Source organism: Hordeum vulgare, chromosome 5H (genome assembly GCF_904849725.1).
Source record: "Hordeum vulgare subsp. vulgare chromosome 5H, MorexV3_pseudomolecules_assembly, whole genome shotgun sequence".
NCBI lineage: Eukaryota > Viridiplantae > Streptophyta > Magnoliopsida > Poales > Poaceae > Hordeum > Hordeum vulgare.
Window position 1 is genome coordinate 135,394,055 of NC_058522.1, and position 72,089 is coordinate 135,466,143.

At 45.9% G+C, this 72,089-nt stretch overlaps 1 protein-coding gene across 1 annotated transcript; it reads right to left on the reverse strand.

Moving 5' to 3' along the window:
- Positions 1 to 36,985: 36,985 nt before the first annotated feature.
- LOC123452241 (probable bifunctional methylthioribulose-1-phosphate dehydratase/enolase-phosphatase E1) lies at positions 36,986 to 47,139 on the reverse strand. Its single transcript, XM_045128859.1, has 12 exons — positions 46,805 to 47,139; positions 44,261 to 44,397; positions 44,079 to 44,174; positions 42,676 to 42,795; positions 42,251 to 42,340; positions 41,654 to 41,815; positions 40,582 to 40,737; positions 38,780 to 38,929; positions 38,598 to 38,699; positions 37,800 to 37,909; positions 37,603 to 37,721; positions 36,986 to 37,331 (listed from the first exon to the last, which is right to left on the reverse strand). The coding sequence occupies exons 1-12, from the start codon at positions 47,022 to 47,024 to the stop codon at positions 37,240 to 37,242; spliced, it is 1,554 nt and encodes a 517-aa protein (XP_044984794.1). The 5' UTR covers positions 47,025 to 47,139; the 3' UTR covers positions 36,986 to 37,239.
- Positions 47,140 to 72,089: the final 24,950 nt, after the last annotated feature.

The window sequence follows — 72,089 nt, forward strand, 5'->3', positions numbered from 1 at the left end:
CGAAAGGAGGGCAAGTAGAGATTTCCTTGGTAAGCTTTGCTTGGAGTTGATCATGAGACTCTTTCAGGGAGCAATGAGCACCTTTCAAGACCTTGTGAGCCTTGTCAAGTGTGTCAAACTCCACTTTGAGTCTGTCATGGCCAACCCCAAGAGCATCCTTTTCAGACTTAAGCATACGAGTAAGAACAGTAGCATGATCTAGTTCCTTTTGCAATTTAGCGCAGTCATCATTGTATGACTCCTCAAGAGCCAAACGAAGAGTGTGCTCCTTTTCTATTGCAATAGATAGTTCAGTATTCTATCGGCATAGTCACGACTATGTCCTTGCAGCTCGGAGATGGTCTCTTCATGAGACTCGATGAGGTCATTAGCCTCACCCAGTTGTTCCAAGAGAGCAACAAAGTGCTTCTTGGATTCTCCTTTGATCGTGCACAGAAATTTGTCAAGATCATGCTCATTAAGTTCCCCAACATCACTATCATCAACACAATTCAACAATGAAGGAGCAGTAGTGATGTTGGTCTTAATGTTGGGTGTTACCTGATCGATACCTTTGGCCATGAGGCACTTGGCGATGTGGTTATCGTTGGGGGCGTTGAAGAGAGACACATTCTTGGGAGAAGGGGTGGGAATGGAGAGAGTCGCAGTTGTCACCATATCGTCATCGTCATCATCATCGGAGGGGTATTCTTCAAGTGCCACCATACCCTTTGGGTGGGGTTTCTTAACAAAGTTGTTCTTGTTTGGGAATGACTTGGTTTTGTCTTTGCGAATGAGCTTGCCCCCGTTGTCTTTCCTCTTATCATAGGGACATTCTGCCACGAAGTGACTCACATTACCGCAGTTATAGCATGTCCTCACTCGTTGCTTGGATTTGAACCCACTTGAGTTGTTCTTGGTGAAGTTGGGTCTTGAGTTCCTCTTGTTGCCCCAGAATTGCCTTGACGCAAGAGCCATGTGCTCGTGATAAGCATACTTAGTGTCTTCAGGGCAGCTCTCCTCTTCCTCATCCTCTTCCTCTTCTTCAGAAGCAACCTTTGCCTTTAAAGCGAGGTTGGGTGAAGCTATCTTTGACCGAACTCGAGCAAGTGCATTGTCAGCGGGCTCGTTCATGATTGACATTGCAATGAATTCATCCAACACCTCACTGGAAGACAAGGAGTGAAAATCTGGTCATTGGCGAATGATTAATGACATGGCTTTGTTGAAAGGCATGATGGCCTTGAGAAACTTGCGCTTGATCCATGTGTCATCCACATCCTTGCTCCCATGATCCTTGAGAGCAACAGCAATAGCAGTCACCCTTCGATATAGATCACGAGGGTCCTCATCTTCCTTCATCACAAACTCATCGGCCTTATCAAGTACCACTTCATAGTTGGATCGTTGAATGCTTGAGATTCCCTTGTACAATACCATAATGTGCTCCCAACAATCCTTAGCCAGAGTGAAGGGGCGCAAGTGAGGAAGATCTTCAGGAGGCACTACAGACTGTAGAATAAACAATGCGGCGTGATTATATTGATTGTCCGCTTCTTCTCTTGGAGTGAGGTTGCTTGGGTCATGAGGATAGTAGCCTTTCTCGAAGATTCTCCATAAATTTGTTGAGCTTTTATTCAAATAAGACTTAATAGAAAACACTCAGTTAGCAAAATCACCCTTTACAAGCTTAGGAGGAGGACCAACAGGGTTAAGACGCGGTGTGGGAACAGGTCCTCCAAACACCATGGGAGGTGGAACTCAGGCATAGGTTCCAGTCCCATCCTTTTCGAGAGGGGAAGAGGGTCACATACCTTTAGCCACTTCCTTAGAGGAATTGGTATCTGAATCTGTGTTGGCGGGTTTGACCACCAACGCCGGTTCGGGTGAACCTTTAATTCCCTCAGTTAACTCTTTAAGCATGGTCTTGACTTCGTTCGTCAAGGACGTCTTGAGGGCGGCCATAGCCGTATTCAAGTCGTCCCTTGTGACCGAAGTCAAGGCCATGGCCTCGGGTTGCCCACGGGAACTCCCTCATCACCTTCTATACTCTTCGGGTGGTGAAACCCTTAATAAAGAGACGTGGCTATGATACCAATTGAAAGGATCGATATGGTTGACTAGAGGAGGGTGAATAGGCAACGACCACTTTTTAATTAATCTTAGCAAGTTAGGGTTAGCAACATAAAGGTTCTCTAAAATGACAACAAGGAGGTGAACCTATATGATGCTACCAACCATAAGAACTAAGGAAAGCAAGAGATAGTCAACAACAAAAGCATACACAATGTAAAGGTTAGAGATAACCGCAAGTGGAACCAATCAAGACAAGGATCTGTTAGCAAAGTTCCTTCCCTTTGACAGGAAGTACGTCTCCGTTGGAGCGGTGTGGAGTCACAATGCTCCCCAATAAGCCACTAGGGCCACCGTATTCTCCTCATGCCCTCACACAATACAAGGTACTGTGATTCCACTATAGGTGCCCTTGAAGGCGGCGACCGAACCTTTACAAACAAGGTTGGGGCAAACCCCACACAAAGCTTGGAGGCTCCCAACAAGACCACGGAGCTTCACCACAATGGAATGTGGCTCCGAGGTGACCTCAACCGTCTAGGGTGCTCAAACACCCAAGAGTAACAAGATCCACAAGGGATTAGTGGGGGGGAATCAATTTTCTCTTGGTGGAAGTGTAGATCTAGGCCTTCTCAACCAATCCCTAGGAAATCAACAAGTTTGATTGGCTAGGGAGAGAGATCGGGCACTTTTGAGCTTAGGGAGCAACAATGGAGCTTGGGAGGGTCAAAGGTAGGGTTCTTGAGCAAGAAGAACCCTTTATATAGTGGGGGGGAATCCAACCGTTTCCCCACTCACAACACGAGCCCAGCAGTACTACCGCTATCTGCAGCGGTACTACCGCTGCCACTCCAGCGGTACTACTCCTGGCTGCAGCGGTACTACCGTTGATCCCATGGTAGTGCAAAGACACTACCGGGCCTACCATCGCTAAGAAAGTCTTCGCAAAAAGTCTGACGAAGTACAGCTGCAAGGAAGGCGGTACTAAAGTCCTGGAGCGGTACTACCACTGACCAGGGGCGGTACTACCGCCAGCTCTAGCGGCACTACCGCTGGGGCTAGCGGTACTACCGCCTTCTCTAGCGGTACTACCGCTAGGCCGAGAGGTACTACTGCTAGAGACAGCGGTACTACCGCTAGGGGACCTTTTTGCAAGATGAGATAAACAAGAGATGCGAACAGCTCCAAAGTTGCCGGGAAATGGGGATGGAGATAAAGTGTGTGCGTGCAAAATTGATTCCACCCTAACCTTTCCACTACGGATCCCCTCTTAATAGTACGGCGTTCCTACGACTCAAAGACCAAGAGAATCGTAGAGGACACCGTGCTTCTGTTCCACAGAGGGTGCCGGATCGTCTTGTGCCGTTGACATGTATTATCTGAAAGCTTAATGCACACGATTAGTCCTTTAAGGTACTGTCATCAATCACCAAAATTATTTAGGCATAAATATGCCCTAACACTAAGAACAATCATCTACCAGAATATTTTTTATTGTTATTTTTAAGTTCTCAAAATTTACCCCATTTAATTTATTGACCCTTTTAATAAATTTGTGGTGTGGTTTGACCATATGTTTGAGGGTTTGGTAATCATATGTACGATATTTGTGTAACCACACATTTGAAAAACTTGAGAGTTGTCTATGTTATCGTTTGAAAATGATATATTCCCTATTAATAGGTAATTATGTCTTTGGTTGTCTTTTAGACGCCACTTTACTTTGAAGTTCTCATGGCTATATTTCGGCGCCACTGACTTGGTATTCAGTACCAACAAGATTTTCAAATGATGGTATAGCACCTGTGGGATGAGTGTGATGATTTTAAGAAATTCCATGTTCCTTCATCATGGAAAATGGTAGTACCATCATAAGAGGATGTATAGTGTATTAAGCGATTTTCAACCAGATCTGCATATGAAGATTTTTGATCATGAGATCTCAACTTGAAGTTGATTAAGGTGACAGAATTATGAGCCGCGATAAGACTTGAGGTCTTGAAAACTAAATGGTGGTCATCTGTGATGTGTCCATGGGAGTATATTACTCTTAACGGGGATATTCCAGGATAAATAAATATTCATCAATTATGTACTTAGTTTGAGAACCAAGTGAAGTTGGTGACATATAAAATGCATATGTGCATCAATAGAATAGCCATGTGTTACATGAAATGATCATGCATTATTTAATTTACTTCTTGGAGTAAAATAAATATATGGATGAAATGGTCTTGTTGAGCACAATACGCCAAGGTGATGCTTGGTGAACATGGGATGTAAACCTTCAATATAATGCATGCGATGGAATCATTGCTCGTGTTTTGGGCTTCATTTGTGAGGAAAACGGTGACCTTCGAGTCACGGCCAAAACATATACTTTGCAATTTTAATGTTGCCTAGTCACTATGAAAATAACAAACACAATGTTATCTGGATCTTGCAATAGTGTTTGAGACACTCGGTATAAACTATAGTATCCATCTTGATGGATGGATGACACTATAATTAGAAATAGTGACGTAGGCTCCATTGCCATGCATATTACCAATGTAATAGAAGGTAATCACGGGTATATGCAAATATTTCCGTAGTTTCCTATGGCATATTCAAGCAAAGTGTGCAAGAATAATATTTACTATGAGATAAAATATATTAGTGAACAACAACAATAAATGCTTCAGGGGAGCAAATTCTAGTACGGCTGATGCCTTATAGCCATATGTGTAAACCTTAATTTATATAGGATAACACTTTAAAGATAATCACTAATATGATATAGATCTCGCAGTAATAGAAAACATAGTCTGACTTTTGTTAGTAGATGTTCATAATTCTATTACCTTATGTTATGCTATATTTAAGGAAATCATTTTGAAGGTAGTTATCTATCAGAATGACATGATGTAGACCTTGCAGTAATAGTGGATAGTCTGCAAAATTTTGCAGTAGATGCCAATATTACCTTATGATATCTTTAGGTAGCCACATTAATATTAATATTTGAAAGATCACATTGAAGGTAGTCATCTTATCTAAATGATAAAATGTAGACCTCATAGTAATGATGGATAATCTGCAAATTATGTAGTAGATGCCATAAATATCTAGTGATTCACAAATAAATGCAGGTGGTCATATTGAGAATGACACTTCATAATTCATGTTTGAATTACAATTGGATTTGCAAGAAAAAAAATCACTTGCAAAAATTATGGTTGTTCTCCTATAACGTATGCCATAGGAAATGTTTGCGTCAAAGACACGTACAATGTCCGAAGGACAAATTATACATGAAAATGGTGCATGATTAACTTTTATGCAATTTAGGATGAACTGACGGTTAGACCGTAAAGTTTTGTTAACCTGATGGCTGAACATAGAACTTAACGACTTATATGAGTTTATCATCTAACCTGAGGGTTCAGTTACAAATTGGTCAAAGGGGTAAGAAATCCCCAACTTCTGTCGTGTGGCTAGGGATTAGGCACGACCACCAGCCAGAGGGCGTGCCGCATCGGCCACTACAGTCTACCGAGAGGCGTTGTTGGCTGAGGGTCCGATGCCACGGGAGTGGCCGTGGTGGCGTTGTTGTGCTTGGCCAGAGGGTGGAGTGATGCCTCGGCTGCCGCTGCGGGGATACATCCACGCCATGCGCCGGTGGAGGGAGGAGCCCATCTTGGTCAACGACCACTGTGATGCCTTGACATTTGCCGCCGTTGCTGGAGGGAGCCGTGGTTGGGTGTGTGTTGCGCTGAGCATCGGTCAAGGGAGAAACCGTAGGAATTGCGCTGGAGGGCATGGCCTCTTGTCCGAGCGCCAAGCAAAGGGCCGAGGCCGTTGAGGAGCCTCGACGAGGTCTAAAACCATGGTTTTTCCTTGTGCGTTGGGGCCTCCACGCTGCTATGGCGAAGGCCAAAGGTACTTAATCAATATTATTTGTTGCGTACATGATTGAAATCAGTAGAGAAGACACCTTTTCATGTAGAAATTATATTAAAACATTGGTATGCTTGATCGCCTCCGAGAAGAGCGCCACAAGGATTTTGCTTTCACTCTCATTAGAGGAGTGGCTTTTATTATATGCCGACTCCTCACATCTTCTCCTTCTTTATTCTTCCTCAAAAAAGGATTTGTTATGTGCAAGAATTAAATCGGAAAAGGAGCACGATCTTAGACTCCCATTTATCTTTTCTTGAGGCCAGCGTTGTGTCCAGTGGTCAATGTTGAAGATCGCTGGAGTTGCATTTGTTTATGTGGAGGTCAGTGCCGTTCGTCGCTTGTTTCCCTTGGCGTCGTGTAATAGGCTGATCCCCTTTTCTCTTTGACCAACTCACTCATGAGGAGAGCAAAGTGCATGATAACGTGTTTGAAGTAGAAAGTAAAGAACAAGAGAGATGAATGAAAGATGATTCATTAGTTTTTATTGATGATAGCAATGGGGTATTTATACCCAGACGAAAGTACATATGTTGCTTGGGAGTCAAGTAAACTTGAAGTTACTTAAGAGCCAAGTTATCACATAGTTGCCTTGAAAGTTAAGGAAGTGCATGGTTTCTTGAGCACTGAGTAACCTATCTAAGAATTAACTTAATCCTAATTAGCTTAATTAATAAACAACTAATCTATTCTTAACAATTAGTTGTTAATGACGCCACGTCGGTAGCATCATCGGCGACGAGGCCGAGCGCTCGTGACAAGCATCCTGTCGATTCAAGCGACCAGTTGGGACGCGGTTTGGTCCGATGTGTCCGGCGCGACGAAGCGCACCGGATGGTGGTTGCAAGGTGGTCGGAGACGGTCGGAGTCGCCAGCAGGATCAATTCCTGCGGCGGCGGCAGGCAGAGTACGGCAGCGCAAGCACAATGGGCTGCAGGGGAGTAGCACAGCAGGGGAACAGGCGCGGCAACGGGTGCGGCACTCGGGCAGCAGCGGTGGAGCAACTGGGCATCAACATCAGCCGTAGAGCAGCGTCTGAGCGGAGGACAGTGGTGGCGCAGGCGGCATGCGACAGCAACAGCAGCAAAGCATGCACGGTTGTTGCGGTACGGCTCGCTTGGGCGCGCAGCCGGGCGAGCAGCTGATACCATCACGGGCAGTAGCGTACATGGCGCAGGTGCGGCCATGCGAGCAGGAGGGCATGCATGCGACCAGCTGGAGCGCGCGCTCACGCAGGCTCGGGCGGAGGCGGCGCATGGTGTCCATGGCGAGGGGGGCATAGGGAAAAAAGGGGAAACGGAGGAGGCACCCAACGAGGAGGTGCATGGAGAGCTCAGGACGACCGGGGTGGTGCCGGAGGTGGAGATCGATGGAGGACAGCAACGGCCGAAGCTGGAGAAGAAGGTCGATCTCGCGGCTCGGTGAGGTCCACCTCGAACTCTGGCTTGCAGGCAATGAAGATGATGATGAGGTGCCTCCTAGACATCATTTCGGCCGGTGGGGAGGATGTTAGCTACGATGACGACGACCGGACAGCGGCTCGTCGAACCCGACCTCGAGCTCGGGGCAGAGGGGGCGAAGAACGGGGGAGCGAGGGGAGAGGTGGTTAGGGTTCCGCGGTGGGGGAGGGGATCGCCGGTGCATAAATAGGAGGGGCGGCCCGGCACATGGCCGCCATGGTGCCCTCGCCGATCGGATGGCCGCCACGCCACCCCTGTTGCCTCCTGTAGCAGGAGGTTAGAGCATCTCCAACAGTGGCCGCAAAAAACGCGTGCGTGCGGTAAACACCACTTTTAGCGCGGGGGGACGAATTCGCGCGCTCCAGCGGACGCGGCAAAAACACGCGCGCGGTAAAATTTTGCGCGCGCGCGGGAGAAAGCAGGCGGCCGCGCGCCAGATTTGGCGCACCGCTTTCAGCACGCTATAAAATGTCGCGCCCGCCACTCGGCTGCCCACATAGCCACACGCCTCTCCCTTGCGCTCTCGACTCTTCCTCTGCACTCTTCCTCTGTCGCTCCCTAGCCGCTCCCTCTGCCGCCATGTCGTCGCGCCGCCGATCATCGTCGGGCTATCGCGATATCGAGCCCCTCCAGCACCTACTACGCCGAGATCCGGTCCGGCGACGTCCGCCTCGGCCTCGGCACATTCGAGACCGCGCACGAGCCCGCCCGCGTGTACGACGCGGCGGCGTGGCGACTAGGGCGGCCTTGCGCGCAGATGAACTTTCACGACGTCTACACGCGCGAGCACGCGCAGGACCTTGCCCCTCCCCCTCGTGTGATCACAGAGCAAGACCATGCAGAGCACCGTCAGCAGCAGCAGCGCCTGCTCATCGCCGAGGAGGACGAGCGACGCATGGCAGAGTGGCGTCGGCGCCACCCGGAGGACGTCGCCACCGAGAACGCCTACTGGGCGGAGAGGACGGCAAGGCATCGCGCGGAGCGGCAGGACACGCGTGTGCGCAAGTTACTCACTGTATCGCAGTGGGGGGCCGTCGAAGTCGGTTTGCCGTTCATCTTCAGCTCCGACGATGAACGTTGGGAGGATGTGTTTCTATCTACCTCCGACAGCACCCAAAGTGACGACTCGGAGTAGTTTTTATATCTATATAAGCTCGTTTTAATATCTATGTACTGAACTAGTTTTATTATCTTTGTGTTGAACTAGTTTTATCTATATGTAATATATTATCTATGTTTTAGTATCTATATGTAAAATATATTATATATGTTTTTTATCTATATATATGTGTGTTTTTATCTATGTGTTGGAGTGCCACATGCGCGCTAAATTTGCAACGGCTACTGGAGCGCCGCACGCGCGCTCAATATGCTGCAACCGTTCGAATCGACGCTCGTCGGCACCCTAAAAAAGCTAATCGAGCGTTGTATATAAGTTTTTTGGGCGTTGGTCGAAGTGCGCCTGTTGGAGATGCTCTTAGGGATGGGGGTAGGTGAGACAGCTGGGGAGAATTGGGCTAAGGCCCATGGGATACACCAGGGAGGGCTTTTCCTTTTATTGTTTTATAAATCTATTTTCTATTTAACAACTACTGTTTGCTTTAATCCTAGCACCAAAGAACTTTGTAAAAATATGGAGTTTGGCCCAATAATTATAATGCATTTATATCATATGCCCCAAAAGGTTTGGCGACCAATTGAGAAAGTTTGAAATTCATATAATTTGAAAGGCATTTAATTAATTGTGTGCCTCTCGTTTAATTGTTTTGAGGCACTAAAATACTTCATAAAAAAGTTAGTTCAACACCATAATTAAGTATGGATTATATTCAACTTTAGAAACTTTTTTTATGTTTGAATAAATAATAACTTGACTTTAGTTTAAATTTGAAATTTGTCTTAGGTTTTATTAAGTGACAATCTAGCTTAGTTAAACTTGATGACCGGGCATCGTTAGTGTGTGGTTAGTGTAGCTTAACTACCGGGGTGTCACAACTCTCCACCATTAAAAGAAATTCTTGTCCCGAGAATTAAGAGGTACAAAGGGGAAAGTTTGGTTACGAAATACTAACGAGTCTTCTTGTCTTTGTTGCTCTCTTTGAAGAGGTTGGTCCTTCTCGTTCATGTATTCATTAGTCTGATTCTGGTCAACCTGATGGAGTCTTCATCCTTCCTTCGGGATCTTCATCGTCCTATGAATGTGTTTAAAGGTAAAACTCTCGAAGAACGTAGCTACACAAAGTTGGTCATCTAACGGTGAACTTAGGGAAGAAGACATGAATTATTCCTCAAGTTGTAACTCAGGGAAGAAGACATGAATTATTCCTCAAGTTGTAACTCAGGGAAGAAGACATGAATTATTCCTCAAGTTGTAACTCAGGGAATCCATTGAGAGCAAAAAGTGATGGTACAAAAGTTTCTAATGGGTAGGCAATCATTCGATGCGTGATCAGAAGCTGAAAGGGGGGTTTAGGGAAACGAAATTAAATATTGCATGTGATAATAGAATAGATCATCCTTTGGGTGGTGGCTCGGGAATTACATACGAAGCCAATCACAAAGGATATTTTTGAAATCAAAGGTTTACACGAGAGTCGGGTTTCGATCATGTGGAACTATGGGTTATGGGTCTACCATGTGGCTCAAGATTAGCTAGAGTGGTGAAACCTTGCACGATCTTGGTAGCAAGTCATGTCATAGTATAGCCTATCAGTTATGTTGGCAACAATGTCGGTACCAAGGGCGGGGAACGAATAAAACATTTTCCTGCTCATTAAAATGAGGCGGACAAATAGGCAAGTTCTCATCCACGGGCGGCTACCGGAATGTTATCCAAAATAGTAACAGTGTCTTACTGACATAGTTGTACACCGAGGTTTTACCAAAGCAAGGAATTACCACTACTCCGATAAGTTTAGGTTTCAACAAAGGGTAAACATACCGATGGAAGGGGAATTGTGTTTAGATACAATTATCAGGAGTATAACCTTCCCAAGGACAAGCACAACACGTTGTCCATGAAAGTATAGCAAGTAGATAATCATTTAGGTAAAAGGGTAAGGAGAATCATGATGTTTAACCATACAACACTGTTTGGGTAATTGATCAAGAAAAATTTAGCATTGTGCTTCCAATGTTCCTATTGACATTTGAAGTACCACATCTGTGCTTCGAGGTAGCATTGACATGGTCATCATATAAAGGTCGGACTTGGGTACACAAAGGACCCATGAGGAGCAACTTATAAAATAAGTCATACGATTTCCTCATGGAAGAATAGTGAATTGTTGAACAAGATACTATAACAATAGGTCCTCCAGCCACGTGTGCTAGACAATACATCATCGTACCAGATTACATAAAGACCAAAGTTATAATTATTGGAAAATGTTCCAACCATCATATGTGCCCGTGATTCAGCTCTAATTGGTGTCAGCATACCTCAGGCTCGGGATGCATGAGAAGAAAAGGGGTCAACAAAAACCGATGAGTTGATGATGCAAGATCCTCGGGACATGAACTACAGAAGTAAGCCTTGAATCGAGAGTTGGATTGTAAGACACATGAACACAATGTCAGTACATCCGTGCCCACATGGAATTATTACAAAGAAATGCAACTGAATTCTGATTTTGGAACCAACATCGAGGACATCAAGGTCCTTGTGTAAGCTTAGATTATTTCTTATGAAGGAACTTCTTTTCCTTGATCAAATCAGTCAGTGGCTTGGGGTGCTAAGGAAAGTTATATGAAGTGAAGATAGCAAATCTTCAAAAGATAAAACACTTCGCGCATGCGTGAATGGTTTGGGATGATCCCAGAGGAAGTAAAACAAAACTTTCTCCTATTCACAGCAGCAAGAATGCACATGAACTTTGGGAAAACACTTCTTCTATCAAACATATTCTTCATGAGCTAGGCACAAGGATAATGCTTTCAAAAGCTTCAACATGAAACATGGAGAAGTTGGGGGTGTGGTTGATGGGCTCAGCAACAATCCCTCAAGATTTTGATAGGGATGAATTTCCAAAATTATAATAACAAGGAGATAGCATTCATCAGATCAAAATATATAATGAAGTAGCTTGAGGAAACATCAACAATTAAACATTGATCAAAGGGTGCACATGGAAATACAGACAGAGTAGCACGACCAATGCTGAAATGGTGAGTCAACAATCAACACACCGAGAATGAAACTATTAGTCATTAACTTCGAAGCAATAGGGTTGCCACAAGTATTGGAAACACACATCAGAGTTCACTTGTCGGTATTCTGGTTAGAATACAACACGGGGCCAAGAAATGAATGGTGATGGTGAGAAGTATCACTATATCAAGAATTCTTAAGAGGTGCAACAATTCTCATAACATTCTTGACATAAAAGATGGTAATACTCCAAGGAAGAAGATAACAAAAGTTGGATAGAAAGGAACTCAAGGGACAACACAAAATATGAACACGTTTGTGTTGGAGGGAACGCAATAAAGTGTTGATGATAACACAAATCATCAAGGGACAAGGATGGTAATTCTCATCATGAATTCGATTGATATCTTGGAAGAGCTCAGAATGGTGACGATGATCATGACATATTTGTCGAGAAGTTTCATGAAGATGTAATCATTCAGTGACAACATCAAGCAAAGGAATGGTGAAGCGAAAGGTTGTTGGAACCACAGATAAGATTGCTAGCTCAGAATTGAAATTGCCTCTCAAGACTACCAACATGATGTTGCAAGCTCGATGTAAGCTTAACGCACAGCTGGAAATGTGTTCCGGGGATGAAGGACATAGATAGAATGGTCAAGGCTTAGCATGACGATGATGATGTAGCCTAACGGCTTGGAATGATATGATCAAGTACAAACTTATAAGCAGAGAATATTACCAAGCGTTGTTGAATTGCAATTCGTATTCGATTCAGTTCTCGGTGTCCTTGAGTGCCCAACAACGCAAAACACGAGGAAATTGAAATCAAAGAAATATCATAGTTGATGAGGAGCTCATAAGAAGTTATATAGCTCTGTGATATCCTCGAGATACCAGTGAATACTACTCAGAGGTATATCAACATTCAAGCTTGGACCGATGTATTGATCTGTGGAAGACAAGCACTTTAACTTGTCTGAGAATGGAATAAAGTAGAACAACACGGTCGGAACCACGATTGCAAAGGACAAGATCACATATACCAGATCAAGTCATACAATGAACAATTATTGATATGAGAAGCTTCTATGATAGGATTAACGTTGTTTCCATGGGCATGAACACGAAGTTCAAGGTCGATTCCCACTTCATCAATGCTTCACCTGCCATTTACTCCTCGCATTTGATGAAGTTGTAGCTTGGAATGATTATCTGGCAAAACACGAGAAGAGTAAGACTCGTGAAAACTCTTGTGATCACACGGATTTAGGAAGGCATAGGTTCAACCCATCGGGGCATCTTAGGAACATATACCAGAAACTTTAAGATTAATTAACACGTGCTTGACAATGGAGCATGCCTGACAAAAGCATAGGATACAACTTATCACAGGGAGAAGATACAATTTACCCATGGCGTCATGTATCACGGGAAGAATATCATAAGAATTTTTGAATTTAAAGGATGTCGTTGGATAATAACCCAACAATGGGTCTGGCAGCCCAAAAAGGACCTCAGGTGAGTATCGGTACTCAATCAAAGGAAGATAGAATGCAAGGCATCGGATTATAGGACATCTGAATAATATGGATACTTAAATACCAAAGAAATTTATGATTTCGAAGTTGGTGTATCAATATTAGAAGCTCCAATCAAATACAAGTAAGTTGAATGGACTTAGATTTGGCAATCAATCAAGGTTTATTTGTCAAGAACTAGTTCCTGTTTGGAAAGACGTTTGAGTCGGACAGCTAATTTTATGAGGATCAACTAATGATTGCGTGCATTCACACATAGGTTGAATCAATAAGATCAAAGGAAAATCATAAAGGATTTTAATGAATGTTGCTAGACATATGGAATTAACCATAATGCAAGCAAGTGAGGAAGGTCAAGAGCAATATGCTATTGAGGATTTTAGAAGATCGAATAGCAATTCAAAGGACTCGCGAAACCCATGTCAAGTGAGGACGAATGAATCCCCGATAAGGTAATTCATTATACCTTGTATAACAAGAGTAACTGGAAAACAAAGTATGAACGACATTTGTATGTAGTCATCCATAGGGGGTGACGAACGAAGGAAGATCGCAAAAGCGATGAGCACAAGTTCTCGGGAGAACATCAGAGAGTACCTTCGGAGTCTTCTGATGAATCAAGCCATCGCCGGAATGAGGGGATCTCCGGGAAGAAGTATTTACGAGAACCTAGAGTTAGAGTTAGCAAAAAAATTAACCCGAAAGAAAAGAGAGATCAGAACCAAGAGTATAAAAGAGGAGTAAAAGATCCTACTACCACCCAATTGAGATGTGGGCCCATAAGCCACATAAAAATGTTAGTTTTTCAAAGACTAGTGTCGTGGGTATAAGCCTGACAGTAGATGAGTAGGGTACGAAAGTAATGGGCAGAGCCTTAGCTACGGGGAGGTTGTACGAGTTCAGGCCCCTCTACGGTGGAGGTAATAGCCCTACGTCTCAGTGCTCAGGGAGCTTGTTATCGAGTGGAATATCGAATACAGTGAATTGCTAACCCCTGCACCAGAGGGGGAGGGTGGCTTATATAGAGTGCGCTGCCCTCCACAACGGTTCGGTGCACAGGGGTGGAGTAGTGGCGAATAAATGTCTACGTTACAGGTAACGTACGTCCTAAATGCTAATTAAGGCATATGGAAACGTATGACCGTTTCCCTCCAGGGGGTTACGATGCGCAGAGTGGAATCCAGTCGGTTAGTTTGATAAACTCCGAATGCTAATCCTCGACTGGACGGTCGAGGATCTGTTACCGACTGGATGAATGGAACTCCTTAGTTCAGTCGGAACTGACTAAGGGCCTTGTCCCTTGTGAGGGGTAGTCCTTGGGTTGGACCTTTAGGGCAGGCCTATGACCCTACCCTAGGACTATAACCCCATCATTAGTCCCCGAATGGATTGGGGTTGGAACGACAAAGCGATGCTCAAAGTTTGGATCCGACTGGAACGGATGTGACTTTGGCGTTGTTTGCCTCGATCCATTTTATCTTCTCTGATCAATGATCCGAGTGGAAGTAGTTGCGAAACAAACTGTCGAAAACCGAGTGCTTCCGCGGCATCTTCTGACTTGACCAGTCAACTAACAGCGGCGGATTTTCCGGGATCCTCAAATTTCGGTTACCGCGCGCTCAGCCGGGATGACACCATCGCGCTCAAGTAGCGCCTGATGCCTCGATTCTTGCGCCTTCATCTTCTCCACTGATATCACCGCGGTTGGTTGGGGGATAAGGTTTCGGGGCCACCCGCCAGTGACACAGTCGGAACCTTACTTAAACCCCAGCGGCGAGGGTTTTCTCGTTACGCTCGCCGGATCTCTTGCCTTTGCTTGCTCCGCTCCTCTCGCCTTCCCCTGCGCACCCAAGCTTCCTCCTTTTCCTTCCCCTTCGCGGACCCGCAGCTTCCGCCATGACCAAGGGACAGACCAGCAAGCTGGAGGCGAAGAAGAAGAAGGGGAAGGCGGCGGCTCCTGCTCGGCGGCGGCAGCGAGCGTTGCCGGCGGGGTGGATCCAGGGAGACTTCCTCCCCTCCACGGTGACGGAGGGGGATCTGTTGCAGCTGGTCGAGCACGGGATGATCGTGCACAAGTCGTGGAGGCTGCCGGAGGAGGATGAGATCGAGTCGGCGCCTCGGGAGGGGGAGCGTGTCCTGCTGCTCAGCCACGTATATCGAGGTTTCTCTCTGCCCCCCGCATCCTTTCCTCGAAGGCATCATGAACCACTTAGGGGCGCAGCTTCACCACTTTCCCCCGAATGCTATAGCTCATCTCTCTTCTTTCATAGTCCTGTGCGAGTGCTTCATCGGCTGTCCCCCCCCCCCCATTGGGGGTTGTTCAAACATATTTTCTCTGCTAGATCCCAAACTATCAAACGACTCCACCAGTCGGATGATAAGACACACCTTCTCCAGCTCTGCGGAGGCTTAGGTTTCCAGAAGAAGAGTAGGAGTAGTTATCCTGCCCTTCAGCTGATGGAGTCGGTTAGGAACTGGCAGTCGACGTGGTTCTACTGCCAGGACGTTGCCTGCCCGAATGCCACAACAGGGCTGCCTCCCTTTAGCCTAGATCGACCCGCTCCGCCTAAGCAGCTTGCGCTCACGAAGGCGGAGAAGGTCGACATCCAGCCTCTGGTCGACGCACTCGCAGACGTCGTCAGAAGGGGGGTCATCGGCATAGATTTGCTGGAGATTTTCCTCGGTCGGCGCATACAACCACTGCAGGCTCGCGACCACGCCATGTGGCACTACACGGGGCCCGAAGACTCCACTCGGACCAACGTCTTGGGCGTGACCGAGGAGAGGGTGGCGTCGTGGGTGCTCCAGATCACAGGCGCCTGCGAGAACCCCAGAGGGTCTCGGCGAGTGAGGGCTTTCTGCGCGGACAATCCTCCTCCGAACCAGGTGAGTACCATTTGTCGAGTGCACGTATCTGTCTTAGTTTTATTGTTTTCTTGAATCTCTGCCTGGCGTCTGATGTCACCGACCGTATTCTATGCAGAAGTGGACCAACTGATTTTCCCCTGTCTCGAACGGGAACCCGGCCGAGGAGGAGGAGGAGGGCAGCCAGGAGGGCAGCATGGAGAGCGCCGAGTATGTCTCCGACAGCGGGGAAACGGTGGATGAGTCTAGTGAGGAGGAGGAGGAAGACGAAGAGCAGGACTCGCCGCCCCCGCTGCCGGAGCACCGAACCAAGCGCCGACATGAACCTGCAGTTCCTTCGGCCCCTCCAGCATCCTCGAGTGCTCCGCCCACTGTTCCCGTGGTCCCGAGTGCTCGGAGCGCCAAGAGGACCAGGGACGTTGCTGCTGAGCCTGCAGGTCAGCCTTCCAAGGTGGCTAAACCGAGCGGATCTAAACCTCGGAAGGCTTTGCCGCGGATGAGGGTCGTTGTTCGTGTCACCTCAACGTAAGTGCATTGTTCCTCTTCTGATATTCGATTGAACTCCTGTTTGATGGTCGAATGAATTTCACTCGACAGGGTTGCCACCTCTCCGGCGCGCCAGGAGGATGATCCCATGGACGCGGACAACATCGTCTCGTCCCAGCCAGGTACGTTGTAGCGATTCCGAAAGTTTTATATTAACGTAAGTGGGCTAGTAAGTATTTACTTTTATCTTGTAACCCACTGGGTGTGCTCGGATACCGTATGATGTTTGCAATGGGTTCACTCTGAGTGAACCCAGTGGGTGTAGTCCCCGAGACTTCTGTCGAGTGCTTGCACCGGCAGTTGTCTTTACACATATTGTCTTTGCCTTGGTCAGATCCGTAAATAATATGGTCGACTGCTAACAGTTGGGGCGCTCGGAGTGCACCTACTGTAAGAGTCCCCGAGAGTAATTTTACTCAGGTCGGGTAGTATTAGCCTTGTGGGCGTAGGTGTTGTCATGTATCTCAATAGGGCGGGCCTGTTTGAGTTTCATGCCAGTGGGGTCACTCTCAGTGAACCCACTGGGTGTAGTCCCCGAGACTGCTGTCGACTGCTTGCGTCGGCAGGGGTCTGAAGAACTTAGACTTTGTAGTGATGGATTTGTCTGATCGTCTCTTGTTGCTGGCTGGCAGAAAACTTGTGAGATGGAGGCAGTATATGAGACTCTTAGGGCGGAGAAGGTTCGGTTTGCCGGTGAGCTGGATGCGGCACTGATTGCAATGGATGGTATGAAGGAGGTTCTGGTGGAGCGAGAGAACTCGTTGGAGCAGGCTCGTGAAGCGAACAAGGCACTGACTACTGAAGTTGAGAATATGGGGAAACAAAGGTCTGCACTGATGGGACAAATGGCTGTGCTGAACAAACGGTGTATAGCGCAGGAGAAATACGTAAGTGACTGGGCTCGGCAGATGATGACGCGTCTGGGTGGTAAGTCCTGTTTTTCCGAGTGCTTGTGGTACGTGCGTTACACTCGGCGCTAATTGTTTGGTTGTCATGTGTTTGCAGATTTTTGCATGGACGCTGAAGCTGAAACAGCTGACGTGGAGCGGTCGATTCGCGAGAACACTCCACTCGGCGAGGACGCCAATCGAGATCTGCTCGCAGCGCACATTCGCGTGGGCAAAGTTGGTCCTTTCATCGGTCGACTGAGAGAAGTCGTCGGCCGGATCGACAAGGAGCTTTGGCCGGAAGATGAGTCATGGCATGAGATGGAAAACTTGATGACTCGACTGGAGGAGGTCCCAAACCGGGTGCAGTCATGGAAGAAATCTGCGACTCGCTGTGGTGCAGACGTTGCTCTGTCCCTGGTCCAAGTGCATTGCAAGGAGGTGCGCGAGGAGAAGCTGAAAGCGTTGAAGGTCGCCAACATGAAGAAACTTCGATTCGAAGACTTCATGGAAACCTTCCTTGAGAGTGCCACCCGCATCGCCGACGGGATCGACCTGGACACATTCGTGGAGCCCTCCAGTCCTCGCGCCAATCCGGACGATGCGTAAGAAAACTTTTACCTCGGTATGCCGAGTGTTGGTTGTAAGAAACCTTGGCCACTTCTGTTGGCCGTCACATTCTTGGTTCGGTGCGGGTAAGCTTGATCCGCACAGAGTGAACCATCTTTAGGTGAACTTCGAATTTGAATCAAATCGTTTGCTCTTCTGTTCTGATTTTGGCTTGAGTTTTGTTTGGCGTTTCTTGGTTAAGCCAATGGCAAACATGCGGAGCATGTAACTGGCAGTTTTCTTGACATCTGTATGAACCTTTCGGAGGATCTGCCAAGTCACCGAGTGGATCTGTAGGATACACTCGAGGGTAATAGAGTACTTAGGCAATTCATGATCGCGGCTAAGTCTTCGAGTGCGACAGATATGCGGCACTCGGAGCGAGTTGTTACTCATGTAATTGTCAGTTGTCTTGACATCCACATGAGCCTCAATGATGGTCTACTATTCATGTAATTGTCAGTTGTCTTGACATCCACATGAGCCTCAATGAGGGTCTGCTGAGTCCCCGAGTGGATCTATAGGATACACTCGAAGGTAATAGAGTACTTAGGCGATTCTTGATCGCAGCTAAGTCCCCGAGTGCTACGGACATGCTTCACTCGGAGCGAGTTGTTACTCATGTAATTGTCAGTTGTCTTGACATCCACATGAGCCTCAATGAGGGTCTGCTACTCATGTAATTGTCAGTTGTCTTGACATCCACATGAGTCTCAATGAGGGTCCGCTGAGTCTCCGACTGTATCTGTAGGATACAGTCGCGGGAAGCTTTCCCATTTCGGCGATTGTTAATACTTAGGCGATTCTGGACCGCAGCTAAATCCACGAGTGTGACGTTTAGTGCACACTCGGAGAAAGTTAGTACTTAGGCGATGCTGGATCACAGCTAAGTCCCCGGGTGTGACGAGTAGTGTACGCTCGAAGAAAGTTATTACTTAGGCGATTCTTGATCGTAGCTAAGTCCCCGAGTGCGACGTTCAGTGCATGCTCGGAGAAAGGTATTACTTAGGTGATTCTGGATCGCAGCTAAGTCCCCGAGTGTGACGAGTAGTGTACGCTCGGAGAAAGTTATTACTTAGGCGATTCTTGATCGCAGCCAAGTCCCCGAGTGCGACGTTCAGTGCACGCTCGGAGAAAGGTATTACTTAGGCGATTCTGGATCGCAGCTAAGTCCCAGAGTGTGACGTTTAGTGCGAACTCGGAGAAAGTTAGTACTTAGGCGATTCTGGATCGCAGCTATGCCCCCGAGTGCGACGTTTAGTGCGCACTCGGAGAAAGTTAGTACTTAGGCGATTCTGGATCGCAGCTAAGCCCCCGAGTGCGACGTTTAGTGCGCACTCGGAGAAAGTTAGTACTTAGGCGATTCTGGATCGCAGCTAAGCTCCCGAGTGCGGCGTTTAGTGCGCACTCGGAGAAAGTTAGTACTTAGGCGATTCTGGATCGCAGCTAAGCTCCCGAGTGCGGCGTTTAGTGCGCACTCGGAGAAAGTTAGTACTTAGGCGATTCTGGATCGCGGCTAAGCTCCCGAGTGCGGCGTTTAGTGCACAGTCGGAGAAAATTAGAACTTAGGCGATTCTGGATCGCAGCTAAGTTTTTTTTTTATACCGGAGTCTGTGACCATGGAAGAATTCTGAATCTGCAAAATCTCAATCTGCTTTATATTATTTCGTCAATACTTGCTTTTTACATCGCTTCAGTCGACGGTCATGTGTAGAAGCGCTTCAGGAGATCTCCGTTCCATGCTCGCGGCTCGTCTGTCTCCCTGTCGATGTTGTAGAGTCTGTATGCTCCGTTGTTCAGCACCTTGGAGATGATGAAGGGTCCTTCCCAGGCAGGAGCCAGCTTGTGAGGTATTTGCTGATCCACTCGGAGCACTAGGTCGCCTGCTTGGAACGTGCGACTCCTGACGTGGCGTGCGTGAAAGCGCCGCAGATCTTGTTGATAAACGGTTGAGCGATTCAGTGCCATCTCGCGCTCCTCCTCTAGAAGGTCCACTCCATCTTGCCTTGCTTGTTCTGCTTCAGCTTCGGAGAAGAGTTTGACTCGTGGAGCATTGTGAAGCAAGTCACTCGGAAGGACAGCTTCTGCTCCGTAAACGAGGAAGAACGGTGATCGCCCTGTAGATCTGTTCGGGGTTGTGCGGAGACCCCAAAGCACTGAAGGTAGTTCGGTGACCCATGCACCAGCGGCATGTCCCACCTCTCGCAGGGGTCGGGGCTTCAAACCTTGCAGAATATGTCCATTTGCCTGCTCTGCTTGTCCGTTGGATTGAGGATGCGCCACGGAAGCAAAATCCACTCGGATACCTTGGCTTGCACAGAAACCTTTGAATCTGTCCGAGTCAAAGTTTGTCCCGTTGTCCGTGATTATGTTGTGAGGTACACCGAATCTGGAGATGATGTCCCTGACAAACTTGATGGCTGTTACGGCGTCGAGCTTCTTGATGGGCTTGGCTTCAATCCATTTTGTGAACTTGTCGACTGCCACCAGCAAATGTGTGTATCCTCCTTGGCCTGTCCTGAATGGACCGACTGTATCTAATCCCCATATTGCAAACGGCCACACAAGAGGGATTGTCTTCAACGTAGATGTTGGCTTGTGGGACTTGTTGGAGTTGAACTGACAGCCCTCACATCGGTCGACCGTATCTTTAGCCATTTTGTTTGCCTGCAACCAGAAGAAACCAGCTCTAAACGCTTTGGCGACGATTGCCCTCGAAGAGGCGTGAAGACTGCAGGTTCCCGAGTGAATATCTTCCAGGATTAACTGTCCCTCCTCTAGGGAGATGCATCGTTGAAGAACGCCTGAAACGCTTTCCTTGTACAACTGGCCATCAATGACAGTGAACGACTTCGACCTGCGGACTATCTGCCGGGCCTGGACTTCGTCTTCTGGTAATTCTTGCCTTAGGATATATGCAATGATCGACACAGTCCAATCGGGGATGACAGCAAGAATCTCCACGATCAGATCAACCACAGCAGGTACGTCGACTTCAGTCGGATCAGACGAGCTCTTTGGTTGTGCTGGTTCCTCTGTGAAAGGATCTTCTTTGACTGAGGGAAGGTGGAGGTGCTCGAGGCAGACGTCACTCGGGACTGGTCTCTGAGTGGATCCGAGTTTTGCCAACTCGTCAGCTGCTTGGTTCTTCAGTCGTGGAACATGGTGGAGTTCTAGACCTTCAAACTTCTTCTCAAGCTTCCTCACTGCATTGCAGTATGTGGTCATGGTGGGGTTCCTGACGTCCCACTCTTTCATCACTTGATTAACCACCAAGTCTGAATCGCCATAGACCATCAGGCGACGAACGCCGAGTGCGATGGCCATACGCAGTCCATAAAGGAGAGCTTCATACTCTACCTCATTGTTGGAGGAATCAAAGTCTATCCGCAGCACATATTTGAGTTTGTCGCCCTTTGGCGATACGATCACAACGCCAGCGCCGGAGCCATTCAACATCTTGGACCCATCGAAGAACATTGTCCAATGAGCCGAGTAGATGTGGGTCGGTTGCTGTTGTTCTACCCATTCTGCTATGAAGTCAGCCAGAGCTTGAGACTTAATAGCTTTCTTGGCCTCGAACTTGATATCGCAGTACAACATCTCCATTGCCCACTTCGCCACTCGGCCTGATGCGTCTCGATTGTGGAGGATTTCCGACAACGGAGCATCAGAAATGACAGACACCGAGTGGTGTTGGAAATAATGGGCTACCTTCTTCGCAGTCATGTAAATCCCATAAATGAGTTTTTGATAGTGGGGATACCTCTGCTTGGAAGGAGTCGGGACTTCGGAGACGTAATACACTGGCCGCTGAACTTTGTATGCTTTGCCTTCTTCTTCTCATTCGACTGTAAGAACAGTGCTGACGACTTGATTTGTAGCCGCGATATAAACAAGAAGGGGCTCTTTACTGAGCGGAGCAGTAAGAACCGGCTGGGTGGAAAGTAGGACTTTGAGGTCGTCGAATGCGACTTGGGCTTCGTCTGTCCACTCGAAAGTATCTGATTTCTTCATGAGTCGGTACAGAGGAAGTGCTTTCTCGCCGAGTCGACTGATGAACCTGCTCAAAGCCGCTAGGCAACCTGTGAGACGTTGAACATCGTGTATTCTGACCGGCCTCTCCATTCGGACGATGGTCCCGATCTTTTCGGGGTTGACATCGATCCCTCGTTCGGAAACGAATAAACCGAGTAACTTCCCGCTGGGAACACCGAATGAACATTTGGCGGGGTTGAGCTTGATATCGTACCTACGAAGGTTGGCGAACGTTTCTGCCAAGTCAGTCAGCATGTCGGAACCTTTGCGTGACTTGACTACGATATCATCCATATACGCCTCCACATTCCGACCGATCTGGTCGAGGAGACATTTTTGGATCATGCGCATAAAGGTAGCTCCTGCATTCTTCAAACCGAATGGCATAGTGATGTAGCAGAAGCACCCGAATGGGGTGATGAAGGCTGTTTTTAATTCATCGGGGCCATACAGACGGATCTGATGATAGCCCGAATAGGCATCAAGAAATGACAGACGCTCGCAACCCGCAGTCGAATCGACGATTTGATCGATGCAGGGGAGCGAAAAATGGTCTTTCGGGCAGACCTTATTGAGGTCCTTGAAGTCGATGCACATTCGGAGCGACTTGTCCTTCTTGGGCACCATGACAACATTGGCGAGCCACTCGGAGTGGTAAACCTCGCGAACGAAGTTGGCTGCCAACAGCTTGGCCACCTCTTCTCCGATTGCCTTCCTCTTATGCGCGGCGGACCGACGCAGGCATCCTCGGACAGGCCGAGCGGTGGGATCCACATGCAGTCGGTGCTCAGCCAACTCCCTGGGTACACCTGGCATGTCAGAGGGTTTCCATGCGAAGATGTCCTAGTTCTCACGGAGGAATTGGGTGAGCTCGGCTTCCTATTTAGGATCGAGGGTGGTGGAGATGTTCGTCGGGGCAGCAGTGGCGTCCGTCGGGTGGATGCTGATCTTCTTCGTCTCTCCCGCCAACTGGAATGCAGACTCCAAAGCTGGCTTCCTCGAACGCATCAAGTCAGCGGGGTCGACTACTTTCTTGTACTCGTCAAGCTCGAGGACGGCCATCTGCTGGTCGGCGATTCTTGATCCCTGCTGCAGACACTCTTCGGCCCGCTGCCGATTGCATGTGATGGTAATCACGCCCTTCGGGCCCGGCATCTTCAGCTTCAGGTATACGTAACATGGACGGGCCATGAAACGTGCATACGCTGGGCGGCCCAGAATCGCGTGGTAAGCGCTCTGGAAGTCGACCACTTCGAACGTCAGCTTTTCCTCGGAAGTTCTTGTCGGAACCGAAAACGACGTCCAACGCGATCTGGCCGAGTGACTTGGCCTTTCGTCCAGGGACGACTCCATGGAACTGCATGCTGCTCTCGCTGAGTTTGGACATCGGAATGCCCATCCCCTTGAGAGTGTCGGCATACATGATGTTCAAGCCACTGCCACCGTCCATGAGGACTTTGCGCAGTCGGACTCCTTCCACCACTGGGTCGACGACCAGAGCATGTCTCCCTGGGGTGGGTACGTGTGCTGGATGATCTGACTGGTCAAAGGTGATCGCAGTGTGGGACCATTTGAGGAACTTGGGGTTGGTAGGGGTGGCCATGTTCACCTCCCTGTTCACCAGCTTCAGTCGACTCTTGCTCTCGACGTCAGCGAAAATCATCAGTGTTGCATGGACTTGGGGGAACGGATCCTCCTTATCCTCCTCATCCTGTTCATTGTCCTTCTCACTCGGTTGCCCTTTGTTGAACCCTTGGATCAGGAGGCGACACTGTCGAGTAGTATGCTTCGCATATATGGGGTTGCCCTCTTCATCCATCTTCGTATGAACCGGACATGGCTGATCCAGGATGGGGTTATTGAACTGTTTCTTCTTAGGGGTGAACTGAGCCTTCCCTTTGCCCTTGAACTTGGCATTGGTTACGGCTGCAGCTTCTGCGTGCGGAGTAGACGGAGCTTTCTGCTTCTGCTTCCGAGTGTTGCCGCCATCTCCATCGGCGACTGTTTTGTGCTTGCCGCTTCGGATGCGGTCCTCTTCTTCGCCATTTGCATAGCGTGTTGCTATCTCCATCATCTTGCTCATGGAGATGTCGCCTGTTCGGCCGAACTTCAGGTACAGATCCCTGTACCGCACGCCTGCCTTGAAGGCGCAGACTGCTTGATGCTCCGTGACGTTCTCCACCGTGTGGTAGAGAGTTGTCCAGCGCTGAATGAAATCACGCAGGGGCTCATTCTGCTTCTGGACGCAGTGCTGGAGCTCCACGAGGCCAGCAGGGCGCTTGCACGTCCCTTCGAAGGTCCTGATGAACACTCGGGCCAGATCTGCCCAGCTGTAGATGCTTGAGGGTGCCAACTAGTTCAGCCACGCTCGTGCCGAGCCGTCGAGCATCAGGGGGAGGTGCTTCATGGCGACATGGTCGTCTCCTCCTCCGATCTGGACTGCTACTCGGTAATCATCTAGCCACGTTTCTGGCTTGGACTCTCCTGTAAACTTGCTAATTCCCGTCGCCAATCGGAAGTTGGGAGGGATGTCAGCCGAACGGATGGCTCGACTGAAACACTCAGGACCAGAAACGATGGTCCTGCTTCCACTCGGACGGTCAATATCGTAACCATCACGGTGGGCTCGGCCCCTGTCGACCCTCTGCTGGGCGATATGCCCTCTCGCGTCGGGCCTTGGGTCGTAAGTGCCGCCGACTGAATGCCGATCATCATGATGTCGGGGCCTATAGGGCCCACCCCGTGGAGGGGTGCATGAACGGCGACGATCTTCGGGATTTATGGAACGACTGCCTCCTCTGTGTCGCTGATGAGAACTAGGGCTATGAATTGACCTATGCGTGTTCGCATGAACAGAACTATTGTAGATCCTGTTGTGCGACTGGGAGACCGCCGAATTTTGCTGCTGCGCCGTGTGCAACAGGGCGCGGATTTTCTCGATTCCCCTGCCAGCCTCTGAATCAGTCGGCTGAAGGGAATCGGCTATCTTGGCAGCCGCGGCCAAGTTGAGGAGGGGTGTGCGGAACAGCTCCACGTTGCTCTGCCGAGTGTGCCGACTGGCAGAACGGCGAGGCGGACGGCGCGCGCCGGATGTTTCGCCGATCTCGTGCTCGTTCCGGCCAGCTTGACGGGGATCTTCATGGGAATTGGCCATGTGTACTTCTGCTGCAGGCCCGCGACCCGCGTACTCAGAAGGAAACTCAGTCGGAACCGAGCCCGAGCGCTAGGACGGCGGGGCAACCACAACTGACTCTAGAACTGCCACTTGTGAAGACGCGTTCTGGCGCGCCTAGGCGTGTTGCACCCAACGCTGGAGCCGTGGACGGCGGGACCACTTGTTGCGGCGCGTGACGGCGGTGTAGGTCGACACCGGAGCCGACTGCTGGAGAAGAAGAATGTCGCGGGCGCCGGCACGGAAGTGCGTAGCCCCGCGACGGGGAAGCGCCTCGACGTCGAGAGGGGCGTCCCGAAGCCATGCCGAATCGTCGACGACGAAGGAGAGAGCGCCGAAGAGGATCTCGTGACCCATGCTCGAATCTCCACCGGACGACATGACGAAGTGATGTAGTCGCAAACTCGCCGGAAGTCTCTTAGACGCCTGCCCCACGGTGGGCGCCAACTATCGTGGGTATATGCCTGACAGTAGATGAGTAGGGTACGAAAGGAATGGGAAGAGCCTTAGCTACGGCGAGGTTGTATGAGTTCAGTCCCCTCTATGGTGGAGGTAATATCCCTACGTATCAGTGCTCAGGGAGCTTGTTGTCGAGTGGAATATCGAATACAGTGAATTGCTAACCCCTGCACCAGAGGGGGAGGGTGGCTTATATAGAGTGCGCTGCCCTCCACAACGGTTCGGTGCACAGGGGTGGAGTAGTGGCGAATAAATGTCTACGTTACAGGTAACGTACGTCCTAAATGCTAATTAAGGCATATGGAAACGATGACCGTTTCCCTCCAGGGGGGTTACGATGCGCAGAGTGGAATCCAGTCGGTTAGTTTGATAAACTCCGAATGCTAATCCTCGACTGGACGGTCGAGGATCTGTTACCGACTGGATGAATGGAACTCCTTAGTTCAGTCGGAACTGACTAAGGGCCTTGTCCCTTGTGAGGGGTAGTCCTTGGGTTGGACCTTTAGGGCAGGCCTATGACCCTACCCTAGGACTATAACCCCATCAACTAGACTCAATTTCGGCCAAGGAGTTGGAAAGGGGCTACCTACACGCAGTTGGCTCTGATACCAACTTGTGACACCCCTGATTTTGATCGTACGCTAAACATACATGCAATGCGTATGATCAAGATTAGGTACTCACGGAAAGATATCACAACACAACTCTAGACACAAATAAAAGTCCTACAAGCTTCATATTACAAGCCAGGGGCCTCGAGGGCTCGAATACATAAGCTCGAGAAGTCCAAGAGTCAACGGCAGCAATAATATCTGAGTACAGACATAGAAACAAGTTATGCCTTAGAGAACGCTAGCACAAAAGATACATAGGTTGAACGAGGCAAGGCCTCCAGCCTGGGAACCTCCTGAACTTCTCCTGGTCGTTAGCGGCCTCCACGTAGTAGTAGGCACCATCGGGGTAGCATTCGTCGGCGACGGGATACGCCATCTTGGGCTCCATCATCTGGCCACGGCAACCGTGTGAAGGGGAAAAGAGGGAGCAAAGCAGCGGTGAGTACTCATCCAAAGTACTCGCAAGACTGACATCAGAACTATACTAAGTATGCATCAGTATCAAAGGAATGGGTTATATATGGACTGACTACAACAATGTGAGAATAGAGAGAATGGACTAGTCGTACCGAAGACTAGCAGGTTTAGTGCCTTACAGCATTAGAAGAGAGTAGAACAATAACACAATTATATAGTCATATTGTTGCGGCAAATTTAATTAAGTCACGCCTAGAGATTCTTCCTTGACTCCCTGCGAGAAAGCAATCTCGGAGCCAAACATTCCAGTTAAGTCACAGTTCTAGTTGTATTAGATAAGGACACAACTCTAATTCGTCCTGTAACCCTCGACATGGCTATTCGAATAGTTAATTTTCATCCCTTCACAGGTGCACCAAATTATCCAACACGCTTGATAAACTCTCGCCGAACATACTTTCCTAGGCCATGCCCGGCCTCGGAACATCAACACGTCGCAACCCTAGCTAGGCTCAACACAGAGGCCAACCCGTCGGTCAAAATCCTAAGGGTGGAGGGGTCATGGTCCCATCACCCTTTGCACTCGTGCACGATGCATGGGCGGCCGAGGTCAGTCCTAACATCTCTTATACAAGAACAATTCTTATGCGGACCACTCAGGCGCGCGCCGCTCCATTGCTGACATCTGAAGAGCTTCGGCTGATACTACGGCACTCACTACAAATAACGTCTCCCACGTGAAGGTTAGTGCGAAAAGGTCAACGACCAACTCAAATCAAAAACATAAATCCCATTAGTATTTTAATTAATACCGCGACGATGATGGAAAACCCACAATATGTGGTCCCGTCGCCCAGTCTCGAGGATGTGTGGCAAGGGCCAAGAGTGCCCGGCCACGCCTCGTCACATCCAAGTGGGAATCCACCCACAACACACCTTTCATGAAGTTCCGAGTAGTAAGGTCAAGTAACTGTGTGGCTCTAACATTAGAGAGATCTGAGGTATCACTCTTGAGGGATTCCGAACGATGTAACTGTCAAGGTGACCAGGGAGGAATCACCCTCGTTGGTCCACGCTTGAGGGGTTGTACGACAGAGTCGTTATCGGAAGTGGTAAAGGAGGAATCACCCTCCGTGAACCACCGTCGGTTAACTACACTACAGATCTAACATCACGAGCATGTAATGAGGTGTCATCCTCGGTACTCGATAGTAGCTCTGCAGCGTCGTACAACAAGGGAGGGTGTGAGTATTGTGACGGGTCTTGGCTCGTCGATCAGTAGATTGAGACTTTGATGATAAAGCGGGGCAACTCAGACTAAGGGGTCAATGGGGATCAGTGCTCCACCTATACTAAGCATTTAATGTACAATAGAGTATAATAGCAGTTTATCAAAAACAAGCTATGCATCAGAATAGGAGCTATCTACAACAATAGTAAAATCTAATGCAAGCATGAGGGGGAAAGAATGGGGGATATAGGAATGATCAAGGGGGGTTGCTTGCCTTGTTGCTCTGCTGAAAAAGGCTGGACGTGAGGAGGTAGTCGTACCCAGAAGCAGCATAACGTCGGCGTCTATCAGAGAGAAGAGGGGGAAGAAACAATAAATATAAAAGCAAACAGATGCATCACGATGCATGGTATGGCAATATGCAGTGCTAGGGGTGAGCTAACGTGGTACTACACGTTAGTGACGGAGCGGCAAAATACCTGACGATATTTCCCGGGTCTCAGGCTTGTTTCGGATAGATGATCCTAACGCTAAATGTCTATATTCATCATGCTTGGAGCATGTGACAGATGAACGTACAACGTATTTGGATTCGTGCGATTTTTTGATAAACTTTCATATATAAAATATTTTCATCCTAGTTACTGATTATTTTATATGTATTTACAAAGTTTTAACAATATTCTAAAATTCCTTTTATTTATTTATTTGAAATATCCAAAACAATACAAAACCCTTTTACACATAGGGCCAGCTAGACCATTAGGACGACACGTGGGTCCATAGAGCCCAGTTGACCGAGTCAAAAATCCAGCCAACAGTCATCTAAGTTGACTCGTCAACATGACATGTGAGTGCACACTTGAGTACAGATTAATTTAAAAGTGTTCATTAGAGGAGGTGGCCCACATGTCATTGTCACTTTTTATTATGAAAGTGTTTTTTTAACAGCATAGTGCCACATGTAAATGACTGTTAGTGAGGTGGGTTATTGGGGGTCATTAGTGGCTAAGAGCAACTCTAGCATACCCCGCATCCCGCCCCGATCTGGAAAATAACCGTCAAAATGCTGGTCGGGGCAGAAAAACCTGCCCGATCAAACCCCGCATCCCGCCCCGGCCCACAAAAAAATTTGGGGCGCGCGGCAAAATCTCAGCCCCAACCCGCGTATTCGCGGGTTTCCCCCTCGTCGCTGCGGTGCCCTGTATATAAGCGGAAGTGGTTGGTGGGGGGACATTTCAGCCCGTGCTTTCCCCCACCAACCACCTCCCCTCTCCCCCCCCCCCCCCGCACCGTCGCCACCCCGCCGCCCAAGATTCCGGCGAAAGCAGCCGGCAGGAGCTCGCCGAAAGGCCGCCACACGCACGAGGCCTCCCCTCCACCACCACCCACCCACCCACCCACCCACCCCCCCCCCCCCCCCCGTGCATCGGCGGGTCGCCGGATTTGCGGATCTACGGACCTTCGTCGCGGGACCGCCGGATTTGGCTTTTGCCGGCCGCCGGTGGCTGCGTGAAGCGATGGAGTGGTCGGGGAGGATCTCCCGCAGCCCTGGCAAGGGCGCATCACCGCATGCAGGGACGGGTTCGTCCTCCCAACACCACCGACGATTTGCGGGCATGGATTCGTCCGGCCATCCACCGGGCTCGGTGCTCGCGCGGCAGCTCTATGGCTCGCCGTTGCCGCTCATACAGTGCGACGACTGCACGCAGACAGTGCTGCGACTTACTTCGGCCACGCCGAAGCATCCTGGATGGGTGTTCTTCAAATGCGAAAACAACAGGGTACGTGCACTTGCGGTAGCTCATTTTGATATCTCATTCTTTGGTTCAATTGCGGATCCTCATTCCGAACATGGTCATTCTTTTATGTAGGAAGATGGATGCTCATTTTGGTTTTGGGAAGGCCAATACATTGATTTGTCGATAGAAAGAAAGTTAATAGATTTCGATGCACTCCTTGGTAGAATAAAAAAAACAATGATGCGGCTCCATGTGCAACGTCTACTTCTTCCGAACCAAAGATGAAGAATGAAGAATGCAAGATCAAGAATCCGCAGATCAACAATGAGTGCATGGAGAAAATATTGCTTCAACTAGTTGGAGCAGTTATGGAAGTTGGAAATCTTCTAAAATGCATACTTGTGGTTCTTGTTTTCTTTGGTCTTGCTATTCTAGCAAAGATGTGGTGATGTCCTATGTATCCAATGTTGTTGAAAAACCAAAGAAATGCATTATGTTGGATCAAATTAAGATGCAAATTTAGATTTTCTGGGCCGGGAGGAGCTGCGCCAGATCAGACCCCGCAAAGTCGACCCGTAAAAAAGCATATTCCGCGAATATGCTTTTTTACGGATCCGTTATGCGGGGTCTGCATCCGCGGTCGTGCGCGCCGGCCCGCAAAGACATTTTTCCGCAAACTACAAACATGTTTTGCGGGCCGAACGGATGCGAAGTCTGCTAGAATTGCTCTAATGATGCCATGTCGGCAACATCAGCGGCCACGAGCGTCTGGTCGAGTCAGGCGACCAGTTGGAACGCGGTTTGGTCTGACGTGTCTGGCGTGATGAAGCGCACTGGATGGTGGCCGCAAGGTGGCCGGAGACGATCGGAGTTGCTGGCGGGGTCGATTCATGCGGCGGCAGTGGGCGGAGCACGGCAGCGAGAGCACGGCGGCTTGCAGGGGAGTAGCATAGCACGGTAACGGGCGAGGCACTCGGGTAGCAGCGATGGTGAAGCTGGGCAGCAACAACAGCCATAGATCTATGTCGGGGCGGAGGACAGCGGTGGCGCGGGCGGCATGCGACAGCAGCAGCAGCAACGCATGCGCGGCTGCTGCGGTATGGCCTGCGGGCAGGCTGTTGGCCGACTAGCGGGTACGGCATGTGGCCACGCGAGCAGGAAGGCATGCGGGCGACTAGCAGGAGTGCGCGTTCGCGTGGGCTCAAGCGGAGACGACGCATGGCATCCACGGCAAGGGGGCGCAGAGGGTAAAAAGGGGAAGTGGAGGAGGCTCACCACGAGGAGGTGGATGGCGAGCTCAGGACAACCGAGGTGGGGCCAAAGGTGGAGATCGACAGTGAAGGAGGCGGACGAAGCTGGAGAAGAAGCTCGATCTCGCGGCTCGGTGAGGTCCAGCTCGAAATCTGTCTTGCATGAGACGAAGATGATGATGGGGCGCCTCCTGGACATCCTTTCGGACGGCGGGGAGGCTGTTGGCCGCGGTGGCGATGATCGGGCAGCGGCTCGTCGAGCCCGAGCTCGAGCTCGGGGCGGAGGGGCGAAGAATAGGGGCGCGAGGGAAGAGGTGGTTACGGTTCCACGAGGAGGGGCTCTTCGGTGATTAAGTAGGAGGGGGTGGCCCGATGGATGGCCGCCACGGCGCCCTCGTCGGTCGGATGGCCACCAAGCCACCCCTCCTGCCTCGTGTAGCAAGAGGCGGGATGGGGGGCAAGTGAGCTGGCTGGGGGGGACAATTGGAGTAAGGCCCACGGGCTACACCATGGAGGGCTTTCCCTTATATTGTTTTATAAATCAATTTTCTATTTAACAACTACTGTTTGCTTTAATCCTAGCATCAAAACACTTTTTAAAAATATGGAGTTTGGCCCAATAATTATAATGCATTTAATCTTGTGTCACAAAAAGTTTGTGGGCCAATTAAGAAAGTTTGAAATTCATATAATTTGAAAGGCATTTAATTAATTGTGTGGCCTCTAGTTTAATTGTTTTGAGGCACCAAAATAGTTTATAAAAATGTTGGTTCAACATCATAATTAACTATGGATTATTTTCAACATTAGAAACATTTTTTTTATGTTTGAAGAAATAATAAGTTGACTTTAATTTAAATTTGAAATTTGGCTTTGATTTTATTAAGTGACAATCTAGCTTAGTTAAACTTGAGGACCTCGCATCATTAATGTGTGGTCACTGTAGCTTAACTACCGGGGTGTCTCAACTCTTCACCACTAAAATAAATTCTCGTTCCGGGAATTAAGAGGTAGAAAGGGGAAAAGTCTGGTTACGAAATCCTAACAAGTCTTCTTGTCTTTATTGCTCTCATCGAAGAGGTTGGTCCTTCTCGTTGATGTATTCATTAGTCTGATTTAGGTCAACCTGATGGAGTCATCATCCTTCCTTCGGGATCTTCATCGTCCTACGAATGCGTTTGAAGGAAAAACTCTAGAAAAACGTAACTACACAAAGTTGGGCATCTAACGGTGAACTCACGTAAGAAGATGAATTATTGAAACCTTTGTGGTCAAGATTTTGAGTTTTGAAATCTCCAAGCTTTCATTTTTGGAACCTCTTAAGTACTAGATGTTCCTAGTTTAAGTTGAATCGGTCTCACCGAAATGTTTCATTCTGTCTCACAGAAAAGCCAAAAGTTAGGACATTTTGCACTAGTCGATAGAATCGAGTTTTAACTTCCGTGTCACCGAGTTGGGCATTAATGTTGTAACGGTTGGATTTTTGGAGATGTCTATATATACCCCTCCATCACCCTCTCTTTCATGGAGAAAGCACTCAGAACGAACCAACACTTCGACCATCCATTTTCTGAGAGAGAACCACCTACTCATGTGTTTAGATCAAGATATTCTATTCCTACCACATGAATCTTGATTTCTAGCATCCCCAAGTTGCTTCCCACCCAATCATCCTGTTCTACCAAGCCAAATTCTGTGAGAGAATGATTGAGCGTTGAGGAGACTATCTTTTGAAGCACAAGAGCAAGGAGTTCAGCATCTATGCACCGTCTATTACCTTTTGGGGAGTGGTGTGCGCTAGATTGGTTAGGTGTCGCGTGGGAGACTCCAAATCTTGTGGAGTTGAACCAAGAAGTTTGTTAGGGCAAGGAGATCGCCTACTTCATGAAGATCTACCCCGAATGAGGCTAGTTCTTCATGGACGTAAGCTATGGTGGAATAGACAAGGTTGCTTTTTCATGGACCCTTCGTGGGTGGAGCCCTCCGTGGACTCGCGCTATTGTTACCCTACGTGGGTTGAAGTCTCCATCAATGTGGACGTACGATAGCACCAACTATCGGGACCACGCCAAAAATCTTCGTGTCTTCATTGTGTTTGATCTTCCTAACCCTCATTTACTTTCGCTTGCAGTGTCATTACTTTTCTCTAAAAAACTCATAGACTTGCATTTGTAGGGTGTGATAAACTTGGTAAAGTCGCTAAAACTTGCCAACCGATAAAATTGGGAAAAGGTTAAGTTTTAATTTGGTTAAGTAGTCTAATCACCCCCACCCCCTCTAGACATACTTTCGATCGTACAAACATACACTTGCCCTTCTTGGCAGAGACGGCCTTCAGCTTCCATTTGTCGTCGACGACTCCCTTGCCTCCGATGACCTTCTTGCCCATGGCGCCTCCCTTGGCCAGTTGTATATTGGTAAATTTCAATGCCATCATATGGCCACAGAAGAGAGCATGCAGCGGAGAGCACGAAGCAGGGAGAGCGGGAAGGTGTAGGTGAAGCAACCAATGGAGGTTGAGCTCTTGGGGTTGAGAGATGGATAAGAAGTGAAGATAATGCACAAGTGTCGTAACACTTGGTGGTTTTCCCCTTATAAAACCCTGCGGAATGAAAAACAACAACAATAAATACATACCACCCGACAGCACAAACCATAACATATTCAACTATAACACACACACACACACACACACACACACACAAAGCATGCAAGGATCGAGGTGTGCCAACCTGCCATGTAGTCGCGACTGACAAGGCATGTCCATAGTGGGGCCCGCACCCCTTCGTTCATGTCACGTGACTAATGGTCACATGATTGAGATGATCTGGCTCGACCAACTAGGCGAAATCCTAGTCTGTCTGCTCCAAATTGGCTGGGCTCACAAGTTTGAAATATTTCGCATGTGCTCCATGGGAAGCTAGCTTCTCACAAGAACTTTCTTGTGGAGATCGACATCTATACCAACAACCTAGGATCGAATACGATCGCCCCATATCGGTTGGACAGATTCGAAGAACATGGTGACTAAAGAGATAGATTGTAATGCACAACCCGTTATCTCAACCAGATTGATGGTGCAGATTCACTTTCAAGGAACCTTCATGAATTGGCTATGACCTTGACAATCTTGCAAAAGTTGGTGCTTCACACCAACTTTGTCCAAGACGGAGCTAAGATTGATTTAGGGGCTAGTGATGGTGTTACAACCCAGGGGTGCCTCACCTTACCAGAAGCCTATCCAAGTAGGTCGGCCTGGGGCCCTTAGATTGATATCGCCATAGGCTAAAGAACTCAGCCCATGGAACCTACAACAAGACAGTCCCGGAGGACTTGCAATATAAGGCAAGGCGGTCGACATCCTAGAGGGCTCCTTTTACCGACTAGGATCGTGTAACCCTAGACCTCGAAACCCACATAAGTTGGGGCTTGGTTAGTCAACAAGATACAGAACATAAAGTTGATACCCAATCCCTCGATCATTGTAACGCCTATACACAAGCAATATACACGAGCAAGAAGTAGGGTTTTACCTCCTCCATGAGGGCCTAAACTTGGGTAAATACTTCCATGTTTGCCATGCGATCTAATCGCCTGGAAAGAGCACCCTATCCAGTGATCTGCTAAAAATACTCTGATAACAACCTGGAACTAATAGAACTATTAGTTGCCGGATAGTCCAGCGGGGTTAACCGGACAGTCCGAACCATCTTATGTGTGATTGTTCGATGCAACGTGTGGCTAATGATTTTGGCTACAAGTGTCTCAATGAGGGTAAGCCGAACGAAAGCAATTAGTCATACAGAAACTCTACACTGGATAACTGCATGACTAAACAGCGCCTCCGGTTTTGAAGTTATGATGTTTTGGAGAAATTAGCCAAATAGCCCAAAGAATTTCTCGCATTTCAACTTGCACATGAAATGCGTATTTTCACTATATTTGTCGGCACCAAAGTATAGGTTTGATTGGGTTTATTTTGCTTTGGAACTTTTGGGATATGAGTGGAATGGAATGATTATTTTGATCTAAGCAAATCTTCCGCGAACCTCTTTTATTTCCTCTTAGCAGTGAGGATCCCTATAACTCTAGAACAAAGAGAAAAACTTTGATTCTCATTGTTCTTGCACATTTCTTGAGTCATAATCAGTTTGAGGGTCTATGATCCACACAAGAATTACTACATGGACTAAAATTTGTGTATTAACTTAGTGAACATCATTAGTCTCCTATAAGTATATTGTCATCAATATTAAAATACGATTAAGGGCATGATTGCACTTTAAATAGTCCCAACTATCTAATCACCATGTCCATCTATGCTCGCACTCGCACCTCAATCTCTTTACTTTCATTCAAGTTATCTCATTTTTGGTGCTATACTTGTCATGCTTGTTTGAATTGTAATATGATCAACTAGCCTCCTTGCTATAAAATTGTAAAACCTAAAACTGGGGATATCTTTTATGGTAGGTCTATCGTCTGCCCTTGTAAACCATATCCATTACCTCCCACACTTGTGCAAGCTGTTTATTTCCACCGCTTTGCTCTTTGCACACTTGCATCTGTCAAAAGTTTTAGGCAACCGCTAGTTAAGCGTAAAATTACCAAGTTAAAACTGGAAAAAAGTTCCTCAAGGTTATGGTTGTAGTCTATTTACCCCCGTCCCTTCTAGACATACTAAACGATTCTACAACCAGCCTTGTATAATCTCCTGATTCTTCACAACTTGATGGCTCTCAAGAGACTCATAACCATCTAGGAGGTGCACGAGGAGTAACGACCAAAGTAAAGTCACTTTGATAAACTCCTTAAAAGATCTTCAATCAACTCTCTCAAGAACCTGAAGATCTCTCACACAAATATAGGTTTGAAACAAAGAGAGATGAAACACAAAGAAGATGTTCAAGAAAAGGAGGAGCTTGTCCATCAAACTTTCAAAGTTCTCCTCTTGAATATATTCACTAAAGCTATCAAGGTGTGTTCCGAAACATGAAGTGTGGGGGTCTATTTATAGAGAAAGCAAAAAATCAAACAGTCGCACAGAAAAAGGCAACTAGCTCAGAAGTCTTGATAGTTTCCCACAATATTATATCAGACTAATTCAAAATTTGAACGTTTTAGCAGGAAGACAAACATTCCCGAAAATGTGCGCACTTGGATGTAATTGGTTGTCCAATAAGCATCTCAAAGATCTGAATACACAGAGGTATAAGAAACAAAAAAGATCAAAGATACCAGGCACAAGGGAGCTCATTCCTACGAGAAGAAGGATTTTCTCGGAGGTGCGAGAGAAGAATCTCGGAGGAGGTTCCGAAGGTCAACAAAGCAAGCCTCAAAATGAAATCAGTGTGGAAACAGCTAAGTCTTGTCTTGAGGATAACTGATAGAATTTGCTCGGGAGGCCCAGGGCCATAGCAAACCGAGAAGTGCTCGAAAATGTTAGCCGAGAAGTGCTCGAAAATGTTAGCCTCAGAGGTACTGAAGGTAACATGAATGATCTTTGGCTGAAATAAAGCTCGGTGGCACGGGAGAAAAGTCCCGGCGGTTCTGGGTAATACCAGGTAGGAAATACTTGAAATTGCTGGGAAAGTGGAAAATTTGTGGGATTTAGTGGAAGGAGAAAATTTGCTCGTGCCCCTTAAGATTGCCCCTAAACTCGATGTGAATCTTGGATCCACTAAAAACCTATAAAGTCAAATATTCCGTTCTTCAGACCCAAGTTCAGTTTCGTTTTTTTTTTTTTTTTGGGTCAAAATGTGGGGTTTCATCCAGAAGCAGAAATAGTCCATAATAAAATCTGAAAAATAAATAAAAACTCTTGTCCTTCCCGTCGCAATAGGCCAAAGCCGTCCATCCCAACAAGTCCCTGCCTCGTCATCTTTCACTCTATCTTCCCTTAGATCGGTTCTTTGGGAAACCGAATAGCCCGAACCAAAAAATCGGCCTATTTGGGCTCTGACCATTGGTTCGTACAGATGCCAAGTTCTGTTCTCCCATTGGCAAACACGAATTTCCCAGAAAGCCCAAAGTACATTTATATAGACGGGATTACAGGAACAGACTCGTACACTCTTCAGAGCATTCTCTTTTGCTTGCAAATTCTTCCCTCTTTTATTGTGCCACCCTTGTTTTATTGCAATCCGATGCCTAGTAAAGACTCCATACTACTACTATTACAAGAACTTGATCCAGGGGCGGCACGAAGCACTGTCATGTTATACACCCAATAGTGATTCTCTGGCATGTTCGTTTCTTGAACACTTGTCAGATCTCACTGAAGGAACTAACAGTCCGGAAACCATGATTCACTGGAAGAGGTGCATTCCCCGGGCGAATGGAGATTATTACCTCGAAACCTGAAGATATACAATAAAAATCAAAGTTATCTCCCAAGAGAGAAGATAAGATATTTCCGACATATACAATAAAATCAAAGTTAACTCCTTAATGAATATTACCTCCGTACCAAAATATAAGACGTTTTGGTAGGCTAAAATGGGCTACCAAAACGTCTTATATTTTGGTACAGAGGTAGTACACCAGAAAAGTGTTAACACTCCAGAAGACGAAACTATGATTTGTCTACAAACATCCTAGTATTGCAGAGTGGAACTAGCATAGAGATACCTGCACTCTTTGCAGCAACGGCTTCTTGGAACACATCTGTGATGAATAAGATTTGAGACGGATTGTCCACCCCTAGTGATTGCGAGATCTCAAAATAACTCCTTGCTTCTCTTTTGTTTCTGTGTAAGAGTGAGAGAGAATCATAATTCCATATTCACTTTTGAAATGACAAATAGGACAAGAAATTGAAAGCTTACCCGGTTGTGGTGTCGAAAAAACCACACAGAAATTGTCGCAGATCACCATAGGATGTGTGTCCAAATAGTAGCCTCTGTGCCTCTCTACTGCCACTTGAGTATATGTAAACCTGTTGGAAAGCATATATAATATTTTATTAAGTGATTGGACACTACACAGGAATACATACACGAGACAACATATACTTGAAATTAATCTTAGCTATATGTTAGCTAACATTCACATTCTAAGATCATGTCAAATGACGTAGTTATTTCTTCACTCCTTTTTACATTATTCTCTTTTAAGTATAACAGAGCTCGGTTACATCTACCATGTTCAACTAATACACAAATAGATCATTTTGTTCCATCAGAAACCATTTTCCAGTGCTTCTCCATGCTTCATCACATTTAGTAGGACTTTCAACAACCTACCAGCCGAAAAAACAATTTGATTTCTCAGTATGGTGAAGGACTGAGGATTCTGTAGCATCATTCTGCTTTATTCAAACTGATATTACTTAAGTGCATCAGTCCTTCTGCACATGGAAGTACAACAGACAAGCTGTGGAGCAACTAATGCCTGATGACCATCTCAATGGTTGGGCTCGTTGCAGAAGTACACTATTTTTTTGTGAATGATTTACAGAGTTCTGTTATGGGTAGGTGTTGATACTCTAGCTCAGGAGTCAACTTTCTGACCTAAATCACTCAGTTACGAAGTATGAATAATAAACACATCTGATGACAAATTCAGTTCTATGCCTCAAAAGCCTAATTTATATTTCAGAAGAGTTTGACCAAATGGATACACACCTTCATACCCTGAGATTGCCAGTTCTTCAGTGCCTCAGGGACATCCTCAAAAACAACTCCTTGCAGTTCTTTCCTTTCAAACCCAGTCCTCCATATATGACCCTGGAATTAGCCAATAGAACAGAACCCCATCAAATGAAAAGATATATGTTTCCAGCACTGGAATGGAATATGAAAGGTACCTGAAGTTGTTTCAATGATGTAATCTTCCGGTCTGCTTTGATCATTGCTTCAACATTAGCGACTAAAGAACTGATAACCTCTTCTTTGCCAGCATCATCCGTTGCAACTGGAGCAGCCCCAGCAACTCCGGTTCTCAGGTCTTCTTCGACCTGAATAATTGGTCACCAGTCAGTTAGAACTCGAGTAAAGCAAATTATTTTGTGCAAGGAAATCAAACACTATCGAGGTGTGGATAAGCCTTGGAGACATAGCGATAGTATGGCTAACTAAGCTTTTCAACCTCATTTTTCGGTCAAACAAGATGCCTGAAGAATGGAGGCGGAGTATTTTAGTACCAATCTTTAAGAACAAGGGGGATGTTCAAAGTTGTACTAATTACCGCGGAATCAAGCTGATGAGCCATACTATGAAGCTATGGGAGAGAGTCATTGAACACCGCTTAAGAAGGTTAACAAGCGTGACCAAAAACCAATTTGGTTTCATGCCTGGGAGGTCTACCATGGAAGCCATCTTCTTGGTACGACAGCTGATGGAGAGATACAGGGAGCAAAAGAAGGACCTTCATATGGTGTTCATTGATTTGGAGAAGGCCTATGATAAGATACCTCGGAATGTCATGTGGTGGGCCTTGGAGAAACACAAAGTCCCAATTAAGTACATTACCCTCATCAAGGATATGTATGATAATGTTGTGACAAGTGTTCGAACAAGTGATGGCGACACCGATGACTTTCCGATTAGAATAGGGCTACACCAAGGGTCAGCTTTGAGCCCTTATCTTTTTGATTTGGTGATGGATGAGGTCACAAGGGATATACAAAGAGATATCCCATGGTGTATGCTCTTTGCGGATGATGTGGTGCTAGTCGATGATAGCCGAACGGGGGTTAATAGAAAGTTAGACTTATGGAGGCGGACTCTAGAATCGAAAGGTTTTAGGCTTAGTAGAACTAAAACTGAATACATGAGGTGCAATTTTAGTGCTACTAGGCACGAGGATGGAGAGGTTAGCCTTGGTGGGCAGGTGGTACCGGAGAGAGACACGTTTCGATATTTGGGGTCCATGTTGCAGTAGGATGGCGATATCGATGAAGACGTGGGCCACCGAATCAAGGCTGGGTGGATGAAGTGGCACCAAGCTTCTGGCGTACTCTGTGACAAGAGAGTGCCACAAAAGCTAAAAGGCAGGTTTTATATGACAACTATCCGACCTGCGATGTTGTATGGCGCGGAGTGTTGGCCAACCAAGAGACGACATATCCAACAGTTAGGTGTAGCAGAGATGCGCATGTTGAGATGGATATGTGGCCAGACAAGGAAGGATCGGGTACGGAATGACGATATACGAGAGAGACTTGGGGTAGCACCGATTGAAGAGAAGTTGGTCCAGCATCGTCTCAGATGGTTTGGACATATTCAACGGAGGCCATCGGAAGCGCCGGTGCATAGCGGACGGATAAAGCATGCTGAGAATGTTAAGAGGGGTCGTGGTAGACCAAACTTGACATGGGAGGAGTCCGTTAAGAGAGACCTGAAGGTTTGGAATATCGACAAAGACTTAGCCATGGACAGGGGTGCGTGGAAGTTAGCTATCCACGTTCCAGAGCCATGACTTGGTTTCGAGATCTTATGGGTTTCAACTCTAGCCTACCCCAACTTGTTTGGGACTGAAAGGCTTGGTTGTTGTTGGTTGTTGTTGTAAGGAAATCAAACACTATATGCTAGTACTATCAAGTTCGATTTCTGAATGCTCCAAGAGCTAGCTTCAGAGGACACATTAAATTCATTTACCATAACTTACTTGGATGCGTAAAAGTTTGATGTCTTCTTTGGTTTCATCGGAATCGTATGTAGAATTCAGATGCTTCCGCACATTATCACGGGCATAAGGAAACATAACATCAGTCACAAATGATATTGGCGTTGTTGTTCCTTCGATGTCAAGTAGAACACAATGCTGCAATGAACCAACAGTGTGAGTACTGGTATTCAAGAAATAAATCAAACAGTTAGGTTACCCAGACACAGCAACCACAAACCAGTTAAGGAAACACACCCATATAATATCCTATTTGCTCAGAGGGTTTTAGGGGGGAAATAGTTGCAACAATGTTACTTAGTGCAGAAGTTGTCCCATGTGTCTTTTTCAAGTGTTTGAATTAATTTATATTACGTAATTTGAGTTAAATGCAGAAATTGGAAACAAAATTGATAGAGATATTCGTTGTGGTCGTGGATATTTACATGGATTCTAAATTTTTATGTGGGTAGACCAAACTTGACATGGGAGGAGTACGTAAAGAGAGATATGAAGGACCGGAATATTACCAAAGAACTAGCCATGGAGAGGGGTGCGTGGAAGTTAGCTATCCAGGTGCCAGAGCCATGAATTGCTTTCGAGATCTTAGGGGTTTCAGCTCTAGCCTACCCCTTTTTGTTATTGTTGTCTAAATATTTATGTGACTTTTTCCAGATATTTTGGAGATCAATTCATGTTTTTTCTAAACCATTTACGTTTTCCAGGAATTGAGAGATTTATTTTTTTGTTTCGTTTTGCAAAATATAGCCTACGTGGCATTGGCCAACGCACTAGCGAGCTGGTCAGATTCGGGTAGGACCTGCGATGAATCACTATTCCAATATATGGATTCAACTCAAAATTACATAATTTAAGTTAACTCAAACACTTTGAATTCGTTCAATAATATATATGGGACTATTTTGCACTAAGTAACATCCTTGCAATTGAAAAACAAAACTAACAGGATGTTACAACTGCTGTTGTCCATAATACAATGATCTACAAGTACATTGATCTATGAGTGCTACAGAAGGAGATTGAATTCACAAAATACTGGGGAAAAAGAACAGACCTTCGATGATTTAGTTGTATGACATCCATTAGGAACCCCAGGACTTGCAACACTACGCAATCTTTTGGCACTGTTTATTGGACCATGCTCAGGAGTTGTCCAGTCAAGCCCTAACTGATACATCTTGATGGCAGCATCAAAAAGATAATGATAGCATTCAGCCTGAAAAGCAAGGTCATAAAATGTACTGAATATCTGCCCTCACATAAATTCCAGGAACCATAAGAATTATTCCTCAACACGGCACACATAAACTATGTCACAAAACTCTCATGAAAAAGAGGAATAAACTATCCCTCTACTACTATAGGGGGCTAACTGATACCCTGGATAATTTATTTGAGTTCTGCATACGTATAATCTACATTGAATAAAACATATTGTTGACTAAATTTCAGAAAGTTCGGATGCAAATAATAAAATGACCTTTAAAAGTAAAAGAAGGGTAGCATGTGGAGATAGATCATATATCTAAGAAATGATACCAAACGAACTGATAACTTAAAATAAAGAGACGAATAGGCAATGAGAGGAGATGAATAAGCGCCCACACCTGAAAACTGATGCAGAAACAGAAGTCATGGAAATAAAGCATACCTGTGTCTTGGCATTGATCCACGAGTCACCCCACACATAAATTCCGTGGTTCCGTACCAGGACAGCAGTTGCCTTAGGGTATGCTGTGATCTGTAATGACTTGGCATCAAGTACTGCTAGATCCAACCAAAATATTTCTTAAAAACTAATCTCGTTGTAACTAATATTCTTTGCCGTTGCCAAAACTCTCCATGATAGAAAGGAATTAATCGTGTCCTATAATCAGCTTATTATAGGGTAATGACTAAATGATCAGATGAAGGAGATGAAGTTATTGATTATTTTGCATATAGACTTATTTATCAGTACAAATTCAAGAGAACTATAAAACTAAAACCTAATAGAAGTTTGTATTTGCGCCTATAGACTGGATTTCCAGGATCTGAAATGATAGAAACTTGAAACAAAGGACACTAGTAGCATACCGCTTCAGCTAGAGAGTCTGTGAGCTCATACTCATAAGGAGTATTTTCAATTATGGGAATCACCAATTCATCGGTGTACCCATGACCTTTGATTCCTTTAATCATTTCCATATGTGTCATCTGCAGTAAGATCAGCAGAGCAGTATATGGTCACAAATATAGCAATTCATTTAGTATCAGATAGCACACACGAATAAAATTTCGAAAAGTCTCTGCTATTTGCATTACAGTTGCCTATTGGTACCCGCACATGTGACCGGTATCTTGAGAGCTCTGCTACTATAGTTTTGTCCTGAATTTTGCCGTGAACCACTAAAACAATGGGTGTGGAGTTGAGACACTACAACAATTTGAAGAAATCCGCAAGTGACTGCATCTCAAGGTTCTTTGATGGGTATAAAGAAATCATCCGGAGGATCCCTAATCCAATTAAAGGAGGATTATACATGCCACTCAAAGAAAGAAATATAATGGAGAGTTGCCCGAAATGAGCACTTAACGCTTTTCGAGAAATCTCATAGGTGATGATCAGTAGCTGGTCCGAGAGGATGATCAGCCACAATGGGAATGAGACCCGGCCCAGACTCCTGCAGAAATTAGCAGTGGGGGGACTTGATATAGCAACCTACATGTTGTGTACGCCATGCAACATCTTGAGTACGGTAGTATATATTTTAAATTTCAGATATGTCAGCATGGCAAGTATTCTTCACTATTCCTAATTGACTTTCGAGGCACATACATTGGATCATTATATGGCATATGTAGTAGCGCTTATTATCTACATTCTACATGCAGGACAAAACATATCACAGACTCCACCATAAAATTTTGGAATCAATGTATCAACCATACACATTTGTACATGTTAAATTCCACGGCGTGCACAACTTAGGGTGTCTGTATAAGATCACGGTCTGTAACACTGACCCAAATAGTGGATGCATATTTGTATGTCACTGACCGAATCTACATATAGAGAAATTTTGCAACTGTATGTGCTAGTGTTCATGATTTTTTGGCGTGATGTTTTGCATGACAAAAGACAAATGAGGGGAAAAAACAGAAGTCCAGATTACTGATCACTCTGCTAATCAGCAGCACAGCACAGGCTAATAACTCTTGGAGTCTATATACAATGGAAATGAAAATATGGAAAGTACAAATGATTATCCTTTCACAATTGATCAGAATCAGAAGGTGTCCATAATGTGGCTTTCACTTCTGTTATAAGCATTGTATTGCATAAGGATAAAGAAGTCCTGATCTTAGCATTAATCAGACATGATGTGTTTAAGTTTTGAACTTGCACTCGCAGTAAGCAGTTATTATGGAAACACAAAGGAGACTTTGTGAATTATCTAAATTACATGGGAAATACAAAAAAGACTAGGAGGGTTCACCCTGAACTCCTTTGCACCAGGATTGATCATTGTTGCTATGCAAGTCTCCATGCCATGGCTATGAATCACAGCTCCAGCTCCTCGCATTAGATAAGACTGTAAATTACATCAAGGAAATTAGATCACACATAAAGGAATCTGAAATAATAGAACAAAAAAAAAAGCAAAGGGAACATGACGACCTTCATGAACAGAGGTGCACAGTCTGAACACTTTGGATGCTTGTGTGGCCATGGCTTTGCTACTGGTGCAGATATCACCTTGCCCTCTGCTGACATCACGTACATGTCCTCTGCCACCATCCTCTCCTTCTGCACGCCTACACCAGATAAACGACTCATGTTGTCAGCTATCTCACTGATATTTCTTACACCCACAAATTAACCTCCAACGTACGGCTCAGTACAAGCAGAGTATCTGGTACAAAATCATGCTTTCTTTTGGAATTACAACACTGCATATCATTCCTATGATCAACTCAATTTATAACACAACAAACCTTATACTTTATGTTATTCTATAAGCATGTCAAAGATGATATCTTGAAGAAAAAAGATCAGTTGACAATTTTGTCAGTGAATTTTTTTTGGGCAGTGCTCAAGGTAGTTCAAAAGTTGTCATTTTAAAGATATACTTTGCTGTCCTCGCCGAGACAACAGGAGATTAGGTGTACCTCTCAACCCGTAGTTACGACACAAATTAAGCAAGTAGGGGGTGTGTACGACGGCCTTACAGCGAAGGTCGCCGTACACTAACAGAATGACACTTAATTTTTTTGGAAAGGTTTAGTCATCTTGACGGAGCGCGAGTAATTGAGGGTTAGCTAGGAGGCTTCTAGAATAAAATTTTAGGTTAGGCTGCCAGATAAGCTGGGTAGGGGGTAGCTTATTTTGGTAGCCACCCATAAGCCCCAAAAGAACTGACCCCTAGTCATATGTCAGGAAAGCGCTGAGGGAGGCTTGGTCGTCGACTTGGGCCATACAGGACTTCCCAAGGTGTCCAAATTTCCCTTCCTCGACATCAGTCCAAGTCGCTCAAGACTCTGATTTTTAGCTATTCCTGCAGCATACTTAATAATCATAGGTATCTTCAGAGCGCAGCCATGCAAAAGAACTTCCAGTACATCATGCACTCATGCTTGAATCGAACGATGTATAAGAATGATAATATGTGTTCAAAACTGTGAATTATGGGCTTGGGACTTGGGAGCAGCGGTGGTGTACATGGCCAGCAGCATTGTGGCATTAAAGACAACCATTACAATAGCGGCTGTATGTTATTCCTGATCTGCTACCATCAGTGGAGTAATGCACGAGATGGATCTGGACAGCACGAACATGATCGGACCAAGGTTCCGTCGCGCAGTTGTGCAAGCAAGCAGTTTACATCGTTCAGCTCGTCACTGGCAATGCAAACCCTAGTAGGCGGCCTCTCAGCCAGTGAGGATGCTGTGACTGAAACGGCAACAACAACGGTGAGGGATTTAATAACGAAGCCCTTGGGAACCATGTAGGTACACGGGGGTGCATTCTCCTGTCTCCTGTACATCCGTCTGACGGCGGATGCAACCCAAGGTGAGGTGTTATTATTTATTTATCTTAGTCAGGTCGTTGCTGTGGGATGTGCAGTTGAAATGGATATTGACTAACACCAAAACCACCATTCCTTAAATAACCGGTGAGATTTGTCCCTTTAACCCCAACCTTTTGTTTTCTTCAAAATTTGTGTCAATAATTTACCAGAAAGGATAGAAGCACTCCTCTAAAAATTATCATTGGTATAGGCTTTTTTCTCTCAAATTCGCACCAAAACATGTCTTATTTGTATTAGAAAAAAAAAAGGTCACAATGGTACAAAAGCTACATACAATGTAGGTGGTGCTACCAAAAGAGCAAAACCCAACTCTAAGCTAACACCCTAAAAGGTAAAATATATAAAACCAAATTGACCTTCTCAAATACTAATGCAAATTTCCCTATGTGGCGTCTGATTTTGAGGCGTATCTTACTTCTTGTCTCTTAAATGTAAATTATAATAACTTGGTCTTCCCTGCTTTAGACTTGCTTATTCTTGCTTGCCCATTTTATGTCTTTAAACAAACTATATTAGGAAAGGTTGCAGGCTAAACTCCTCATTTGGCTAAACAGCGTTCAGTCTAAAGTTCTCCTGAACATGCCAATACTGATTACCAAAATAGACAACATGATGTTGTGATATCTGAATCTCAATGATCATAATTATACAGCTTCCTCTGCCTATCAAATAGCCATCTAACCTCCCAAATGCCTAAGTCCAGCCAAGCTGATCAGCTAAGTTATGCAGTTGACTTGCCTTGCCTTGACTTCCACAAGAGCTATAACGTCAGCTATGTCCAACAGGCTCGAGTACCACCAAGCACATCATTAAACCACGCACGATAGCAGATAATTGTAGAAATCAGTTTTCGCCTCCTCCGATCTTCTAAAAATTTCACCAGTGTGGGCAATGATTGCAAGCTAGTAACTGGGCAAACAAGACAGTGACGATAAGAGCGAAGATGGGTTGAACGATCGCACACTCGTCAAAAGTGCCATTCACCCAGCAAGCGCAACCTCGACTGAAAGGCCCCTTACCGACTGGAGATTCGCAACCCAGTTTGACAATTCGTCGAACGCTTTCGGCGCGTTCGGTGCGAGCCGGGCGAGCGGAAGCAGGGAACAGAAGAGGGGGGCGCTTGAGTTAGTTACCGGACGGGGACATGACGATGAGCTGCTGCGCGAGGGGCACGGCGGGGTCGTTGGCCTTGACGGTGATGCTGCCGCCGGTGCCTGTGACCCACCCCTGCAGGTAGAAGTGGCGGCAGAGCTCCGCCACCAGCTCCCGCGCCTCCCTCACAGCGTCGCCCGCCAGGTACGCCTCCGAGGCCATCGCCTCCGCCGCCGCAGACTCTGCGCCACCGGTCGACATGGCTCCCGCGTCGCTCTCTTCGACTCCTCCTCCGCTGGAGAATGGGGACTATGGACTCGAGTGGTGTGTTTCGGTGTGACGGTGCGGGGTGTTTGGTCTTACTTATGCTCCGATAATCGGCGGCTCGATTAGTGCCTTCTGTTACTCTGATTAGTAGTAGGAAAAATAATGGGTTTATATTTTATTCTGTTGAGATGCGTTTGTGGTGGTTCACGGGACGGGAATAATCGAGGAGGGGAATAAATGTTTTCTTATCATCAGTGAAGTACTCTGATTTTTCGCACACCCACTTTTCGGCTGTGTTCGTCGCGGAAGGGGGCTAGCATGTCAGTGGACTAAACTCGGCAGGTAAGCAAAATTCGGTAAATGTTGACGGGACGGTCCTGGGAACATTAATCTGCTTCGGAGTTCGGACCTGTGCTCGTGGCAGGTGAGGTCGGGCGGCATATTTCGTGATGGTCGTCAAACTTTCTTTTCTTTTGTCTCAATATAAACATAGGCGGTCCCAAAGCGATAAAAAAGAAGGGTTGTAATAATAAAATTAAAAAGCCAACGTTAAAACTCAGCCATTTTTACTAAGATGAAACTAAAAAAACATCTTTGGAGCTTAATCTTTTCAGCGACATGTCATATCGAAATCCGGATGTGGTGTCAAATGGGCAAAGTTTGGGCCATCATCCTTTGGTGGAGCGGTGTATTTTGATCTAGATACGGTGATAAGTGAGTAAAGACGGGGGGCATCACATCTTTAGTGGTGCGCTATATCGATACCCCTTGTAGTGAAAAATAAACAAGGGTCTTCGCATTTAACTCGATGAGTGTGAAGGATAAGGAAGCTAACCGAGGCAAGTAGAATCAACTTAGATAGCGTGAACGTAGGTCCCTCACACGTAAGCTACGGGAGCTAACAGATACAACAGTGAGTATGGATGTTAGTATATGTTGGTGCAAATAATTTCCTCTTGTGTTTTGAAAATTGTTGTCAGTAATAGGCATGGATTGATTTGTTTGCTCGTGCACACATAGAGAAATAGTCCATGCAAGCGTGAAGAGTATGTAGTATTCGATGTCAAGTTCGAGGAACATCACTGAAGACTTTCTGCTCTGCAGAGAAGAGTGGGACACTTGCGTGTGACGTGATGATGAGAAGGTTATCATGGAAGAGATGATCCCTTTTTAAAATTTATTGTTGAAGCTAAGCAGTTGGTTCGGTGTGCCCGAAGAAAAATGACTGCACGCGGGAACTTGAAGACGAAGCAAAGACGTAGCATTTGTTCCGTTCTTCTTCTTCTTTTATTTTGAGTCATAGGACCACCTTACTATTAAAAGGGGTACAGTTCTCGAAGCTTAGGTTTGTCTTGATGCTTATCCAAAACCTATGAGAGAATCAGAGAAATCTATTTATGTTTTGAATTATTACGTACCAGGAGAAGACATTGTTCTTCGCTGCTGCAGGAGATATCTTTTTGACTCGGGAGTTAGCATTTCTTGCTCCACAAGGAATGTTCAAATATGGTCTTATCCCTTTAGGGAAGGTTGTGGCTATAAATAACCACCTCGCTCCAACGCTGTTCGTTGGCTGTTGCGCTTAAGATTTCTGAGAAGATTGATTGAGCATCCCCTCTTCGAGAGATTTGAGTTTAAAATCTACTCAAAGAAAATCAAGAACAAAAACTTAGACAGTTGTTGAGCATCATAGTAGATCTGAGTTAGCGTTCTTGTAAGTATTACTCTTGAGAGCTGCACACTCTCTAGAGGATAGGTGTCGGCACGAGTGACGAAGAGTAATTTTTGTCTCCACGTCAGTCTTCAGGAACCAAGAGTGAGTGTGCTTCACTAAGTGACCAAGAGTAGTTGTGGTCACCGAAGACTAAGTATGTCGAAGGTTTGGATATCGTTGAAAAGTATTTACCCGAGTGAAATCAACTAAGTCTGATCATCTTCGAGTTGAGGGAGAATAGGACGGATAGAGTTTTTCTCCTGTGTTCAATCACGAGTCCCTCCAACCATACGTAACTCTTTTTCAAAAGAGTGAACTGGTCTACCAAATCAATTGTTGTCATCGAGCACCACTGGTTCACTTTCTCCTCTAAATTTTACTTTGCTTTGTGTGACCATTATTCTGCTCAGTAAATCTAATTACTTCTAGCTACTCACTCTAGTTTTTTTGTCTCACCCTATGTGAAATATATCTATCTATTTTTTCTCTGTATTAATGTCGGGTTAACCTTCATCAAACTAGTAGATGTCTTGTTATTTGTTGTACTATATTGCAGTGTCATCATCTTGTATGTGAATGTTATCAGTCACTATGTTAAGAGTGTAATTAAGACTTTCCTCAAAAGATTTTCTTAGCACCCAACTAAGTTATCTCTCGCTAGCACAAATTTCGTGAGATCTACTCGCTCGGGTTTTATCCGCTATGGTTTATTGGGCTCATTCAAAGTTTCGCAAGAAATTTTGAATCTCAAATTCAACCCTCTCATGTCGATATACTCTCAGTCCTTACAATTGGTATCAGAGCAAGGTACTCCCTGTCCGTGCTTATTAGGGTCTAACAACCTTGGAGTTGAGTATGTCGTGTGCAGGTAGATCCATGCACTCTCAAGGAATTCTCGTATTCGAGGGAAATGACTATCTCCACTCGCAGAATCAAATGAAAATCAAGATTCAATCTATGAGCTACGAAATGTGGCAAATGGTGGAGAATGGATATATCAACCCCAATCTAGAAACACCTACTCTTGAAGATCTTGCAAATGTCCAATTAGATGCTCAAGCGAAAGATATAATCTCCCATCACATCTTTAGAGATATTTTCATTCGGATCCGAAAGTTAGAAACTGTAAAACAAATCTAGGATGCAATCAAGGATATTCATGACGTATCCGTTGCTAGAGCTAGAAGTCATACGAAAATGTTTCGTATCATGTTCAATCACTTTAGGAGTCTTCGAAGAGAAAGTGTTGTTGAACTCACTGAACGAGTAAGTAATCTTGTCGAACATTTGTGTCAACAAGGCATCAAACACATCACTGATAAAAAAGTTGTGGAGAAACTTTTCAATGCTTTTGACGAATCCTTTGATCCTATAACTTTTCAAATCAAGGAAAGACCAGATTACGGAATATCCTCAGATTATGGAACTGCTAGTCATTCATGAAGAACTGATGGGGAAACAAAACCAGGATTCACACTCCTCTTCCGGAGAAGAAGGCGAAATATTTTTTGACCATGGTGGTTCAAAAGATGACACTCAAGATCAACACTCGTTGAATAGAGAGCTGGACAGGCTACTGAATCCTTAGAAGTACTCAGAAGGCAAAATGTCACTATGTCTGAGCAAATTTCAGATGATCAAGCATCCTCATCATCGAGATTACCTCCACTTGAGATGCAATGCTTCAAATACAAAAGATTTGTCCACTGATTTGCCAACATGGGATATCGAGGCACCAAGTAAACGATGGAGGGCACTTCCCTGCACTGGATTCTACGAATGTCATACTAAGCTCCTGAATGAAAACTATCTATCTTCTTCGAGGAGACCAGTCGCTGATGTAAATCCAAATGCAATGATTGCTGGCAAAATGAGGAAAATATCTGCCATCCCTGGTGCATTTGCTGGAATGACGATGGACTCTGATGATGATCCATCTGATGCTAGTTCTGGTGATGATGATGAGTTCTACATTAACCATGGCCAAGGCAGTGCACACATTGCATTCGCTTCAGACGAGTCATTCATCTCGGATGAAGAATTCATAGATGAAGAAAAATCAGAATTTTGTTTCATGGAAACATCCTCAAAGGATCAGGTATCTTCTACTTGTGAGTTGCGTTGGGTTTTCCCCCAAAGAGGAAGGGTGAAGCAATATAGTAGCGGTAAGTATTTACCTCGGCGAGAACCAAGGTTTATCGAACCAATAGGATAATCAAGGCAAATTCTCGTCGTCAACACCTACACACACAAAACTGTATGCTTGCACCCAACACGGGCAAGAGGGTTGCCAATCCCCTTGAACTCGTTACTTGCAAGGATTAATTCTTATAGAGATAGATATATAAAAAGTTAAATAAAATAAAGAGTAAATAATTGCAGCATCATTTTTAAGTTTTTAGCAATATGATTTAAATAGATGCGGGGACATAGTTTTCACTAGAGGCTTCTCTCCCGAAAGTAGAGCATACGGTGGGTAGACAAATCACTATTGGGCACTTCATAGAAAAGCACATAGTTATGATGTTATTCACGACAATGATCATGTATATAGGCATCACGTCCATAAACACGTAGACCAAAACGATCTTGCATCTACTACTATTACTCCACTTCTAGAGCGCTTCTATGCTTGCCTCTCTATGTATTAAGTTCATGCAAACAGAGTAATGCTTGGAGCAAGGTGACATGATGTAGACAAAGTAAACCAATAAATACGAATAAACCCCATCGTTTTATCTTAGTGGCAACAATACAAATACATGTCTTGTCCCCTTCTATCAGTGGGATATAGAGCACCGCAAGATTGAACCCACTACAACACACCACTCCCACTAAAGACAAATAAATCTAGTTGGCCAAACCAAATGGATAGATCGAACAGAAATACAAAGCTATAAGAATCATGCATAATAAAGTTCAAAGAAGACTCAGTTACTGTTGGGGATGTTATCCCGCCATATGACCCGCCCTAAGACGTCGGATCAAGATGGTGGCAACTCTTGTTTAAGTTCAAGATGGGCCCTGACCTGCTAAACAGAAGGCACAAGGCGGTTACCAACAAGAGTCGGTGGTGGCCCAAGACACGAAGATGGCGGCCCTTGGCCCATCAGGGAGAAGGATCATCAGGAGTTTCCTTGCTTAAGGAGCAAGTCGAGTTGGATACATACTAGGTATTGGATCATAACGTGACCTGGAGTCTTGTAAACCTAGGACCTGGACCTGTATATAAAGGCGAGTCTCTAGGGCTAGTAGACTTAAGTTACAATCAATCGAGAGCTAGGTTAGGCGAAACCACAACCTTGTAGTCGATCCCATCATCAATACACACAAAGCAAGGTGTAGGCTTTTACCTCCATCGAAGGGGCCGAACCTGGGTAAACTCGTCTCTCTTTCCCGATCAACCCCTTTGAGTCGCCACATAGTTGCGATGGCTCCATTACTAAGTCCTTTCATGAGGACATCTGCTGCGATAAAACCACAGCAGTTGGCGTCCACCATGGGGCCTGTGCACGGTGGAGTTGAGTTCTCAAAGGGAGCCCTTCGAGGGTTCGGGAGCTACACGGTTGGTCTCATGACTAAGAGCCACCGTGGAAAATTCTACATCGACAATTCAAGCTGGGGCCCCGAGGCTGGTTTAATTGAATCGGGTTATCGGGTCCCCTTCGACAAGATTCACGTGTTCATCGGCAAGATCGGAACACCCGTCACCGAGCCGGATGTGTACACCGACATCGTTGAGCGGGCTGGGCTCGTCCAACCTGCCAAGCGTCAGATGGGGCGACGTCGCGTCTTTGTTGGTTTTACATAGGGGGGGTAGCCTCCCAGATGAGCCAGCGACCGGTCGAGACACCCCTGTCATCTCAAATGGTGAGTCATCCATGGGGGACACAAATTCGATCTGCACTCTCTACGAGGGAGGATTGGGGGTTTCCCCGAGCCGGCGATTTCTGAAGGATCGCAAGAACCACCTCGCCAAGTCACCATTTATATGGCTGGGTCAGGAACGGTCCAGAATCAACCAGATGTTGCAACTGCTAATGGAGCTAGCGGGTCTAGAAAAACGCCGGCCCAGGCCATGACGGATCTAATGGTCGAGATGTCAAAGCTCGTGGCAGTCATCGTAACAGCTGAAAATCAGGAGGAAACCAATGTTGAACTAGCAAAACTACGTGAGGAGATGGCTAATATACAACGTGAGATTGACGCTGAGAACACCCAGATGGCGGATCAATAGGTTCGAATCAATGAAGAGGTAGAGCTCTTGAAGGTCGAGGCATGGCGGCTTGAGTGTGAGCGAGTCGCATGTGATGCGGTGCACCAGAGGAGGCATCAGAGTCGTATTCCAGCCAATCTTAATCCCACTCACTTATTTGACAACCCACATACGCTAGGTGTGGAGCATAACCCGCCTCGTCAGACTAATCCACAGGTCGAGTTCATTCAGCAGCCGACTCGACCTCTGCCAGCCCAATAGGTGGCTCAGCATTTTCAAACGCCGCAAGGCCACTTCTCCAACCCCGTAGACAACGTGATGGCTGCTACTAGACACTTGGAGTCTCTCTCTATTCGTGGGAACACCCTACTTGAGGTGGAAGCGAGGAACGCCATCGAGATGCTGAAGACGGTGGTGGTTCAGCGCACACAATTCTCCTACAGTCGTGATCGACTGCACTCCACACCTCATGCCAGCCACACCAAGAGCCGCCATGATGATCCCCCGGCGGTTTCCTACAACGGTCGCCGACAGCAACCTCAGGACAACCCGCCCCGAGCTCCTGATGTCAAATGCACAGGCGCTTGTGAACGCTGCTTGAGCCGCCCGACAGGCGGAAGCAGAGGCGGCGGCAGCAATGGCGGGTCACGTAGTTCCAACTTATGCTCAACCGTTGCCCACATACAGTGGATCGGGAGGAAGGAATGTAGGCGTCCCCTGTTTATCGTTTGCTCTTCGCAACGAGCGCATGCCCAAAGACTTCAAAGGCCCTCGCAAGGTGCCCAATTACACACCCGATCTTGAGCCAGGTGCATGGGTTGAGAATTACGAGCTAGCCATGGACATGCTTGATGGCAGTGATGCAGTCTGCGCCAAGTATTTCACCATGATGTTAGAGGGGCCGGCTCGCACGTGGTTTAAAAATTTACCACCCAACTCCATCAACACTTAGGCAGAATTGAAGGAGCGATTCATTAAGAACTTTTGTGGAATTTGCAAGCGCCCAATGACGATTGTAGATTTACAACATTGCATTGAGCGGGAAGATGAGTCGGCCCACCATTGGACAAGGCGAGTTGCGGAAATTATCCATTCACCGGATGACATCACGGCGGCTCAGGCCATGTTGATCTTGGAGAAGTACTTCCATTTTTAACTCCTAGTATTGAAGATTGGTTGTCTTAAATGGAAGGTGCAGGATATGGGCGAGTTGATGGACACCCTCACCAGGTACGTCGAGTCAGATGACACGAAGGATGCAGGCTCCGATGATGATAAAGCGAGTGAAGTCAAAAAGGGAGACGGGGCCAAGAGTCACTTCCACGCTCATGGGCGTAACGACAACCGAGGAGGTCAAGAAAAGAGAAGGCAGCAAGATGGCGTGTCTGATTTTGTTGCTAACGCCAGCATCGGGCCAAGGAACCAGCACCAGAACACTGGTCAATATCGAGGCTTTAGTGGGAGAAAACCACACAATTATGAAGAGCTACTCAAGGGACCTTCTCCTAAGCACAGTACCCCGGATGCCCCGTCCAACCATTCTTGGGAAAACTACTTTGTAATGTAGGAATTCCGTCTCCAAGCGTCCAGAGATCACCAAGGCGGAAACGGTGGCGGCCATCCGGGTCAATTCGGTCATGGCGGGTCACGAGGCGGCTCGTTTGGCGGTTTCCATAGTTTGAGTCCTCAGGGGCTCGGCGGCTCGAATAATAACGGTGGACATTCGTCTCGCCAGGGTAATCAACAGTATAATGACTAGGGCGGTTTTCATCAGCAAAACAACCAAGGCGGTTTTCAGCAACCAAACAATCAGGGCGGCTTTCAGAGCAATCCTAAGCAGTTGAACAGCGGTCTGTGCCATGTTTTCACCACTAACACCTGTAAAAGGGACAAGAAAGTCAAACAGAGGGCGACCAACATGGGTGAGCCGATGTTTCCTAGATACCTCAATTGGTCTGAACAACCTGTCACGTGGAGTAGGGTTGATCACTGATGACCCACAAGTATAGGGGATCAATCATAGTCCTTTCGATAAGTAAGAGTGTCGAACCCAACGAGGAGGAGAAGGCTCTGATAAACAGTTTTCAACAAGGTAATAACTGCAAGCACTGAAAGTAGCGGTAACAAGTGATGGTGTAGTGAGGTGAATCGTAGCAAGCGAAAAGTAACAAGTGACAAGTAGTAGCAACGGTGCAGCAAGTGGCCCAATCCCTTTTGTAGCAAGGGACAAGCCTGAACAAAGTCTTATAAGAGGAAAAGCGCTCCCGAGGACACACGGGAATTTCTGTCATGCTAGTTTCATCATGTTCATATGATTCGCGTTCGTTACTTTGATAGTTTGATATGTGGGTGGACCGGGGCTTGGGTACTGCCCTTACTTGGACAAGCATCCCACTTATGAGTAACCCCTCTCGCAAACATATGCAAATACAAAAGAAGAATTAAGACAACGTCTAATTAACCATAGTATTAAACTAGTGGATCCAAATCAGCCCCTTACGAAGCAACGCATAGACTGGGGTTTAAGCTTCTGTCACTCCAGCAACCTATCATCTACTTACTACTCCCCAATGCCTTCTTCTAGGCCCAAATATGGTGAATTGTTATGTAGTCGACGTTCACATAACACCACTAGAGGAAAAGACAATATACAACATATCAAAATACCGAATGAATACCAAACTCACATGACTATTATTAGCATGACTTATCCCATGTCCTCAGGAACAAAAGTAACTACTCACAAAGCATAATCATAATCATGATCAGAGGTGTGATGAATAGCATCAAGGATCTGAACATAATCTCTTCCACCAAGTAATCCAACTAGCATCAACTACAAAGAGTAATCAACACTACTAGCAACCTTACAAGTACCAATCGGAGTCGCGAGACGAAGATTGGTTACAAGAGATGAACTAGGGATTGGAGAGGAGATGGTGCTGATGAAGGTGTTGATGAAGATGCCTCCCCTCCGATGAGAGGAGTGTTGGTGATGACGAGGGCGACGATTTCCCCCTCCAGGAGGGAAATTTCCCCGGCAGGATCGTCCTGCCGGAGCTCTAGATTGGATCTGCTCAAGTTCTGCCTCTTGGCGGCGGTGAAACCATGAAAAAGCTCCCGATTGATTTTTTTCTGGAACGAAACCCTTCATATAGAAAAAGAGGGGGGCCAGTGGGCCGCCAGGGTGCCCACAAGCCCTGTTGCCGCGGCCAGGGGGGTTGGCCGCGGCAACCAGGCTTGTGGGCCCCTGGTTGCTCCCCTCTGACCCTTCTTTCGCCCAGTATTTTTTATAAAATCCAAAAAAAATCCACGTTGATTTTCAGGGCATTTGGAGTTGCGCAGAATAGAGGACTCAGACTTGCTCCTTTTCCAGTCCAGAATTCCAGCTGCCCGTATTCTCCCTCTTCAAATAAACCTTGCAAAATAAGAGAGAAAAGGCATAAGTAAGGTTCCACAAAGTAGAATAACAGCCCATAAAGCGATAAATATCAACATGAAAGCATGATGCAAAATGGACGTATCAATCACCCGCCCCATATTGATAACCCTGGTGACTTAGCATTGGTGGTGGCACCTCAGGTTGGGGGATACACCCTCTCTAAGGTCCTCATGTATGGAGGTAGCAGCATCAACATCATGTACTACGATACCTTCCGGTGGGTGAATTTTTTTGAGGAAGACTTGATGCCTTCAACCACGGTTTTTCATGGCATTGTGCTGGGTAAGTCGGCGTATCCAATTAGGCGAATCAAGTTGAATGTGGCTTTTGGTGATGAATCCAATTACAGGAGTGAGGCTCTGATGTTTGAAGTGGTCAAAATCAAGAGTCCTTATCATGCTCTGTTCGGGCTGCCAGCTTATGCCCGCTTCATGGCTAGGCCTTTGCTACATGTACCTCAAGCTTAAGATGCTGTCTTAAAGGTACCATCACAGTCAATGGGTACCAGAAGATAGTGCAGGAATGCAAGGAAGGAGATGCTGCATATGTTGAGTCGGCATGCGCTGCTGAGGAATTGAAGTTCTATAAGGCCAATGTGGACCCGGCCGACATGAGCCCGCTCAAAAAACCAACAGTTGATTCTGAGCCGCCCCTTAAGTTCAAGCTGGCAGATGATACCAAACAAGCTAATTTCACCCCAGGCGACTCTTGTAAGCAGTTTACTATTGGGACCGGGTTGGATCCCAAATAGGAAGGCGCGCTCATCGAATTCATCCGTGAGAATCGGGACATCTTTGCATGGAAACCTTCTGACATGCGAGGAGTACCGAGAGAATTCGCTGAGCACCACCTCAATGTAGATCCCAAGATGAAGCCGGTTCGGCAGTACCTCTGTCGTTTCAATGAGGAGAGGCGTCAAGCAATTGGGGAAGAATTCGCTGGCTCTTGGCCGCTGGGTTCATCATCGAAGTTTTCCACCCTGAATGGCTGGCTAACCCGGCCTTAGTTATCAAGAAGAACGACACTTTTTTTATGTGCAACGATTATACAGACCTCAACGAAGCTTACGCAAAGGATCCCTTTGCCCTTCCCCATATCGATGAAATCATTGACTCTACAACGGGTTGCGAGCGTTTGTGCTTTCTGGATGCATACTCTGGTTATCACCAGATCAAGATGGCTAAGGAGTATGAGGAGAAGACAACCTTTATAACTCCCTCTGGCGCTTTCCACCATGTATCTATGCCCTTTGGGCTTAAGAGTGCGGGGGCGACTTATTAACGTTGTACTCAAAACTGTTTGCACAATCAGATTGGGCGTAATGTTCATCCTTATGTCGATGATATCATGGTGAAATCACATAACGAGGAGACACTTTTAGTTGATCTCAAGGAGACATTTGACAACCTTCGAGTGTACCAAATGAAGCTTAACCCGATCAAGTGTGTCTTTGGGGTTCCTTTAGGCAAGTTGTTTGGTTTCCTGGTGTCAGAGCGTGGCATCAAAGCTAAACCGGACAAGATCAAGGCAATAACCTTGCTTGGTAAGCCAGCCAACATCAACCAGGTCTAGCGCATGGCGGGTCAAATTCCAGCATTGAGTCGTTTCATAAGTCGCCTTGGTGAGAAGGCCATCCCCCTTTATTAGTTGCTCAAGAAAACGGATCATTTTGTTTGGACCGATGCGGCCAACGAGGCTTTTGAAGCCCTTAAGAAGCAATTTGTTGATCCGCTTGTGTTAGCCGCCCCGACTGTTAAGGAACCAATGCTCCTGTACATTGTTGCTAATTCCAAAATAGTAAGTGTGGCGGTGTTAGTAGAGTGCAAGGAAGAGGGCAAAGTGTATCCGGTTCAGCGGCTTATGTACTTTATCAGTGAGGTGCTGACTTTGTCTAAACAACGATACCCACATTGGCAGAAGCTGGTCTTTGGGATTTTTATGGCAAGCAGAAAGCTGAAGCATTACTTCTAGGAGCACCCAATTACTTTGGTTAGTTCGGCGCCAATAGGGGACATTATACAGAACCACTAAGCTACTGGGCGGGTTGCTAAGTGGGCAATCGAACTTGGCCCTCACCATGTGAAATATATGCCTCGCACAAACGTCAACTCTCAAGCTCTGGTAGATTTCATCAACGATTGGACTGAGTTGTAAATTCCAGAAGATAGACCTGATAACACATATTGGACTATTCATTTTGATGGTTCTAGACAGTTGGAAGGCTCAGGAGCTGGTGTGGTGTTATCTTCCCCACGAGGCGACAAATTCTGCTATGTCATGCATCTCATGTTTCTTTGCACCAACAACGTGGTTGAGTATGAGGCACATCTCCATGGGCTCGGGATAGCTAAGGAAATGAACCTCAGCCGGGTCAGATGTTTGGGCGATTCAAATTTGGTGGCTCAACAAGTATCTGGCACGTGGGACTCCAAAGACCCTTTGATGGCGGTTTATAGGCGTGCGGTAACCGAGGTGGTGGGTCATTTTAACAGCTATCAGGTTGATCGCATTGATTGCCGACAGAATGAGGCGACTGATGTTTTATCCCGGCTTGGATCCCAATGCAAGCCTATTCCCCCCAATGTGTTCCTGGATGTTTTGCATAACCCTTATGTTAGGTTGCTTTCTGAAGAGGATATAGTAGTTCCTGACCCAGAATCACAATTGGTGGTGGCTCCCCGAGCGATTCCTGACTAGACAATTCCCTGCATGGCTTATCTGGCCCGAGGCGAGTTGTGAACTGATGAAATATGTGCTCGACAGATCGTACGGCGGTGCAAGTCCATGGTTATCCATAAGGGCGAGTTACACAAATGTAGCACCTGTGGGTATTTAAACGTTGTGTTTCCACGAAGGAGGGACGCGATATTCTCAATGAGATACATGTGGTGACTGTGGGCATCACGCCGAGTCACGATCTTTAGTGTCAAAGGCTTTTCGCCATGGTTTCTACTGGTTGACGGCTCTTGCTGATGCAGAGGATCTAGTACGACGTTGTGATGGGTGTCAGAAATTCGGCCACCAAGTCCACGTGTCGGCTCAAGAATTCCGCATGATCCCAATCACATGGCCTTTTGTGGTCTAGGGGCTTGATATGGTTGGTTCGTTCAAGATGTCTTCCGACAAAAAGACTCATCTGTTAGTGGCAGTTGACAAATTTACCAAGTGGGTTGAAGCAGAGCCGGTCAGCAATTGTGAGGCAGAGGCAACAGTCAAGTTCCTCAAGAAGCTGATTTTCAGATTTGGTTATCCCCACATCATCATTACTGATAATGGTACAAATCTGTCTAAAGGCGCCATGAAGGAGTTTTGTCAGCGGGAGCACATCCGACTTGACGTATATGCGGTAGCTCATCCACAGTCCGATGGTCAAGCTGAGCGGGCTAACCAAGAGGTTTTGGTGGGATCAAGCCCCGGCTCATGTTTCCTTCGCAGCGCACTCTTGGTTGTTGGGTCGAAGAACTCCCCTCGGTACTTTGGAGCATCACGACCACACCTAACAGATCCACTGGTTACACTCCCTTTTTCCTCGTTTATGGGGCCGAGGCGATTCTTCCAAGCGATATAAGGCATGATTCCCCTAGAGTCGCCGCTTACGTGGAAGCAGATAATGAGCAGGCGCGTCAGGATTCCTTGGATGTTTTAGAGGAAGCACGTGATTTGGCTGCAACACGATAGGCTATCTATCAATAAGACCTGTGTCGTTATCACGGTCAACGGGTTAAGAGCCAAATTTTCCAGGAAGGCAATTTAGTGCTTCGACTGATTCAAGATCACACAAGCATGCACAAGCTATCACCTCCATGGGAATGACCTTTCGTCATCAGCAAAAGTCTTCATAACGGCTCCTACTATTTGATCGACCTTCGTCGAGATAAGCCAACCTTGGAGGAAGAGACGACTCGCCCGTGGAACATTGCCCACCTTCGGCCTTACTACACTTAGAGCTATTGGCTCCTTATCCGTGTAGATAGTTTGAAATCTTGTACTATTTTTATTAAAACAATAAAGCCAACGCCCACGAAATTCGGGGTCTCTGTCGTTTCAGCCTATATGTTGAGCATGAGTCTTTATTGTTTACATAAGCCGCCCAAGAGGATGAGCCGTCGCCAAGGAGGTCATTCAAACATGGGCGCTATTAGTATCAAATATGATGACTCGCCTTGTTGCGATCGTTCAAACATGGATACTAGTAAGCCAAAGAGAACCACTTGCCATGATGCACAGTTCAAACATAGGCGCCAATTTATGATCATGAAGAATAAAGCCAACTTACTTGGGGGATACTAATCCCCAGGTTGCATAGCAGTAATAGCATCGTCTTCTGCAATCCTATGCTCGACTTTTCCTTGATCATAGGTCAGTTGGGGGTTTCCAACTCATTGGGTTCAGCCTGAATACCCTCTTGGCTTGTGAAAAATTAACGCATTACAATGGTGGACTGTATGTTTGAAGCGACTCTCCTTATTGACCCCGTGTACTGTTGACGAGTCAATCCATCATGGATCCTGAACTTACTAATGTTAAAACATTGAGGTGTCAGGGAGAGCCTCCATATGGAAAATGGACAAACCATGGGTTCATTGAACCTGCTTCACTGAAGCTTGACGTGAGCCTGATCCGCCAGTCTAAAACATAAATGTTTTTGGAAAAACCTCTTAGGGTATGACTAGAGCCTGCAAGCCCGTTGATGACCCACAAGTATATGGGATCAATCATAGTCCTTTCGATAAGTAAGAGTGTCGAACCCAACGAGGAGCAGAAGGATCTGACAAGTGGTTTTCAGCAAGGTAAAATCTGCAGGCACTGAAATTGTCGGTAACAAGTGATTGTGTGGTGAGATGATTCGAAGCAAGCAACAAGTAACAAAAGTAGCAACGGTGCAGCAAAGTGGCCCAATCCCTTTTGTAGCAAGGGACAAGCCTGGACAAAGTCTTATAGGAGGAAAAACGCTCCCAAGGACACACGGGAATTTCTGTCATGCTAGTTTCATCATGTTCATATGATTCGCGTTCGTTACTTTGATAGTTTGATATGTGGGTGGACCAGCGCTTGGGTACTGCCCTTACTTGGACAAGCATCCCACTTATGATTAACCCCTCTCGCAATCATACGCAACTACGAAAGAAGAATTAAGACAAAGTCTAACCATAGCATTAAACTAGTGGATCCAAATCAGCCCCTTACGAAGTAACGCATAAACTAGGGTTTAAGCTTCTGTCACTCTAGCAACCCATCATCTACTTACTACTTCCCAATGCCTTCCTCTAGTCCCAAATAATGGTGAAGTGTTATGTAGTCGATGTTCACATAACACCACTAGAGGAAAAAACAACATACAACACATCAAAATACCGAACGAATACCAAATTCACATGACTACTATTAGCATGACTTATCCCATGTCCTCAGGAACAAAAGTAACTGCTCACAAAGCATAATCATATTCATGATCAGAGAGGTAATGAGTAGCATCAAGGATCTGAACATAAACTCTTCCACCAAATAATCCAATTAGCATCAACTACAAAGAGTAATCAACACTACTAGCAACCTTACAAGTACCAATCGGAGTCGCGAGACGGAGATTGGTTACAAGTGATGAACTAGGGTTTGGAGATGAGATGGTGTAGATGAAGATGTTGATGGTGATGAGTCCCCTCCGATGATAGGAGTGTTGGTGATGACGATGGCGATGATTTACCCCTCCGGGAGGGAAGTTTCCCCGGCAGGATCGTCTTGCTGGAGCTATAGATTGGTTCTGCTCAAGTTTCGCCTCGTGGCGGCGGCGAAACCACGAAAAAGCTCCTCCTCGATTTTTTCCTAGACGAAACCCTCCATATAGCTAAAGAGGGGAGCAAGTGGGCCAGTGGGCTGCCCACAAGCCCTCATGCCGCGGCCTGGGGGGTGGCCGCGCCGTGTAGGCTTGTGGGCACCCCCTGGTGCCCCTCTGGCACTTCTTCGGCCTAGTATTTTTGATAAATCGGGAAAAAATTCCTCGTTGATTTTTACGGCGTTTGGAGTTGCGCAGAATAGGTATCTCAACTTTGCTCCACTTTCAGGCCAGAATTCCAGTTGCCGGTATTCTCCCTCTTCATGTAAACCTTGCAAAATAAGAGAGAAAAGGCATAAGAATTGTACCATGAAGTGAAATAACAGCCAAAGAAGCGATAAATATCAACATGAAAACATGATGCAAAATGGACGTATCAACTCCCCCAAGCTTAGACCTCGCTTGTCCTCAAGCGAAAGCCGAGCTCAATAAATATGTCCACATGTTTAGGGAGAGAGGTGTCGACAAAACAAGATACGAACATGCATGCATCGTGATCAAGATCAGAACAACAATATCAACATATAATCTCTCATGCTAAAGTGATAATTCCTTCACAAAGTAAAGCATGGATCAAGAACCTTACCGAGAAGTAACAACCGATAGCCTTTAGTCATTGAAGCAATTGCAATTTATCACAACACCAGAAAGAGTCAATAAGAGCTTGTAAAGCAAATCCACATACTCAATCATTCTTTCGTTCTCTACAATTGCTACAACTCACGTGGTACTCATGAGATCAAAGTTTCAGCTGGACACACAGAAAGATAGGGGCTTATAGTTTTGCCTCCCAACTGCTTACCTCAAGGGTAATGTCAACAATAATAAATCATGAATGCCTACCTCCAAGTTGACATACGAATATAGATCTTTCCCAAGCATATGACTTTAGCCAAGATAAAGGCGAAATAGGGAATTGGTGAAGATCACCATGACTCTTTCAAGGGCAAAAAGTAAAGGTACAAGATAGGCCCTTCGCAGAGGGAAGCAGAGGTTGTCATGCGCTTTTGAGGTTTGGATGCGTGTCCAGTTAGTGCAGATGAACGTCACTTTATATTGCCCCCTGTGATAAAGAACTTTATTATGCAGTCTGTCACTTTTATGTCTTCCTCATCACAGGTTCGTACAAAGCTTATTTTCCACACACTAATAGATCACACATATTAGAGAGCATTTTTTATTGCTTGCACCGATGACAACTTACTTGAGGGATCTTATTAAATCCATAGGTAGGTATGGTGGACACTCATGGCAAAACTGGTTTGAAGGTTTATGGATGCACAAGTAGTATCTCTACTTAGTGCGGGAGTTTTGGCTAATATGAGGTGGAAGCAATCGTCACATGCTAAGGGATCTCTAATCATATAACATTGTTCAGAGCCAAGCAAACACAATTCATTATGTTGTCTTCCTTGTCCAACATCTGCTTCTAGGCATGCAATAGTTTGGTGAGTGTTCACAATCATAGATGGTGTCAGAGATGATATATTTATATGTGAACCTCTCCTTCTTTATCACTTCCTATTAATTGCAACCATGACCAAGGTCTACGTTTTCCTACCCTCAACAAGTTTCAATCCTCATTCTTTTTATATGTGAAGCCATCACTTCCCATAAGATCATTACATGATCTTTCATGCTTTTGTTCTATTCTCACTCTTTTGATCATGGCAGGAGGCAAAGCCCTTCAACTAAGACACTCTTTATTATATGGCTCACGAGCAAGAATACATTGGGGGTGACACAAAGCAAAACTCAAAACTAAAATACTAAGACTTTTAAACTACTAGAGAAAAATAAAACTGAAAAGGAAAACTTAAAACAAAGGTAAAGGCAAAATATGTGATGGTGATACGATACCGGGGCAACTCCCCCAAGCTTGGCACAAGCCAAGGGGATTGCTCATACCAATGCTTAGTTGTCTTCCTTTGGTGGTGAAGGTGGTGGAGTTGTTGCAACATGAGTTTGATCCTCCGTCTTCCAAGGCATATGTGCTCCATCATGGAAAGATGAACGAGTCTCCGGAATGCTCAAATCTGCAGCCAACCGTATTGATTTAAATCTATACTCATACTCACAGTTTTGGTTCTGCAGGTCATAAATCTGGGCCTGGAGTTGATCAATCCTGTCATAGATCCTGGAGAGATGCTTCCCAATGTCATTGGCATCAATCCTGTGCTTGTTGCTGAACTCCGTGATCATCATGTGATTGGCGTTGAGTCCACGCTCCACCATCCCTTGGCACTTGAAGACTTGTTGCTCAATTGCTTCGAGCCTCGTCTCCACGCTTCCGGTCTTCTTAGGCCCCTCAACATCACGGATCTACAACATCCCCTCACGCATCTCGATAGATTGAGGGTGTTGCAGCACTCCCGGGAGGTAGGGGTTGATGACATTCTCGAAGATCTTGTCCTTCGGAGCTTTTGGGGAAGTCATAGCGATCTAGATTTGCAACAGAAACAGGCTCGAAACGAAAAACAGAGGAAATCTGTGTGATGCAGGGGTCAGACCAAACAGGAGTATATATATTGATTTTTTTCAGACCAGAAGGAGTACCCCGCATGAAAACGGAGTCCGGGAGGCGCATGAGGTGGCCACAAGCCCTTACGGCGCGGCCACGGGGTGGGCCCGTGCCGTGCAGGCTTGTCGCCTCCTCGCACACTTTCCGGACTACTTCCAATTTTTGTATTTTTTCAAATATTCCAAAACGGAGAAAAATTCCTACTGTAAAAGTTTTGGACTCTGTTTTCTTACCGAATCACATACCTCTTCGTTTTCGGAGTCTGAAACACGCTGATAAACATCCCTTAGGTATTCCTACGGAATTATGGTATTGATGATATTGCTTTCAACATTAATGGGAGTGCCTAAGATATAATGCTTGATTCTCTGCCCATTTACCACTCTCGGGCAATTACCTTCCGTGTTGTTGATCTTGATAGCACCGGAACGATATACTTCCTCAACAACATAGGGACCTTCTCATTTAGAGAGAAGCTTGCGTGCAAAGAATCTTAAACGAGAGTTATATAGCAAGACATGATCACCTACATTGAACTCACGCTTTTGTATCCTCTTATCATGCCACCTCTTAACCTTCTCTTTAAACAGTTTGGCATTCTCATATGCCCGAGTTATCCACTCATCAAGCGAGCTAATATCAAATAACCTCTTCTCACCGGCAAGTTTGAAATCAAAGTTGAGCTCTTTGATTGCCCAATAAGCTTTATGCTCTAGCTCAAGAGGTAAGTGACATGCTTTCCCATACACCATTTTGTACGGAGACATGCCCATGGGATTCTTATAGGCAGTTCTATAAGCCCACATTGCATCATTGAGCTTCTTAGACCAATTCTTAAGTATATCAAAGGCTTCCTCACAATCATCGTCAAAAACAAAAGGAATATCCTTTTGTAAGAGATTGGTAAGAGGCCTAGAAATCTTAGAGAAGTCTTTAATGAACCTTCTATAGAAACCAGCATGACCAAGGAAACTTCTTATCCCTTTGATATCTGTGGGGTATGGCATTTTCTCGATTGCATCAACCTTAGCCTTATCAACTTCAATACCTCTTTCAGAAATTTTATGTCCTAAGACGATGCCTTCATTAACCATAAAGTGGCACTTCTCCCAATTCAAGACAAGATTTGTGTCTTTACATCTCTGTAAGACTCGATCAAGGTTGCTGAGGCAATCATCAAAGGAAGACCCGTAAACGGAAAAGTCATCTATGAAAACCTCGACAATCTTTTCACAAAAGTCAGAGAATATAGCCATCATACATGTTTGAAAGGTGGCCGGTGCATTACATAAGCCAAAAGGCATACGTCTATAAGGAAAGGTACCGAAAGGGCAGGTGAAAGTGGTTTTCTCCTGATCAGATTGTGCAACTGGTATTTGGGAGAAACCAGAATAACTGTCTAGAAAGCAAAAGTGTGTGTGTTTGGACAGCCTTTCTAGCACTTGGTCGATAAAAGGAAAAGGGTAATGATCTTTCCTAGTGGCTTTATTCAGTTTCCTAAAATTGATCACCATCCTATAGCCAGTAATAATCCTCTGTGGGATCAATTCATCCTTATCATTAGGGACAATGGTAATACCTCCCTTCTTAGGGACGCAATGCACCGGACTCACCCAATCGTTGTGAGCAACAGGATAAATGATACCTGCTTCCAGGAGCTTTAGTATTTCTTTTCTCACTACTTCTTTCATCTTAGGATTTAATCTCCTTTGATGATCTGCAACTGGTTTGAAGTCAAGATCAGTTTTAATCTTGTGCTGGCATAGCATAGGACTAACGCCCTTAAGATCATCAAGAGTATATCCAATAGCAGCATAGTGCTTCCTCAGAGTTTTTAGTAACTTCTTTTCTTCATGCTCTGAGAGGCTAGCACTAATAATAACAGGATATATCTCTTCTTCATCAAGATAGGCATACTTAAGAGTATCAGGCAACTGTTTAAGCTCGAACACATGATCACCCTTTGGTGGGGGTGGATCCCCAAGCAGTTCAACAGGCAAGTTATTCTTAAGGATAGGATATTGTTCTAAGACAACTCTATCTATCTCATCCCTTTCATCCATATGCATATCATTTTCATGCTCGAGCAGGTATTGCTCTAAGGGATCAGTAGGAGACACGGCAATAGAGGTTAAGGCAATAGTTTCATCCCTACTAGGCAACTCCTTTTCATGAGGTTGTCTACCAAACTTAGAGAAATTGAACTCATGTGACACAACTTGAAATCCAACAGTGACTGTTTGCATCTCACAATCAATATGAGCATTGGCGGTATTGAGAAAAGGTCTACCAAATATGATGGGACAAAAGCTATCTTGTGCGGTAGCAAGAACGAGGAAATCAGCAGGGTACTTCGTTTTACCACACAAGACTTCAACATCCCTAACAATTCCCACAGGGCAGATAGTATCTCTATTGGCAAGCTGAATAGTGACATCAATAGGCTCTATCTTAACAGGAGCAATCTCATCTTTGATTTCACCGTATAAGGATTGAGGTATTGCACTAACACTAGCACCCACGTCACATAAACCATGATAACAATGATCTCCTATCATAACAGAAACCACACGCATGCCAACAACAGGCCTATGTTTGTCTCTAGCGTGAGGTTTAGCAATTCTAGCAGCATCTTCACAGAAGTGAATATTATGTCCCTCAACATCATCGGACATAAGATCTTTGATAATAGCAATGCTAGGTTCAACTCTAATTTGCTCAGGGGGTGTAGATGTTCAAATGTAGCCTCTACGTATCACAGTTGAAGCTTTAGAATGATCCTTTATCCTAACAGGGAAAGGTGGTTTCTCAATGTAAGCACTGGGAACAACAGGATCATTATAGGCAATGACTTTCTCTTCAACTGGATTGGGTTTAACTACATTGACTTCTCTTTGGGGAGATCAATATGAGCAGCAAAGGATTCACACAATGAAGCTACTATCTCAGAGTCAAGTCCATACTTAGCGCTAAAATCACTAAAGGTATTTGTCTCAACAAAGGATTTAACGCAATCAAATGTGAAATTCATACCTGACTCCTTACCTTCTTCAAGCTCCCAATATTCAGAGTTGTGTTTAATTCTCTCCAATAAATTCCATTTGAAGTCAATATGTCTCTTCATAAAAGAACCGGTACAAGTAGTGTCAAGCATGGTGCGATCATCATGAGAAAGCCGAGCATAGAAGTTCTGAATGATAATTTATCTCGAGAGCTCATGATTGGGGCATGAATATAGCATTGGTTTAAGCCTCCCCCAAGCTTGAGCGATGCTTTCTCTGTCACGAGGCCAAAAATTATAAATATAATTCCGATCACAATGTACTAAATGCATAGGATAAAACTTTTGATGAAATTCCAATTTCAACGGATTGTAGTCCCATGATCCAGTATCATCACATAGCCTATACCATGTCAATGCCTTATCCTTCAAAGATAAAGGAAATAACTTCTTCTTGACCTCATCCTCGGGCACACCTACAAGCTTAAATAAACCACAAACGTCATCTACATAGATTAGACACAAGTCTGGATGTGATGTTCCATCTCGTGTAAAAGGATTAGCCACCAGTTTCTCAAGCATACCAGAAGGAAATTCAAAGCAAATATTTTCAGTAGGTGCACCAGGTTGAGGAGCAACTCTTCGTGCTTCCATTCGAGGTGAAGATACCCCGAACAAGCCCCTCAAAGGATTAGTATCCATAGTGACAAGTGACAATAAATTTCAGCACACTATATGAATGTTTCCTCACCAAGTTCCACTTACCAGAGGCGCTTCACTCCCCGGCAACTGTGCCAGAAAAGAGTCTTGATGACCCACAAGTATAGGGGATCAATCGTAGTCCTTTCAATAAGTAAGAGTGTCGAACCCAACGAGGAGCAGAAGGATCTGACAAGTGGTTTTCAGCAAGGTAAAATCTGCAGGCACTGAAATTGTCGGTAACAAGTGATTGTGTGGTGAGATGATTCGAAGCAAGCAACAAGTAACAAAAGTAGCAACGGTGCAGCAAAGTGGCCCAATCCCTTTTGTAGCAAGGGACAAGCCTGGACAAAGTCTTATAGGAGGAAAAACGCTCCCGAGGACACACGGGAATTTCTATCATGCTAGTTTCATCATGTTCATATGATTCACGTTCGTTACTTTGATAGTTTGATATGTGGGTGGACCGGCGCTTGGGTACTGCCCTTACTTGGACAAGCATCCCACTTATGAGTAACCCCTCTCGCAAACATCCGCAAATACAAAAGAAGAATTAAGACAACGTCTAACCATAGCATTAAACTAGTGGATCCAAATCAGCCCCTTACGAAGTAACACATAAACTAGGGTTTAAGCTTCTGTCACTCTAGCAACCCATCATCTACTTACTACTTCCCAATGCCTTCCTCTAGGCCCAAATAATGGTGAAGTGTTATGTAGTCGACGTTCACATAACACCACTAGAGGAAAAACAACATACAACACATCAAAATACCGAACGAATACCAAATTCACATGACTACTATTAGCATGACTTACCCCATGTCCTCAGGAACAAAAGTAACTACTCACAAAGCATAATCATATTCATGATTAGAGAGGTAATGAGTAGCATCAAGGATCTGAACATGGACTCTTCCACCAAATAATCCAACTAGCATCAACTACAAAGAGTGATCAACACTACTAGCAACCTTACAAGTACCAAACGGAGTCGCGAGATGGAGATTGGTTGCAAGTGATGAACTAGGGTTTGGAGATGAGATGGTCCTGATGAAGATGTTGATGGTGACGAGTCCCCTCCGATGAGAGGAGTGTTGATGATGACGATGGCGATGATTTCCCCCTCCGGGAGGGAAGTTTCCCCGGCAGGATCGTCCTGCTGGAGCTCTAGATTGGTTCTGCTCAAGTTCCGCCTCGTGGTGCCGGCGAAACCACGAAAAAGCTCCTCCTCGATTTTTTTCCTTGACGAAACCCTCCATATAGCAAAAGAGGGGAGCAAGTGGGCTAGTGGGCTGCCCACAAGCCCTCATGGCACGGCCTGGGGGGGGGGGGGTGGCCGCGCCATGCAGGCTTGTGGGCACCCCCTAGTGCCCCTCCGGCACTTCTTCGGCCCAGTATTTGTGATAAATCGGGAAAAAATTCCTCGTTGATTTTTACGGCGTTTGGAGTTGCGCAGAATAGGTATCTCAACTGTGCTCCACTTTCAGGCCCGAATTCCAGTTGCAGGTATTCTCCCTCTTCATGTAAACCTTGCAAAATAAGAAAGAAAAGGCATAAGAATTGTACCGTGAAGTGAAATAACAGCCAAAGAAGCGATAAATATCAACATGAAAACATGATGCAAAATGGACGTATCACCCGTCTACCCGCCATGATTCACCGCGTCGGCTTATCTGTAACCCTATATGGTATTATCTTTTTCAGTCAGAGATTCAACAGTCTTACCGATTCATGCAAAGCCTGGTGACTCTAAAGTCCTTTTTCTCAAAAAGGGGGGAAATCAAATTTGCAAGACAATGGCAGCTCAAAAAGGCGACTTATATTAAAAGGTAATGCGAGAAAGTTTCAGCATCCATGCAAGGTTTTGTGCAATTATAACAGTTTTTTACGCCTAAAATTATTACATGGTTCAAGAAGGCCAAATTTTCTTTCCACATTATCCCGGTGGCAAGTTCCTCCGGGTTCAGTTTTTCTCCAGGTTGAATCTTCGGAAGCTGCCTTGGTTAAGCCTCCTCCGGGTTACGCTGTGCCGAGCTTTCGGGGTCTTGGATCTGGAAGTTGTCCATATCCCAGTTGCAATTGATTAAGGCATATAATTCAGCTTCCTCTGTCAAGATGGTCGACGGATCAGCATTAGAGGCAAAAAGGTGCTTACGACGCTGAGGAGTAATGTCCACTGGTGCAAAAGTGGGAGGTGGCACACGCTTATGGTTGTCATCATAAGCCGCCTGGTATTTGGTCAGGTCAAGACCCTCAGCAAGTCGGCTCGTTGCTGGACGAACCTCCCTCACGCACTCGGCGTAGTCTTCCTAAGTGAACTTTGAGCCCTCATCTTTATACTCGGGAAACCCGCCTACTATTTCTTCCGGCTTGAGTTGTGGAGCATAAGACAAAGATCGGGTCATGGCAGTGATTAGCCCTTTCCGTGCAACTGATTTCTTCATTTCTTCTATATGCTTGGGTATGGTCGAGAGCCGTTTCACCATATCACTGATGAACTTTGCTGGCTCTCTGTCACCCCACACAACCTTGATGGTGAATAAGCCACCAGCATAGAGTTGCTCCGTCAGGGTATATAACACTTTTAGCTTTAGCACATAGTCGTCTTGAAGATTGGTGGATCGCGGGCCTGCAACAAAAAATATGGAATATAAGTTGCTTGATGGTTTGTGTTCTTTACAATGGCTGCAATGGACAATGTACAAAATAGTTACCAAAGACAACATTGGTCATCTTGGAGATATGCCGCCATAGACAAGTCAATTCATCCGTAACCAGTTTCAGCTGACCCTCGGTGTTTTCAGCATGTTTCAACAGGGAGGCTTTTGATACGTCTCTGTCATATCTATAATTTTTGATTGTTTCTTGCCAATATTATACAACTTTCACATACTTTTGGCCACTTTTTATATGATTTATGCGACTAACCTATTGATCTAGTGCCCAATGCGAGTTCCTATTTTTTGCATGTTTTTTGTATCACAGAAAATCCATATCAAACGAAGTCCAAACATGATAAAAATTTACGAAGAATTATTTTGGAATTTATGTGATTTTGGGGAGGTGGAATCAACGCAAATGGGGCCCCACAGAGCCCACAACCCACCAGGTTGCGCCACAGGCCCCAGGCGCGCCCTGGTGCCTTGTGCCCTCCTCGAACGTCGGTTAGTGCCCTTCTTTTTCTGCAAGAAAGATAATTTACGGATAAAAATCATGTTAAATTTTTAGCCCAATCAGAGTTACGGATCTCCGAGAATATAAGAAATGGTGAAATGCCAGAATATGGGACGGAAAAAGGCACAGACAGAAGAGAACACAGAGGGAGATCCAATATCGGAGGGGCTCCCACCCCTCCGCCGCCATGAAGGCCATGGACCAGAGGGGGAACTCTCCTCCCATACAGGGGGAGGCCAAGGAAGGAGAATAAGTAGGGGGGTCTCTCTCCCCCTCTCTCCTGATGGCGCCGGAGTGCCGCTGGGGCAAGGATAGTGACGACGATCTACATCAACAACCTTGCTACCATCAACACCAACTTTCTCCCCCTCTATGCAGCGGTGTAACACCCCTTCTCCCCACTGTAATCTCGACTTAAGCATGGTGCTCAACTCCATATATTATTTCCCAATGATA

Coding starts and splice junctions, on each gene's coding strand:
- LOC123452241 (XM_045128859.1), bottom strand. CDS start 47,024: ATGTCGACCGGTGGCGCAGAGTCTGCGGCGGCGGAGGCGATGGCCTCG. Junction 44,398..46,804: donor CATCGTCATGTCCCCGTCCG/GTAACTAACTCA, acceptor TATCTGGTGTAG/GCGTGCAGAAGGAGAGGATG. Junction 37,910..38,597: donor GGCAATCTCAGGGTATGAAG/GTGTGTATCCAT, acceptor GCTTTCCAACAG/GTTTACATATACTCAAGTGG.